Source organism: Phoenix dactylifera, chromosome 13, assembly GCF_009389715.1.
Source record: "Phoenix dactylifera cultivar Barhee BC4 chromosome 13, palm_55x_up_171113_PBpolish2nd_filt_p, whole genome shotgun sequence".
Lineage (NCBI taxonomy): Eukaryota > Viridiplantae > Streptophyta > Magnoliopsida > Arecales > Arecaceae > Phoenix > Phoenix dactylifera.
Window position 1 is genome coordinate 12,834,942 of NC_052404.1, and position 56,392 is coordinate 12,891,333.

General features: G+C 38.9%; 3 protein-coding genes and 2 pseudogenes across 4 annotated transcripts; 3 read left to right on the forward strand and 2 right to left on the reverse strand.

Annotated features, from left to right (window-relative positions):
- The first annotated feature begins 6,388 nt into the window (after positions 1-6,388).
- Positions 6,389-10,632, forward strand: LOC120112927 (annotated as a pseudogene).
- A 7,088-nt stretch (positions 10,633-17,720) lies between these two features.
- Positions 17,721-28,859, forward strand: LOC103721980 (pectin acetylesterase 5-like). 2 transcript variants are annotated; one of them, XM_008812376.4, is made up of 12 exons: positions 17,721-17,975; positions 18,121-18,203; positions 19,286-19,412; positions 20,533-20,612; positions 20,714-20,803; positions 21,221-21,345; positions 22,998-23,058; positions 23,962-24,015; positions 24,144-24,221; positions 24,309-24,414; positions 24,517-24,662; positions 28,510-28,859. In XM_008812376.4, exons 1-12 carry the CDS (start codon positions 17,762-17,764, stop codon positions 28,612-28,614), a joined length of 1,269 nt encoding a protein of 422 aa, XP_008810598.2. In that variant the 5' UTR covers positions 17,721-17,761; the 3' UTR covers positions 28,615-28,859. The 2 variants fall into 2 exon arrangements, with proteins under 2 accessions (XP_008810598.2, XP_026666172.2); XM_026810371.2 differs by lacking the exon at positions 28,510-28,859 and adding an exon at positions 24,777-25,241.
- A 649-nt stretch (positions 28,860-29,508) lies between these two features.
- LOC103721981 (pectin acetylesterase 5-like) lies at positions 29,509-39,752 on the forward strand. The gene is made up of 12 exons (XM_039133139.1): positions 29,509-29,901; positions 30,049-30,131; positions 30,796-30,925; positions 31,494-31,573; positions 31,683-31,772; positions 33,654-33,778; positions 34,794-34,854; positions 36,169-36,219; positions 36,364-36,441; positions 36,526-36,631; positions 36,734-36,879; positions 38,907-39,752. The coding sequence occupies exons 1-12, from the start codon at positions 29,661-29,663 to the stop codon at positions 39,027-39,029; spliced, it is 1,314 nt and encodes a 437-aa protein (XP_038989067.1). The 5' UTR covers positions 29,509-29,660; the 3' UTR covers positions 39,030-39,752.
- A 7,312-nt stretch (positions 39,753-47,064) lies between these two features.
- On the reverse strand, positions 47,065-55,157 carry LOC103721979 (annotated as a pseudogene).
- On the reverse strand, positions 54,964-56,387 carry LOC120112824 (E3 ubiquitin-protein ligase XB3-like; the record flags this gene model as incomplete). Its single annotated transcript, XM_039132703.1, has 2 exons — positions 54,964-55,987; positions 56,196-56,387. Coding segments are annotated over 2 exons (570 nt in total), but the record flags the coding sequence as incomplete, so codon positions are not given.
- Positions 56,388-56,392: the final 5 nt, after the last annotated feature.

The following is a 56,392-nucleotide window of genomic DNA, read 5'->3' on the forward strand; positions in this document are numbered from 1 at the left end:
AGGCGCTGGTGGAAATCCAAGAAGTGAAAGAAGCTCCACATACACCCTGAGTATTTCTTTTCATACGCCACATTGGAGTTCTGGTGCTGCAATTGTTTGGCCATTTGACAATGGCAGCTGAACAAAGAGGTGTCCTATGGACACCTCTCTTTTTGCTCACACCAAAAGATCGCGGCTGCTACCCAACGAGCCTGGCAAGAAATAGGGAAGAAAAACCCGCATCGAATTAGCAAACACCACAAAATCGATACCTCCCCAACGCCGCCAAGCTGAAAAGCACAATCGAGATTTGTATATAGAGCGAGCACATCGGTAAAAAACGAATTTTTTCCTTCTAAAGAGTTAGCACATAGGCAAAGATCGATTTCTTTTCCCTCTAAAACAGCAACTAATAAAGCATCATGAAAAGAACCAAAAGGCGATTGATATCCCAAAAACCAAGATAGCGTCAGTAAGTTTGCTCTTCTTTTTGCTTGTTTTCTTCTGCTCTCGCCAGGTAACTGAGGCTGTCTGAAAATACTGAATTAGATTCTCCCCTGCTGCTCTTGCTCTGATTTAATTCAAAGACTTCTCCCTGCTCTTTTATGCTATCCATATCGAATCTTTTGTATATTCTTACTCGCTGCACATTCTTTACCGTTCAACTTCTTGTGCTGTTTTTTGATTATAAGTTATGGTGATTACCGGTGGCTGAAACCCCACTAGTCCCCATTTTCTCCAAAAAACGACAAAAAAAAAAGGTTCCTCGATTCATCACAACTCTAAGCGATACCGAGATCCTAGAAACGATCAAATAAAGACAGAATTATTTTTTAAAAAGGAAAAGAACCACGAAACAATCGGGCAGAACCGATCAAATTATCACTCCATAACAAAAATAGCCGTCGATAATTTCAAGAAATCATACAAAATTATAGGAACTACAATAATTTGTTAAGCAAGAAGGGCCGTACCGTGCGATCAAGATGGTGTGCTGCGGCGAGAGAGAGAGAGAGGAATCAGGGATTTGGCGGCGGACGGAGTTGAGATCTTCCACTTAGGGTGTGAGAGAAGACAGAGGAGGCAATCGATTCGAGGCCTTCTTCGCCCATCGTCCCTTTTCAGGCCCGCCGCCTCTTCCGAAATTTTATGATTCTCCGTCCGCATTTCCTGCCCAAGCATCTTTCACCAGCTGTCGGGCCCTACATTTGCCAACCCGGAATTTTCCAAAATCCGGTCCGGTCCGGTCCGGTCCACCAGGATGCGATCATTGTATAGGTTCATTTCATCCAAAGCGAATCTCGTCCGCTCCTGGCAAATAAATATTAATAGTGATAATCCCCGAAGCGAATCTTTCCAGGTGCACTGGATCGGGCCATCCGCCTTCTTCTCGCTTGCTTCGATACTCAGATCTTTCTTTCCATAAATAAGCAATTTATTAGCTATATAAAACCCCGTTGGATGGGCTGGTTTGAGTCTCTCATTGTCCCACGGCCATAATAAATTTGCGGAGTTCCCCTTTCTCTCTCTTCTCTCGTTCTCTCCAACTCCCCGCTCTTCGTCTCGAGCGCGTCACGGCTGCACACAGTCTCCACTCTCCTACTCTCCCCTCTCTCTCTCTCTCTCTCCTGCTCACTTTAATGGAGGCATGGTTTGGGACAAAACTAAACCGGGAGGGGGGGGGGGGGTGTCTACGTGACGCTGGAGCTAGTCCCGACCCCAAGTTCTTATCAATTTATTAAGAAATATTAAAATACGGATTACGATTACTAACAAGAAAATAAAAAACGAAGAGAAAGGGAGTTACAACGGCGAGGAGAATAACAGAGCTCTCCGACAGCTCGATAAAGATATTACAGCGGCGTAGAAAATTCTATGGAAACGTTTCTTCATTGCGGAGAACAGACCGATAATTGAGAAGTTTTTCAAGCAGATCATAAAACAGAGGCGCAGAAGGTATTCTTCTTCACAAAGATGCGAGGCATTAGGCTTCTTTCTAAATGCACCAGGATGCGAGCATTACCCATCCAATCACATTTTGCAGCAGATCTCTAAATATATATTTTTATTCATCCATACACATTAGATCTCAAAAGCAATTATTACGTGATTCAGTGGTTAGATTTGCATTAAAAAAAATTTATTTTATTTGTACGAGAGATACAGCCCTGGTTCCCCCAAGTGACAGCCACGATCAACCTTAATCCTAGGCTGTTTGCAGTAGCGTTTTTTAACTCAACAATTTTAAGATCCCTACGCCCCACTACAATTAAGGCTAAATGAAACTGTGGTCCTCCATAAAAAATAAAAAGAAAAAGAAATTATAGTCAGCCCTACACCCATTGTCAATTTCTCAAGCTGAGCGACTTCACATTTACAACATATGGCTCAAGATTCTTAGCAGTGGGCTATTTATAGCAGAGTGTTGTACGACACTCCAAAGCTACCATCAAAAAAACAAACGGCCCATCTCACAAAGCATGCCATGTAAAACCTCCTGATCTGATAGTCTTTCATCTCTAACGGCAGCTATCAATATTGTACGTACATCACTCAGCATATCCCTTATTAGATTTTTAGTGGTGAGTTATTTGCACCATAGAGTTGTTTGTACAACACTCGATAGCTGACATCAAGAAATAGATGGCCATCTCATAAAACTTTCCAATTTGATGGTCGCCCATCTTCTAATGGAAGCTATCAAATATTGGTGCAAAATGGCGCAAATTCATTCTCTACACATTTATGCGCTCCCCATCGCCACCTACAGTGATGCCGGATATGAGCAATGAGATGTAACGGGAATTGGCTGAGATGTTATGGAGGCGGGGAACACGGGAATTTTGTGGGTCTACCTACTTGATGGGTGCTTGCTTGGTGAACAACACCACTCACCCAACCTTCCACTTAATTGCCCTTGTGAAGGTTGGTCAGGGTAGGGTAGCTCTTGTTGGTTAATTTGGATGGATGGCATAAGTATCATCACCTAAGAATGACCTAGCTCAATTCTATAAATGATTATATCTTCTTTGTTGAGTGTACAATATCTTCAAAGTAACAAAGATCCATCCTTCCCACATTAAAAGAAAAATTAGAAGAGTTTCAAATTTATACGTGAGCCGTGGCATGCATGTCAATTGAGGGTGTGGTTAGACCATTTCATAAGTAACAGGGATTTAATTTTAATTGAGCATGAGATGATAGGCCCACTCTTCACCTAAGTCAGGGAATGTGGCCATGGGGCCTTTCAAACACGCATGAGGCTATGTTTAACTGAAAAGAAAAAGATAATTAAGAGCTTGTTTAGCTATTCTATAAGATTGAGTTTAAAATTCCTTTAAGATTTCTGGATTGAGCTGTTTTATTTTAACTATGGCCTGTGTCAATCAAACTCCATTCAATCCAAATCTCATGGGAAGAAAAAAAAAAGACCTCCATAAATTTTTATTTGTCAGATTTTTCTTTTGAAGCTCAAAGGCTATGGGCTAGGTTTAGATAGATTTTTAGAAAATGTAAGCTAGATGGATCAATAAGTCCGAATTTTATAAAGTGGTTTTGCTCGATCTTATAGGAATATCCAAACAGAACCGAAAAGAAATGAAAATCAGCAAGAAAATGTGCCCGAAATAAGACATTTCCGCCATTATGAGTTCTTTTAGGCATACTTTGAGACTGACCAATGACAAACTAAAGGGCTGAAGAAGAGTATAGAGTTGTAGGATGGCTGGTGATTTTATAATTGAAGTCAAGCTGTGTAGAATGTCAAGAACCAAAGAAAAACTGACTTATTGAAAACCTATTTAAATAGTCGATTAACATATGCATGATGGGAGGAGTGATCTTAATTAACAGGTTGTACGTGAAACACGGGGAGTCATTTTTAGGTGGGGCTTGGAACCTTCATGGGGTTTGAAATGAGGCAAGAATTAGTCTCGAATTCCTATGAGTAAATATCTAATATCTTTGGACGCAGCTGGAATGTTCTGAGCTCACCACTTGTTTTCTCCGTGTCCAGACATGAAGCGTTCAACTTGAAATATAAGGGAGTCTATTAATGTTCGTTGAAATATAAGGGACGGCATGTAAAATATCTTAAAAATAGATGGTCAGAAGAAGATTCCTCTAATATGCTACTAATGTTCGTTGAATGCTTCAGGATGGCATAATTAATATTATTTTATTTTATCCATTTCGATACGGTGGCTTCGAAGTGACCCAACTAGTAATTGGTTGATATGGATGGGGCATGTTCATCAAAAATAAATAAATAAATAAATAAATAAATAAAGAGGCATGATCCGAACTACGTACTAATCCTTCGAGCTTTGGTGCATACAGTTGTATACATGCTTTTATATATGTATACGCATATATATATATATATATATATATATATATATGTGTGTGTGTGTGTGTGTAGGCGTATGAGTAAAGAAACTATATTCTACACCGCATGCATCACATCAGCGATGTACCACAAAAACAATTTGAGATGAGGTGAGAGAGGCAGCAATCTGGCACAAGTGCATGATGAATATGGTTTATAAGAACGAGACGAGATGATTGGTGCGATGCGCTGCTATATGATGCATATGATGTAGGGTATAATTTCTCGTTTGTGCACGAGAGGAGGGGTATGAGTCAGCATGCCAGGAGCTTTCTAGTGGGGAACAACTTAGGGATCTCTATTGCCACTCCTATTCATGTGAACAAACAAGCTTGGGATCCCGGCAGCTAAACAAAAGGCAAGTCCGGATAACTAAATAATTGCTATTCATGTGTATATGTGGCTACTGGTGGCATGGGCAAAGAATATCAGAGACTCGGGCTATAGACTTCCAGGTAGTTAAAATAAAATAGATAGTTAAATTTTGTGACCGTAAAATAAAAATACATTACTGAATATAAGGCAAATTAAATCAATATGGTCATTTATTCTCCTAAAAGTTTATAAGTACTATATAAAATTAAGTTAAATTATAAACATATATATTAGGATACTGGGATGTAGATTAAATAGTTGTCTATTTAAATTCATATTTATTTTTCTTCAACGAATATAGATATAGATATTAGCTAGATGCTCAAATTTAGATCTTATCCATCTAGGTAGATTTAGATTAGAAAAATAGATCTAGTCTATTTTGTCACCTACCCTAATTTACATGCCTTTGCCCATTTTGCTTTGTGATTTGCATTGAAAGTAAGGTTAATTGGCTGTTCGTGAAGACCTCCGTGGAGTACTTGATCATAAATCAAACTCATTCGAAGCTATTATATACTTATTGTAGGTGAAAGCAAACATCGCATCAGATTGATGGAGTAAAAATAGGAGGCAGAGGACCAGCTAAATTATTTGATATGGCTCTATTTGCTATTTTTAAAATTTTATCTAACAAACTCAACCCGTCAACTAGATGGCGGCATATATCCAAAAGTCAACATCCAATTAAATCTTCGATGGATTACAACTTGACGCAATCTAATACGTCTGGAAAATAATATTATGACTGATCAGTAGATAAGAAAAGTATCCGATCACAACCTAAAAAGGAATATCTTAATTGCTCCTATCAGCAAATATGGAAAGAGCTTAACTACTCATCCATAAATGCACGAACCTAATCACGCAAATTCGTATCTTTTCTCTATAAATGTCAAATATGGATATCCTCAAGATAGGAAGAAAAATCAAATGCTATATTCTCATGATTTTTTTTTTAATCTTTTCTTTATTTTTCATTGAAACTCCATCTGATTTAAGTATTGGAGGCCTCTCGTCAAACACGTTTTGGCAAACCTTTTTTTATCATTTTTTATGGCTGTAAAATAACTTCAGCATTGTAAAATAACTTAAGCATGTCGGTACGTAGAATTGTTAGATTAGAGTTTGAACGACAACGCAATTAAAACACAAAATATCATGTAACAAAACTCGACGAAAGCTTGACACAGCTGAAGTGACTAGGTGTCACGGTCGTATCGCCTGGGTGATCCCCCGTCGGCGGACTAAGTCCGCCGGTCATTGCGCGGCGGAACCGCGTACGCCTTGGTTCGTCGATGCTGACTAGGTTGGACGGACTCGCCCGACGCTCTCCTCCATCGCCACGTGGCGTCCACTTCCTCCCCCCGCTACCCCATGGCCCGCCTTCCCAAGCCCCTGGGTCCTTAAGATCCCGCCGCTGGTTTGACTTTTGAAATAAAATTAAGAATAAGTACGTTAATTTTTTAATTCTGAATTTTCCTTTGCCCCGGGCTCCAGTTATCTAAACCCAACTTGGTTTACCGATCCCCGCACCAGTCAACGCCCAGAAGGGGACTTCCCGCATTCAAACCCCAACTCCTGCCCTCCCAAAGTCAAAGCCCCAACCCTTCTCCACTCTCTCCATCTCCCCTTCCCCCCCCCCGGTTCGGCCCACCCAATTCCAATTTTGGCAATCCCCAATTTCTCCAAGTTCTCCAATGCTCTTCCCATTCTAGCCCACCTCCATCCCAAGAACTCTCCTCCCTCCTTGCTCCTCCTATGGGCAACGGCTTCGCGAAGCTGACCCCCTGCTTCGCAGGCGGCGGCCACGTCGCGGTGACGTCGGAGCTTCCCGGCGACGAGAGCCTCGGTCACTCCTTCTGCTACGTCCGCCCTGACCTTCCCCTGGGACGTTCCGGTTCCTCTAAGGTCTGCCACTCCGAGGAGACCACCACCTTCCGTTCCATCTCTGGCGCAGCCGTGAGCGCCAACGCTGCCACCCCGCTGTCCACCGCCCTCCTCCTCCTCCTCCACTCTGAGCTCACCTGCTCCTCCGCCGCCTCCTTCGAGAGCTCGACCTCCTTCTCGTCCGTCCCCCTACAGCCCGTTCCCCGCTTCTCCGGGCCCCTCTCCGCCCCCTTGCCGCCGACCGAGGCTTCATGTCCGGGCCTCTCGCCGCCGAACGGGGCTTCATGTCCGGGCCCCTCGCCGCTGAAGGGGGTTCATGTCCGGCCCCCTCGCCGATCGTGCCGGAGGCGGCATCCTCTCCGATCCCCTCGATCTCCCCTCCTCCCTGTCCACCTCCTCCTCCGGCCACTTCCGCCGCAACCAGTCGCAGAGCCTCGCCCTCCGCCGCCTCCGGCGGCTCCGCCCCCGCCGCACCGCCTCCTCCCTCCTCCGCGGCGCTGCCAAGGCCATCGCCCGCACCATCGCCGCCGCCTCTAAGCTCCGATCCAAGTCTTCCCCCATCATCAACTCCAAAGAATCCGATGATTCCAGAGCCACCGAGACTACTAATCCAAGCAGCGGCGACTCGACTACAAACCCAAGCAGCGGCGTTAGCGGCTCGACGCCCCATCCGATCAGCGGCAGTGATCAAATGAGCGTGGAGGACACCGAAGACTCGGATTCCTCCGAAGCCCCGACCAGCAATCTGCAGTGGGCGCAGGGGAAAGCAGGGGAGGACCGCGTCCATGTTGTGGTCTCGGAGGAGCACGGATGGGTCTTCGTCGGCATCTATGATGGCTTCAATGGCCCTGATGCCACGGATTACCTCCTCTCCAATCTCTACTCAGCCGTGAACCGGGAGCTCAAGGGCCTACTTTGGGAGGACAAGTACGATGGTCCAGAGCCTTCCGATGACTCCATCGAGGAATTCGACACAAAGGCCACTACCTGTCACCAAGGGTATGATGGATGTTGCAAAGAAGGAAGGACGAGTTCAACTACTACTGGGAGGAGGTGGTGTAAGGGGCCAGCCAGGAAGTGGGAGGAAAACCAGAGAAGGTGGAAGTGTGCATGGGACAAGGAAAGGTTGGAGCTTGACTGGAAATTGAAGGAGCAACTGAGCCAGTCGAGCTCGAGAGGCACCGTGAACCACAGGGAAGTGCTGAGGGCTCTGTCCCAGGCTCTGAGGAAAACAGAGGATGCCTACTTGGACATCGCTGACAAGATGGTCTCGGAGAATCCGGAGCTGGCGCTGATGGGATCGTGTGTCTTGGTGATGCTCATGAAGGGCGAGGATGTGTACTTGATGAATGTGGGGGACAGCCGTGCAGTTCTAGCACGAAAGGCCGAGCCTGATATATGGAATTCGGTGGGGAAGGCGACGCAGGATTTGGAACGGATTAAGGAGGAGATGCTGCGCGACCTTGAAGCAAATGATCGCGGTGATCAGATGGATGGGGCACCAGCTTTGGCTGCCCTGCAGCTGACCTTGGATCACTCCACTTGTGTTGAAGAGGTATTACCCCTCGAAGTCTTTATGTTTTCTATTCTGATGTATGATCCTGCTCTCATTTGTGTGGCATGGCTGACGTCTTGTTGCGATTCAGGAAGTACGCAGAATTAAAAATGAACATCCTGATGATCCTTCTGCTGTTGTGAATAATCGGGTGAAGGGTTCACTGAGGGTGACAAGAGCTTTTGGAGCTGGCTTCCTAAAGCAGGTATTGCTAATATTTATCTTGTTTTAATTGATGTTCTTGTAATCTATAATCCAGATTATAGTCTTTACGTCTGAACCAAATGTTAACACTACATTTACACTAGAGCAACATAAATACACACATCTATTGTCCAAATCATATATGGGATCATAATTTACCTTTTGATCCATTGTTTTGTTTAAAAGAACAGCTTGTGGTTATCCAGATATATTGGCGCTCTCTCTCTCTCTCTCTGTGTGTATACGCATATATGTTTATGTGTGCGTGTGTAAGACTGTATCTGTTGCTGTGTGGTGGTATTAATTTGTATTAAGCCAACCATACGATGCGACCACACAGATTCTTGTGTTTTTATATTTGGAGTTTCATCATTTTGTGACCTTATGGGGTCCTTGCAAAGAATGATGGCTCTAAGATCTTCAGATCATGCCATTCAGCCAATATGCATTTGAGCTAACAGCTATCCAGCTTTCAGAGGAGCTGGCGATTGTGAAATTTGTCTAAAGAGCGTTCAGGTCTTTAAGGAACTACTCCATGAATATATCTGGATTGCAAGAGTATGGTTCAAAGCCAAAAAAATGGTCGAAAATAACTATGCAGTTTTGATGTTGTGGGATTGCACAAGGAAAATGCCAAAGCAACAGGGAAAAATAAATTTTAAAAAAAATGCTATTCTGAACCTGACAGGAAGAATTTCTTTTTTTCTACCCCTGAGGTTAGTAACAGGAAAAAAGTAGAACAAGAAAGAGTGGTATTAAACTCAATATCTTCAGCTGCCTCGGAATAGATTTTTTTAATCCAGAATCTTATTGGGGAACTGAAATTATCTGTTACAAATTCTAGATTCTAACGATACTTCTGGATGAAGAACAACTCCTCTAATTTCTTTATGTTAACTTGAATTGCCCAAGAGATCATGTCCAGAATGCGCAGTTCTCATGCTAATAATGAGAATCTTAGCCGTCGTGCATCTAGTGGATGAATAAATTTTCACTAAGTTGGAGGGATCACTAGGTGATATAATTGACTGGAGGATATTTTGGATGTTCATGTTTGCCATAGTAATTTAGGACATGGAGCATTTGGCTCATCAAACATATCATGAGCCTTTTAGCTTCTCTTAAATTACTCCGAGCACGATTCTTATTTGCAGCATAGAATGTTACCAGCAATATTTTCCAACATAACAAATGCAATCAACAACCCTTAACTTTTCAAAGTTTTCTGGCCCTGTTTCAAATTTAAAACTTCTCTGTTATATAGGCAGAAAGGAACAGCTTTATATCATATAATACTCGATCCATTCTCAAAGATTAAGATTTTAGCAAGTTAATTTTCGACAACATGCAGGTCCATAGTGAATTCATTTAGTTTTACTGGTTATAGGAATTAATCTTCCACATTTATGGTTTTGTTAGACTCCATGTAACATTCTGCTTGTCTTCTGCAGCCAAAATGGAATAATGCACTCTTGGAGATGTTCAGAGTTGATTATGTGGGGAGCTCCCCATACTTATCATGCAGTCCATACCTCTTTCACCACAGGCTTAGCCCAAAAGACAGATTTTTGATACTTTCATCTGATGGGCTTTACCAATACTTCACTAATGAAGAGGCGGTTTCTGAAGTTGAGATGTTCATAGCAACAATGCCTGAAGGGGATCCCGCACAACACCTTGTCGAAGAAGTACTTTTTCGTGCAGCAAGGAAAGCTGGTAAGACCAGAATGTCCATAAATATTTGTGACTAATGAAAAAAGAGGAAGAGAATACTTAATCAAAACCTTTGGTATTTCTGAATGCATGGTTGCAGGGATGGATTTCCATGACTTGCTTGAGATACCACAAGGAGTTCGACGGCAATATCATGATGATATTTCCATCATAGTTATCTCTTTGGAAGGAAGAATATGGAGATCTTTCATGTAAAATAAGGACAAATACCACGAAGATATAGAGATATGGAAAGTTTGGGCTTCTTTTGTTTTTTCCATCGCCATTGTACCATAATATTCAAGCTCTGCGAGAGATAAGAGTGCCCATGCATTGGGAGGTGGTGCAGACTGTATAGGAGCAGAAGCTGCTTCAAAATGAATTTAGCTGTTGTAGAAAGGAAATACGTACTCCATCAAAAAGAAAAACGAAAGGAAGTATGTACTCTTCTAATAACTGGTTCTCCCTAAGAGTTCCATTATTCAAATTAAAAGTGAGACGCATTTGTCTCATTTCTTCTCGCCATTTATTCCCATTTCCTCATCTTTCTGTTGAATTATTTATTTTTATTTAAGATTTACCATTATATAATTGAAATAAATTGCAGAACTCTGAAAATAAAAGCAAATGCATCAAGCAATGGAGACGGATACTTGAATAAAAACTGGTGCATATAAAGTATGAACGAGTCTCAAGTTGAAACTACAGGCTTTAAGGAACAAGGGTTTTAATTAAAAATAAAATTACCAAATTATACAGTAAATATTGCTCAAAGTACATTGTGCAGTGACTTTCTTTTTTTAGCCTTCATAAACTGCGCCAGAATTATCATGAAATTCATCAGAAAGCAGTTTAATGAGAAAAGTTGGTGATCCTTCCATCCTTAATAATAGTTGGCTTATTAAACAGAAATAGTCATCAATTCCAACTTCTGATCTTGTTTTGAACTAGTCCTGCTTTATGGCTGCCATCTATAGGTCCATCTTTATAGTAGTGTTTGATTGATGTGTCATTGTTATCTTAGAGAAGCTTGGTGCTTGTCAACTTATATTGCCGGCTTTCGCCAATACATATATACCTGGCTTTTTTTGGCCTTTTTCTCTGCCCGGAGTATTCGTTGTTATCAGCTGCTTGCTGGGTCAATGGAAGGCTAACGTACGCGAGCATAACTCTCCGATCGTGCATCGCACTGATGATGCCACTAGCAAAAGCAGTAGTGGGCTTCTGCAAGCTGCCACTTTGCCATTGCTCACCAAAACTGTCATTGCGTCCACTGCCATCTAGCATTAGCTCTAGCTCTTAAACAATCAGTAGTTATGCTGACATGGTGATGGACAGGTTTTTTGATTCTGACATTCTACTAGAGGCCCACCATTATCTTTTCTGGGACAGAAGAATCAAGGAGCAACTTGAAACTGAACTATCATTCTGCTGCTTTTGGTTGCCTCATCTCTAGAGTTCACCACAATCTTTTTGACTCCTGGCAATCCATGGAAGCCTTTTTAGCTTATGGAGGATGACTGCCATTGTCGAGCAGCAGAATTTGTTGCTGGTCATAATCACTCTTTATCACTTCACTGCACACCTCTGCTTGGTACCCTGTGAATGTCATGGGAAACTTTGATGCAGATTACAGTCTACAGCAGCTGACTCATGAGTGATCATCATAATGCCCTGTTATTAAGATCCTTGAATATGCTCGTGCCCTTTTCCTTTAACACCCTCAGCAGCATCTGGAGTATGGTAAATATCACCTGAGGATTTTCACCATATGGCTTGTCTAGTGTTGCTGCTAGAATTTGGGTTGAGGTCGGTCTCCATCTGAGGTGTATTGAGGTCGGCTAAAACCGAAGTACGACGAGATCGGATGATACTAAGGTATGTCGAGGTCGGTTGATACCGAAGTATGCCGAGGTTGGCCAAAACTAAAAAGGAAGGCGGGATTGATCTATAAAGAAGTCCACTTACCGGAAGGTTTTTGACGGAAGATCCTCTAATGCTTAAGTTAATGGAGGAGTGTTCTAGAGAAAGGGGGAGCTTAAGCATACTTAATTGAGGATCCCCCGGCAAACAATTGCTCTTCAGGGAACGAGTCCTTGATGGGCAACTGTGGCACTGAATCATTAAAAACTAGCCGTGATAAATGGTCAGCAACCACATCTCTACTCCCTTTTTATCTTTGATAGTGATGTCAAATTCTTGGAGTAGAAGTATCCATCGTATTAAGCGTGGTTTAGCCTCTTTCTTATCCAGTAAATATTTTAGCGCTGCATGATCCGTAAAAATTCCTGTATATATATAGGACGAAAACGGTGTCTGTTATCTGATTTGTCAGGAAGTGCCATGACCACACGATAATGGCTAATCGTACATTAATAGCATAGTAACAATTTTCCACGATTGACATGCGGCGATAATCGCATTGATCATATTTTTACTGATGTACTAGTGTAATTGCTGCTAAAACCACAATTGCAACTCATTCAATGACTTTAGGTGCTATTTTTGGAAAGGACCGACCAAAATAGCACATCTGCCAATACCGAAGTCATTTACTTCCATTAAAGCCGAGGTTAAGAAAGTCGGAACAACTCGAAGTGAGGATGACCAATGTTTTTCTCATCATCTACCACTCTTAATTTGCATTATTAAGATCTTTCCTACAATGCCGGACGTAATTGCAAGATGATCATGATCTGTTTTTGACGAACATAAGCCCCCAGAAGTAAAATTAAGAAGCTTGTGTTCTCTTAAAATCCATAACATTTATTGCTTCAGTCCACCATATTTCGTACTTAAATAGGCTAGCATCTTTGTATCCCGAAATGGGTTAAAATATCCATGTTGGAATCTCGGTATCCAATTCAGAAATGTTACATCTGCTGATGTATTGGCTAATGCCGCGCCTCGCGTAATCTGGCACTAACTACTATCTCTTTGAATTTATTTGGATATGATAGGATGAGACCTGATCTCGATGACCTCATATAATGCGGAAAGCAAGGGTGGTTTAGAAAGAAAACTAAGGATTTAGTTCCTGCCCGCAGAGTTGCAGGTACTACAGTGACCCACGTTCGTATATTGTAATTAAAATCACTTCAAACAACGTCTGGTTCGCAGGGAAAAAAAAAAATCTACATTGAAATATTTTTTTTGAGAAAATAATTTTAAATATAATGCTTGAAAAAATAGTTTTGATATATTTAGTTGATTCTGAAAAATAATACTTTTTAGAATGATTTATATTTGGTTGAGCATCTACTTTTTTAGAAAAAATGTATGAAATATCTATTATGCTCTTAATAAAGAGCTTATGAATTTGGATGGCTTAAAGATATTTTTAGAAAAAATCACAATTCTCTATTGGTAGAAAAATAGTTTTTTCATATCTTCATAAATTATTTTTTATCAAACATAAAATTCTTATTTCTATACAAATACTATTTTTTATTTTTTTTAAAAGATAATGAAATATAAATATATTTTAATTTATTTATTTACCATATTTTTTTTCTTCCTCTGCAAACCAAACTAATCCTGTGCGACCAAATGTCCTCAACGGGAGGGAAGGCTAGTCACCTGGAGCGGGAGGGGATATTTGCCGGGCGTGGAATTATCATATATAAAACAAATACATGAAAATAAAACTAATATACAAATAAAACTAATGAAATTATCAGTATAGTCAGTGGCGTCACAATGACGCACGTAGAGCCTTCTTCATGGAAAAAGAGCTGGGAAAGTGGAAAGAAAGCTTGCCGTTTGAAGAGAGTAAAAAATATCGATATATATATATATATATATATATATATATATATATATATATATATATATATATATATATATATATATATATATATATATATATATATATATATATATATATATATATATATATATATATATATATATATATATATATATATATATATATATATATATATATATATATATATGGGGATTGATAACCTACTCTCTGTTATGGTAGGTTATCAATCTACCCATTTTTTATTGGACAAAAAATATCCTTATTTTTTGTAACTTTTAAGGGTGCTTTATGTCTTTTTACAATCTCACATTTACTCACCCTCTTAACCCCTCCAATTAATGCTCTCCCTCTCTCTCTCATACATATACATATACATATGCATACATACATACACACACACACATACATACACATACATACATACACATACATACATACATACACATACATACACACATACATGCATACATACACACATATACATAGATACATAGACATACATACATACATAGACATACATACATACATAGACATACATACATACATATACATACATGCATACGAATGCATGTACATACATGCATACACACATAGCGGAGAGAGAGAGAGAGAGAGGGAGAGAGCATTAATTGGGGGTTGAGAGGGTGAGTTAATGTGAGATTATAAAAAGACATAAAGCACCCTTAAAAGTTACAAAAAATAAGGGTATTTTTTGTCCAATGAAAAATGGGTAGATTGATAACCCACCATAACAGAGAGTAGGTTATCAATCCCCTATATATATATATATATATATATATATATATATATAACTCCTCCGGTCAAAATTAATGAAAGCATCACTGCGTATGCAGCCGGACAAGCGGGAAGACGAAGAACGCCATCAACTAGAAGCGAATCCGTCCGTTCGCTTTCTCTCTGAAGCGGAGGAAGAAAACCTCGGTTCTCCGCGGCCGATGACATGGAAGTCCTCAGCCCCTCCGTCGACCGCCTCGTCAGTGACCTTCCGTCGCGGTCCCGCCGCGGCGGAGGGAAGGCGACGGGAGGCTGCATGCGGTCGTGGGGAGGTCGCCAGAGATCGAAGACTCTGGCGCTGCTCGGCCTAGTAGTAAGAGGAGCTCAGCCTAATGGAAACCCACATGTAGAAAAAAATGGCTCGTCAAACTCGCATGTAGTCAAAAATGGCTCCGCAAACTTCGCACCGATAGATCTCTCGTATTCAATGGCTTTCCTTCAGGCGAAAGATTAGTGTTAGACCACTTGCTTCTGATTTTGTAGGCCGTATTCATACCCGTAGGGTATGAGCCGCCGTTGCACCTTAAAAAAAAAAAAAAATTAGTGTTAGACCAACTCCATAAATGACAAGGAACGGTACCTTAAAAAAATATTTCGGGAGACTTTGAAGCCCTGGTGTCCACAAGTTAAAAGACAAAATAGCTCGCGTGTCCTATCACTCTATCAGCCGGAGGTGATCTCACCGGATGGTGGGATTAAAAGTAACGCTGGACCAAATTTTGTCCCACATCTGGAGCTGTTATATTTACGAGCGCTTAAATGTTAAAATCTTACCTTGCGCGTGTGCTGGCAATAAGATAAATAGCCCATACTGGTCGATCATACAATACTTTGGGGATGGAACGAGAGATTATCATCAGATCGTTCTTAAACCATATGTTAGGTTTTCTGACAGGCCATATATATATATATATATATATGCTAAAGCGGATGGATCATACCTGACGAGTACTGATGTTTCCAATAAAATCAAAAAATAAAATACCTCTAAGTGTTAGGGGTAACTTCCCATCTCCAGCCCACAGGTACTACCAGAGTGACTGGCTAGTGGCTACATAAGCAGCCATCCAGTTCACAGCCTTATTAGCTTCACAGAAAACATGCTTGGCTTGAAAGGCTCCTCCATCTCCTGCCATTGGCCGGATATCTCGGAGCAATGGATGGACATAAACTTTAACCCCCCTTTTCCTCTTTTCCTCTTTTTTTTGTTGCACTTGAACCTTTCTAATATAGTTAGATTTTTTATGTTAAATCTTATATAGGTTTGGCTGTTTTTTTTTAAAAAAATAAGAAAAAGATTCTACTCATGATAGGAAGAGAAATCGTAGTCAAGCATACATAGTGTCGCATCTTTATATGTCAGAAATTGATATAGTCTTTATCTAGATATGGGTGTAAAATTAGCTTGATAAAATTGTAAATTTTGAGATTATCAGCAGTTCGTCCTCAATCCTAAATTTTTGATAGACCATATATATATATATATATATATATATATATATATATATATATATATATATATATATATATATATATATATATATATATATTGTGTTTCCATATCATTTTTTTAGTCTTACAGGTTTAAGTTAACTTCAACCCCCTTCCTCTTCTCTCTTTTTTTTTTTTTTTTTTTTTTTGCACTTCAACGTTTCTAGTATGGTTAGATTTTTTATGTTAAATCTTATATAGTTTAGGCAGTATTAAGAAAAAGATCCTACTCATGGTAGAAAAAGAAATCCTAGTCAAGCATATATAGTGTCACATCTTCATTTGTTGGAAATTGATATAATCTCTATCTAGATATGGGTGGAAAATTAACATGATAAAATTGCAAATTTTGAGACATATAGCTTTACTATTTCATGCTTATGCGCAATATATCTTTTTTGCTAGATTTAGTGGCTTTTCTTTTATAGAGACAAACCTAATTTATGGTAATATATAGAGTGACGACATTGTCAATATTTATATCCACATTCTCTAATGAAATTATAGTTGTCTATATGTTAAAATATTCATCCCATCATCCTTTAAGTTGAAAGTATGAATGAGCCATCATCTCTCAAGATATAGAAATTCCTACGTCCCTTGTACTCATCTCAAATCCTCTGTACCCTCCTTTCAATTGGTGCTTTGCAATGCTGGTTCCAGCAATTTCTTCGTGAATTGTAGTTTTTCAGTTTTCCTCGTCAAAACCTGAGAATAAATCAGTGAAGCTCCTTTTTGGCAAATCTCCGTCTCTATTGTATTTCTTTTTGGTTAGTATCTCTCGTCTCTTTTTTTGGTGAAAAGATAGAATGGAAGAGAGGAAATCTCACCCATATAGCAGCTTTCACTGAGCCCCCCTCCACCAGAAAATATTCGATATAGGCCGTAAGTTTTCCGCGTACCCTCTCGGATCCATAGATTTTCCCCATTGGGTTCCTCACCCACATATGAATACGCCATCCTAGCACCACCTCAGTAGCAGCGGACCAGAAAGTACTTCCATCATATGCGTCCAAGCGGAGGGCATCCGGTCTCTATATTTAATCGACGCCCGCGCGTTTCGAATCTGGACCATACTGGTGGAAACAAAGCCACGTTTTATCTGTGCTACCACCTTGGTGGCTCTCTCTTATGTTTCAAGAAGGCACAAACTGGATACTTTTTTCCAAATACATTTTTTTGTATACATTATCTGCGGTTGTATATCTTTTCTTTTATGTTCTACTACATTATGGCAGCGCAGACTCTTTCAGGCTTCAGCTCAACCATATTAAATTTGGATAAAATTAACTTTAAATGAAATTTAATTAAATCTAGATTTGATCCACCTTGGCTTAATTACTTTCCGAGGGAACGGGCAACTCAGTTTAGTGAATCACATGTACGCTCGGGGCCAGAGCGTGACCAACGGCCGAGACCCTCTGTGGTGGATCGATCTCAGCCAGACCCCAGTCCACGAGGGATGTTCAATCTTCCAATCTGGACCGTCCAAAAGATCACGTGGGTCTCCGGGATTCCCTCATCTCATTAATGAGAAGAGATCGTTCCGAGATGAGCAGTGCCCCTCTCTCTGTCATCAGAAAGTCAAACCTCGCTGGTCCAAATGGTGGAGTTGGGGAGGAGGATCCGGCGGTTTGGCGTCTGGATCCGGCGAGGGGGCACCGAACGCGCGATCGCCGGTTCCGGATTAGCCGTTCTTTTGCTCGCCGTCTTCATCACGGTGAGCTTGTGGGGGCGGGAGCGCCGCCTCGTCGGTCCGAGCGGAGGGGCTGTCGTCGATCTCACTCTCCTGGAGAACGCGGACGAGAAGGGCGCGCGTAAGACAAAGAAGTTCCTCCTGATCTCGTCCCGATTATCTTTCGTTCTTTCTTCCGTTTGAACTTTGGAGATCGATATTACCATGGATGTCTCCCGCTATCTGCTCGCTTCTTTCTTTTAGGAAATTTGACTTCTTGGTTGCAGTGTGTTTAGATGGAAGCCCTCCAGGGTACCATGTCCAGAAGGGTTTCGGTTCTGGCTCAGATAGCTGGCTTCTGCACTTGGAGGTACTTGCTACACTTGGATTGCAATCATTTCTCTCGTTATTCCTTCCACAAATAAAATCTTTTGCATTCATATATTAGCTTCTCAACGATATAGATTGTCTCAGGAATTCTTCTTCTTCTTCTTCTTCTTTCTTTTTTCTTGGGGTTTGGAAGAATTGATCTTGAGAAATTTTACCAAGAAAGATACATTTTTTTTTTCTTCTCTGTTTTCTTTTTTTTGTTTTTAACGGGTGTTCTGTGTATTAATTCTCGGCCATTGGGTTGCTGGTGTTACATATCATCAATTTCTTCTCGAATAAGAGAAGGAGATGTGGTGTGTGGCGTTAATGTTACGCTCCAGAACTTCTTATGGCTGGATGAATGCGGTAATATTTACCTCAACTCTCCATTTTCTACTCATCAGGAGATTGATCGCTCAAGATAAGATTGTTTGCATATGGAAATAGAGTTTGGGTTTCTAGAAATAATAATCATATCCTGTCATTCCCTTACGATTCTTTTGGCTTAGAATTACCACTCGACCCATCACATTCCCTTCTACTGTAACTGGATGGTTATCTGCCTCGTTGATTCATATGCTTGCCATATAATTGATTGTTTTCTTATTCAACTCTAAATTCAATGGATGGAGTGCATCTAAGATCAATTGCCCTGCCTTTTGGCAAACAACCAGAAATACTACTGTAATGTAAGCTACTACAATACAAAATCATGAGTAAATTGGCCCTTACAGGTTATGCTCACATAATGCTCTATAATTCTAACCATGTGGAGTGTTCTTCGTGTGAAAGTACACTTAATATGAATTATTGTCAGGTACTTGCTCGACTTGAAATTTGGTGATATCTTTCTTTCCTTAAAACATTATTCGTGATTTTGTTTGATACACCTTTAAATCTCATGCCTTCCCTGTCTTTGTGATTGAACAAGACTTCAGTTCACATCCAATAGGATAGTCTCTTGCTGTTCCCAGTTATTGGACATTGACAATATTGGTAATTTATATGTGGGTGACTTGTTATTGATTGATTTTGTCAACATTTTGATGTTTCCTTATTCCAATTATTCTTCTTGTGCTTTAGGGCGGAGGTTGGTGCAATAGCGTGGAATCATGCACTGAACGCACAATGACACGATTTGGCTCATCTCGCTACATGGAACGTGAGGCCTTTGTTGGCATTTTAAGCAATATCCAATCAGAAAATCCTGGTATATATTGGTTATTGTTTTGTATGGCATGGAACTGATTGCATAATTCTTTTGGCCGAGGTTATGGTTTTGCTGTGAGAGTTGTTTTGTTGTATCTGCTTATCTCTGATGTTGTTGACCATGCATAATTCATGTCACCTGTTTACATGTGCTTTCTTATAAACCTTCTGTTTAGTTGCTCAGACTGGATTTATGAATCACAGGTGACTTATGTTCATGTAATGCATGACTTTAATTCCAAGCTTCTTTTATACGGCAAATAGTCCAATCCGTTATGGTGACATACCATTTTGTAACAAATAAATCTCTTACTTTGTTTTCCAATATATAATGATAAACTAGTTTCTCTCTAGTTTTAAGTTTGGCATAACTAAAACTCTGGCCCTTTTCTTGTCTTCATGACAACATGGAGGAATGCTTTAGAAATAGATATTCATTATGCAGCTTTTTATCCATCTTGTTCCCCATTAGAATTGGATATTTTTAAGGCCTGCAGCCTAAGATTGTCAAAATCCATTTTGGCAAACAAAAATCTGCTGCAACTCATAAATCTGTTTGTAGTCTTTAGCCTTTAAGTTGGTGTCTGGTTAGTATAGCTAGATCTAGGAAGTTCTAAACATCTACAAATTCACATCATATTGCAAGGGGTATTCACAATATCTGCTTTGTATGATGGCACTTGTATGTGCATTGCTAGGCCTTGATGTCTTGGATGCCAATATATCAAAAATTCTGCAAGATTATTTCCTTTTATATAAATTATTCAGTGTAAATATGTTTTATTTGATGAGCTTTTTTGCATGCAGCAATTGTATATCTAGTATTTTGGACCATGAATTATTAATGCTTTAAACATTTTTCTTAACTATTATATTTATGTATTTCTATATAATTTCATTTGGATTTTTTTTGACTTTCCTCTTCTTTCAACATTATAGTAACTTAATGCCGCACCATATGATTGCACTCTTTATAAGCTCAATTAATTCTTCATTCTCCTGAGTATTTTTATATTAATTTGATTCTCTTTTGTTATTGATTACGTATATGATATCTCCTCTTACTTCCTGTTTTCAATTGCTAAGGATTTTCTAAATGCGTAGCTCTGTTTCTTTCTCAGACTTCTATAACTGGAACAAAGTAAAGGTACGGTATTGTGATGGTGCCTCTTTCGCCGGGGAAGGGGAAACAGAAGTCCAGGTATGGGAGTTATTTACAATAACTTGCACATAGTATGATGGTCATGCAGATTGTTTTGAGTTATATATATATTTTTTTGATTTTTATATGCTGGAGCATAGAATGGAAAGAAGCTCTATTTCCGAGGACTGCGTATTTGGAAAGCAATTATGCAAGATCTCTTACTGAAAGGCCTTGAAAATGCTAAAGAGGTCATTCCTTTGTAATCTTACATGGTTTCTAGTTATTTTATTGTGTTATGTTGCATAGCATTTGATTTCCATTATAAAAATAATAACCATCAGTATTCTGTACATTCATTTTGCTTCAACATGTTCTTAAGTTATCACATTTAAATATCATAGTACTTTGGTTCAATGTGACCCCTGACTTTGAAACTCTCTTATATTGTTCCTGTTTTCTGATCAAATTTTACTGATTTAGATTTTAATTGTATTTATTCTTTTGTTATAGATAAGACCATGATTAAAGCATGTATCGATAGACTCAAATTATCATATTTAACGCATATGGGGAGAGACTAGTTCTCCAGCTTTGGATTTTTTTTTGGTGCAATCAGAACATTAAGCTGCAGATGTGGTGCTAATACGTGTTTTCTTGGTTTGCAGGCCTTTCTTACTGGATGCTCTGCTGGCGGTCTAGCAACTTTCATACATTGTGATGATTTTCGTGCACTTCTACCTAAGGAGGTCACTGTTAAGTGTCTTGCAGATGCGGGGTTTTTTATTGATGAGTATGTTTCTGTCAAATTTTCATGCACTTCATGACTAATTCTTCTTCTATGTTGTTTTGGGACATAGGAAAAGCTAACATCTCATTCTAATTTTTTCTAGTTAAGCCTTTATTCAACAAATGCAAATTAAAAAGCGTGTTTGGTTAGATGAAAATTGAATTCTGACATTATGTGGTGGCCCACTTCCATTCATAAGAACCTATACAAGCATTGCGGCTCATTTGACACTGACAAATTTGCCTCCCACCTTGTGGAAGTGACTTTTGTTTATAAAAGAATAAAAATCAAAACCACTAATAAGAGTTCAAAATGACAATATTTGAGTGTTTTTTCTCAATATTTGTCGATCATGATTGATCATATCCGACCATGTCAATTCCACAAGCATGGGAGGCTGTTCATGTTGATCATTTCAATTTTGTTATTTCTTAAAATCTACTTTCTTTGTAGGTTACCCAGTAGTGGAACTCAAATGCCAAAAACTCACCTCCTCAAAACACACTTCCAGCAACAATCATATTTACATGCAACCAGACTCTCCCTACCGGTCGGTTTTAGCATCCTTGCAGTATATTATTATATTAAATTATATTTTTCCTAAAAAACGTAGGCTAATAGCCAAATTTTTTTTCAATTGATTGATAATAGGTCCACTGAGTCTGTTTGAGGAGTTATATATAGTGAGGAATGCAGGGAGTATAATATTTGGTCATATTGTCGACATAATATTGCCTATGTTGGTTGGCAACCAGGGAGTATAATATTTTGTTGACAACATAAGTAAATCAGGACTGCTTTCTCTGACTGCTCTTGAAGTGCATAAACTGGGGAGTGGTTTGGGTTCAAACACAGCTGGTGACGTTTTCACCATATTCTCAAAAACATGCTCTTTACGTGAATAATTGGTTGTTTCTGAGATCCTATCACATGACTGTTATTGTAAACTTGTATCACATTTGTCAAATTAATGGATTGTTCATATGTAAATCAGGATTAAATTACATATATAGTTTAATTTAACTTGACATTTCTATGAAAATTAATGGATTGTGAAAGAAGCCACTTCTATGACCATTAAATGTCTGGGAATGCATGATGGGTGTTCTCCATCCGTTTTTCAAAATAAAAAAAAAGTCTGCAAATACATAATTGTCAAACTCAAAAGAGACCTATATCCCACTTCACTCTATAGTTTCTTTAGAGTCGGACATGCAAAGTGGTATAGTGCTTGCTTGCTATTTCTGCAGGCTTGAAAATATGTTGAAATTGTAAAATGATGATATTGATACTCCAAAATTCAAATGAAATGACCACCTCTTCTTCATTTGCAAGAAGATACTAACAATCCTATTTCAGAAACATTATCGATGTTTGCGGTGAATGAGAAAAGAGTTAGTGTCTTTTTATGAAACACTATAGGGGTTACAGAGAAGAAAATCTCAAACTATTTATTGGCCACTCTAGCAATAAAACCTTTGATTCTTCTCAAAACCATTTCAGATGTAGGAAGTAAAAAACCATTCATTTTCCAGTTAAGACCTCCAAAATAATTAGATAAAATGTTAATTACCAAAATGACACAACTGAAACCCAAGAAATTATGGTTTGTGTTTGACTAGTTCTTTTTCATTGTTGTTTGCTTTTCAATCCAGGAAGGATATTTCTGGGAAAAGGACGATAAGATCTTTCTATAATGATGTTGTTCGCCTCCAGGTCTGCTCCCTTGCTCCAGACATATTTCATATTGAATCATTTCTACCATTTTTCCTCTGATGTCTACTGTTACGTGCAGCGTATGCCGAACCGGCCCGTACCGGCCGGTACGGGCCGGTACAAACCGGTCCGGCCAGCTACCAGTACGGCGGAGCCGTGGAAACCGGTACAGGCCGGTTCCTTGCCGGAGACGAAGAAGGCGAGGAGAAAAAGAGGGAGCACGGGGAAGAGAGGGAGGGAGCCCACCTTCCGCCGCCATCGGAGAGCCGCGGAGGGGCGGCGGAGGCCGGCGGGGGGCGGCGGAGGCGGGCGGGGGGCGGCGGAGCCCGCGGGGGCGCTGCGGAGGCCGCGACGCCCCCCGCGGCTCTCCGATGGCGGCCGAAGGTGGGCTCGCTCCCTCTCTTCCCCGCGCTCTCTCTGGTTCTCTTCTTCTTCCCCGGTTCCGGCGGGGAAGAGCTTCCCGGTTCGTACCGCCCGGAGCACGGTACGAACCGGCCCGTACCGGTCCGGTAGGCAACCGGTATGCCTACCGGACCCGGTACGGTGGACCTTGGTTACGTAGAACTTCTGTGAACTTCAATTATAATGTATTCATATTTTTCCTTGTATCTTAGTGCAATCAGGGTTCTTTGTTAAAATTTACGTAACGTCTCATCTACATATCTCTAGTTTTTCTTATTTCATGTTGCCCTACTAAATATGAATATATTTTCTGATAATTTTCTATGACTGAACAATAGTTTTCTGGCCCTCTGTTAGTTTTAGAGTTCCTTATACTTCTGACATTACGCACAGATCCATCACCACCACTAAACCGAATCCTTGCATTAGAATTATAGAATTATAAATTTTGCTCCATTCAGTTTGTATAAATGGATGTTTCTTTAACTAGTTTACTTTCAGAATGTAGGAAAAAATTTGCCAAAGGAGTGCATCTCTAGGATGGAAGCATCCCAGGTATTCTTTTTTTCTCCCATCTATCACTCCACAATTTGGTCGATCAATTTTATGCATTTCTCGAAGTTATAGTCTTGCATAGGTTGCAGCTTCTTTTTTTTGTTTTCCCTTTAACCTTTTCCTGCCAGTGTTTCTTTCCAGAGGAGATAGTTAACAACATAAACACCCCACTTTTCATTCTTAACTCAGCCTATGACTCTTGGCAGGTAATCGTGTATCTAACATGCTTCATTCTTGTTTATTGTGAAGATCTATCAATTGTTTACCCATATCTCTCTTTGTAATGTTTCCAGGTACAGCATATTTTGGCACCCGAAGAATCTGATTCTCAGCAACTATGGCGAAAATGCAAAATGAATATTCATGATTGTGATTCCAGCCAGATTGAAGTCCTCCAGGGTCATACTTATCTTAAGAGTTTTTGTCGTACATTTTTTTTGCCAAAATTAATTAAAGTTTTGGTTTCCATACAGAATGATTTACATGCCATTTTGTTGACAGGATTCAGGAATGCATTACTTAAAGACTTGAGAGAATTTCAGAAAAACAGTAATGGAGGCATGCTTATAAATTCATGCTTCATACACTGTTACTCGATGACTAGTAACACATGGCACTCCCTAGATTCTCCGAAAGTTAACAATAAGGTATAGGTTATTGCCCCCTTTTAAAGTTAATGCCTTCATGTTGATAAAAGCTTGGACTAGTTGGTATTGTCTGCATAACTTATACTGGCCGAAATGTTCTGATTACTGACACAGGGAAATCATGATTCTTCACTTGAATAAGCTAATAGCAAAATAGTGACACTAGTGCGACGACAATGGCATTTGCTACTTAGCAAAGTTCCACCTTGATGTGGCTGTAAATCGTGGGCCATATTTTGGTTTATGGATCAGCATTTTTATTTTAGAGAAAGAAAAACTTCTTAATGAGGGTAGAATTGGGCGTTTGAACTTAAACTGAAGATGACCACATCCATATTCCCCTATCTCCTGCTTCTTTCATTCTAGCTTATGGCTGCCATCGGACTTCTTACCTGCATAGGTCTTGATAAAGTCACCAACACAATGGATATGCAACAATCAGCAGGACATTTATGCAAAAGAAATTGAAAGGAAGCTATGTGGTGGTCTATTTATACAGATTTTTTTATCACTTGTTCTCTGGCTTTCCAATGACTTAGGATATTAAATGACTAATTATAGATGTATATACTTTATGTAGGTTAGCATTTATTCACAATTTTTCCTTGAATTGTTCACGAACCAACTAATTAGTTGAGCAGTTTCCTATCAAATTTGGGCAAGCACGGAGCAAAACTGAAAGCTAAGCAGGCTCCTTGGATTATATATCAATTTACCATGAAGCCAATACAAATCTATGCTAATTCTGTTCAATTAGGCTAGATGGTTGCTACGAAAGTCAAGTGGAACTTGGTATGGGGAAATCTATCTTCATCTTATTGTTTATGCAGTTTATAAGCTTGTACAGGAAGGAAACAACCTCTACATTCCTTAAGACTTGGAAAAAATTTTAGATGAGGAGACAAGGCATGATTTGATATAGAAGACTGCAATTATCTTAGCATACAAATTATAAATCATAGGAAACAAAAAGGGAAACTCAATGTGTCAAATTCTTGATAATGCTTAATTATTTGTTTCGAAGAAGAAATAAGCCAATGACAAGAGATGCTTGTTATGCCCCTTTAGTTGCCAAATTATTGACCATAATTTGAGAAGCTTTTTGGGTGGATCCTAAGGATCACTATATGTAAAATAGAGTCCAAAGTCTATAGCTTCATTCAACTGGTAAATTTGAGCATACTGCATTGACCAAGGAAATGAAACTTTCTGTTGGTTTTAATCTAGGTGCTTTTTCTTTAACTCGTGTTCCTTTCAGAGTTTGTGTAAGCAGACATGTTTTCTGCTTCCTCTAACTTGTATGTGGTTTTATTAACCATGAATACCTGGATGGCGGCTTTGCACATCCCAAGGGAGGGAGCCAGCTGATTGGTTGGCTAACTTGGGTACTTCTCTAGGGTCTATGACTGTGTGGACTTCAAACTTCCCTTCTGGTCTCATGTACCTAGTTTATATGGATGTGTTTGTTTGTTTGTAAGGATGGAATCAGGGCCGAGCCCCCACCTTCACCAATAAAAAGGAATACCTGAATAGTGGCAAGGTGGGTTATGACATGTGTTGATCATTGAACAGAAGTTTTCTCTTTGGAACAATGCCATTGAACAACTACCCGTATATTGTTTCCTCCCTATTGCTGTTCCTAACTTGAGAGTCCTATAATTAGGAAGTCTTCCATTGCTTAAAAACGTTAGCTTTATTCCATCTATTACAGGTTGGCTATATGTATGAGTCAGTAAGGTATGATCTATCAAATCTTGACAACATTCTATGACCAGTTCCTAACCTGACATCAACCCTTTGAATTTTTGTTGATTCTCTTGTTGAGGCAATGTGAAGCCTCCCCTTAGTTTCCTCCCCACTGCTGTTCCAAACTAGAGAGTCCTATAATTAGGAAATCTGCCATTGCTTAAAAGCATAATCCTTATTCCAGCTATATGGGGTTGGGATTAAGTCACTATGATATGATCTGTCAAATCTTGAAAACATTTTGCGACCATTTCTTAACCTGACATCAAGCCTTTAAAAAGTGTTGTTGATTCCCTGGTTGAGGCAGCATGAAGACTAAAAAGCAAACTGCCACATAGGAGACTTGCCATGCCACCATGCAGTTCAGTATCATCCAACTAAGGATCTATTGTGAGACTACAACTGAAGAGAGAAGGGAAGGTTTAATATAGAGGACTGCTTGTATCTCAGGCACAGATTGTACGCCACTATTTACTCCAAAAAGTTCTGCCAGGCTGTGTGGCTAGGGAGAAATCAAAAATTTTTTAGTCCATCCTTTAGTTGAAGTGATTTTGGTGTGAATAGAACCTCTGGAGCTAAATACTGCCACTGGTGTTAATTGTACTCTCTGGAGCTAAATATTGCTACACAGGGTGATACTTCGCCTAGCTTTTTTTTGATGCAAAAGATGCGGAAAGGACCACACAGGGCGACACTTGGCCTGCCCATTTTTTTTATGCAAAAGATGGGGAAGGACCACACAGGGTGACACTTTGCCTGCCTTTTTTTTTATGCAAAAGATGGGAAACCACACAACACAGAGTGTGACACTTCGCCTATCTTTTTTTCTTTTTGATGCAAAAGATGGGGAAAGGACCCCATCACTATTTCATTAAGATCATGACAATGGAGCATTAAAACTGCAGGGCATCACTAGGGTTGTTACATAGGGGGAAGGGGGTACCTTGGCTGCTGGATGCCCACTAGCTATTTAGGAATTTGCTTGCGTTTGTAATTAATTACATTTGGATTTGGTGGTTTCTTGTAACGAAACCTAGATATCTTCATTGGCCCTGTACTTCTTTGTCCTCTTAAGAAATTAGGTCTAGATTGTTACCTTACAGTCAACATAACAACCACATACAAGGATGAAAAGTTTGGCTGGGACTATATTGTATCGATCACACCTGAAATTGCTCACAACATCTTGCTAGAGCATTAAGATTCCCATTTCTGAGGAAATCTATCCCAATCTGGCATATGTAAATGTACGCAAACCATAAATTGGCTTTTGGAATATCTGAAACTTTTTGAACAAAGGAGCATACATGTCAAAGACTGGATTGAATCAAATGAAGCATGACAACCATGCTTAGCAGAATGTTCCCCGAAAAATTATTACCTTTACTATCACGAGCAACCTGCAGGTAATTATGATAGAACACTTTATAGAGCCCTTATTCTAAAGATTGTGGGTCACAGAGCCCCAAGTAAGGTGCATACTGCAGACATTATTTTACCTCAATGAATATGTACAGAACAACCATGATGGCTGTTCTTCCAATGTACAGTTAAAGGAACAAAAGGAGATTCACTTACTGTGATTGAATGGATTAAAAAGCACCAGAACAATGCATCTCCTCTTATCAGATATCCTAGATTGTGCTGCAACTTTATACCTTTTCTTCGTTTCCCATGTGCTAAGGGAAGGCAACCAACTGGCTGATAGACTTGCAGGTTTTGGTTCGGTATCTCTTTTACCTCAAGATATCAGAGCACTGGTGATGACAGATGCAGCTGGAACTTGCTTTATTAGACACTAGTATTTCTCTATTCCTTTGCTTCTGTTTGGGGTCTTAATGACCCCCCACTGTACCAACAAAAGAAAAGGAGCAAAAGGCATTAAAAGAATCAAAGATCACGGTCCAAATTATGAATTCTGGCATGAAATTCTAAATGACCCTTTCTTCTAATTATTTGATAGTCATCTTTCTTCTCAGTTCTCAATGAATTGGCTATATGCTTGACTGGTGATGATTTGAACTAATATATCTTTACATTTCATTATAATTTTTGTGCACGAATTTACTGATATTAGCTATATATTTACTCTGTTAAGCAGACAATTGCCGAGGCTATTGGAGACTGGTATTTTAACAGAAGAGAAGTTAAAGATATTGACTGCCCCTATCCATGCAATCCCACATGTGTGGAACCTATTTATTAGTTCATTGGATAAGACTGAAGCATGTTGGAGCATTGTTTTCTAAAATGCTTAATGCCAGCTCTTTGGTTGCATATTTAATTTGTTCGATGCGCCATTGTATTGGAAGATCAATACTACATCAAAATGATTTGTTTGTGTACATTATCATGGAGCTCAGACATATATGTGATGTTTGTTGTTGTGATATTTAATGTTATTTTGGAGCTGTGAAAACTATATAAACTGGCATGATGATTGCTCAAGAATTTCGTTGGCTGTTGGATGTTAAACCCGATCATCAGTTTGGAGCATTTTGATTGCCTAAAATGTTGGAGTGATGCCACAGGATGAAAATTTGGTTCATCTGCATGGGATCTAGTCTTATGATGTTCGTCCCTAGATAGCACATTTTGAAAGCTATCATTAAATTTGCCTATTGTTTTTTGTTTAATATAGGGCTATAAGTGCTTTGGAAGCAATTTATACGCTAAAATTCAAGCTTTTGCATGTTATTGGTAATTCTCATGCCTCATCATTTAAAAATTAATGCTTCTGTTTTATGATTTTTTTTTTCAATCAGCATATCTACAAATTCTTTTATTTAAATTATTTCTAATTCTTATTTTTATTATAAAATAATAAATTTAAAAATATATTATAATTATTTAAAATTAGAAGCGGCAATGCTTAACTATGTAATTTATTTAATTTAATTCAATCGATTGGAGATTGAGTTATCTATTTAATAAAATGGTTAAGTTCAGATTTAAATTTTTGATTTATTTAATAAATAAGTTAAATATAGATTAATACTTTTTTTTAATTTATTTTATTTTCGATCCTATCTAGTGTAGTGATGAAAAACACTTCATAATATATTAGTCATGCTTTCTCTCAAAAATGACCCGTTATGCTGCTGCCGCTGCCATGGAGGCTCTCTGTTTGGTTCAGACATGGGCAGCCAGAGCTTACACGTGCCGCCTCTCAATGGAACCTATTCCGCGGCATATGGATACGGATGATATGCGCACGCCTGGAAATCAGTTACGCTTGGGCAGTACCCTCCCATGACGCCCGGCGCCTCGATGGCCGTCCACCGAGTTCGCCTCTGGTGGTGGAGGCGAGGCGGCCGAGACCGCGCGATCGTCGCGCTGGGCTTCACTGCCCTCCTCCTCGCCCTCTTCGTCACCCTCGCCTCCTGGCTCCGCGTGAGTGCCCTCGCCGCCGCAACTCAACCGCCCGCTGCCTCCACCGACCCCGCCCTCGTCCATCTCACCCTCGTGCGTAACGCCAAGAAAAAAGGCGCCGGTACGACAAGTTTCAAGATTAGCGTTTCTGATCTCTATCTTCCTCTCGAAGATCCGGATTTGATTTTTTTTTTTTTTTTTAACAAAACAGCAAACTACTTCTGCTGTTGATTTCTTAAAAGGGTCGGCCGCTTTTTCTTGGATGCAGTGTGTTTAGATGGAAGTCCTCCTGGGTATCACCTGCAGAGGGGTTTCGGTTCCGGCAAGGACAGTTGGCTTATCCTCTTAGAGGTACTCGTTTCTTGCAATTTTCCCTATAAAGATAGATTCTTTGGCAAATTATGTAGACTGCCGTAGGGCAGTGGGTTTAGTTTCAATTCCCAATCCAACGTATGAAGAATCAGAGGCTTAAGCCGAATCTGCAGCAATTGGAGAATCAGCTGACCATTTTAAGCCTAAGATTCCCCTGAGAATGGATCTCTCATTTGGGCAAAACGGCTGTGAAATCCCTTTGATCAATTACTACCATCCATTGGCTTCTTTCACCGTACTGCCTTTGTTTTGATTCTTGTTTTCTTGTGTTCTTATGGCAGTTTGAAAGAAATTCTTCTTTTTTTTTTTGGAAAGTTGAAAGAAATTCTTGAAAATACAAAATAATCAAGATTTGTACTGAATTAATGATTTGATCTTGTAATATTGTGATGTCCTTCTATGTTGTGATTTTTCGTCTATACTTCTGATCCTAATAGCTTTCCTCGCTCCATATCACATCAAACTAAAGTTCTCATCCAAGGTATGCAAGACAGGGAAGCCTGGCGCTTGTCTTAATTTTTGCTAATCAACATGTGTTGGTGGTGGACGTATGTGTCACTTGGTTTAGGTTTTAGACTGTTGATTTGGTAGAGCTTTTTGTGATTCTGTTTTTGCTCATCTGGTCACTTTTCTTAAGCTGCAGGGCGGAGGTTGGTGCAGTACTGTGGCATCATGCACTTCACGCAAAATGACTGCATTGGGTTCTTCACGTTACATGGAACGCCAAATTCCTTTTGTTGGCATTTTAAGCAACATTCCATCTCAAAATCCTGGTAATTTTGTTGTTGTGTATGAGATAGGTTTGGTTGTATAACTCTTGTTGGTTGATTTTACACTATGAGGTTTAAAAGATTACTGCTTGCATTTACCTCCAATGCAGTTATCCTGTGTATATTTTTGCCATCTGTATATCCATTATGTCATCTAGATATTTCTGTTTAATTGTTCAGGCTCACGGAAATTAAGTAACTCACATGTGAGGAAACCTGTCTTTATGCACTTCCTATTGGATGGATTTGATTACCTATTTGAGAAGTTCCATTCAATATGTTGAATGATTCGATTGGACCCTCATATTTTTCCAAGTCACTTCTAATGTCTTACTTAATATATTCCTTTTTCTATTGTCTCTATTTATGGTGACTAAAGTAATCTAAATTTTAATATTTGCACTCTTTATAACTCAAACTTCTCTTGTTTTAACATCTTGTGTGAAATTGACTTTGTTTTCCTGTGAATTAGCTTAATTCAATACTTATTGGTGTTGATTATCCTCTGAGTTCTCTACCATTCTTTATTGTTTAGCATTTCCTTAATTCTTCTGTTTGCTGTCTATATCAGATTTCCTTAACTGGAACAAAGTCAGGGTACGATATTGTGATGGTGCATCTTATTCTGGAAATGTTAAAAGTGACATTCATGTATCTGGTGATGGGAATATTACCTGTAACTTGCTAGCTGTTGTTGTAAGCATATAGTGCAAAAGCTATACAAATTTTTCTGAGACATTTTTTTGTTTACGGTTTATAGAATGGAACAAAGCTATTCTTTAGAGGGCAGCGTATTTGGGAAGCAATCATGGATGAACTCTTAATGAAAGGACTTGCAAATGCTAAACAGGTCATTCCTTTGTAAATATCACCCAATTCTTAGTTTCTTTATTTTGTCATATTCAAGTTATATATCATTATACAAACATATGCAGAACAGAAGTGGTGACAGTGAATGCAATCATTTTGCTTGTACCATGTCCCATGATATCTTTGTTACACAATCACAATTCTCTTGAGGGAGGGCACCAGTACTTGCTGCCGAATACTAGCTTGCAGTACTATGCAGTTTTATAAATTAATTCTGGTCTATTAGCAGGCAATGCCATATTATCTGTTTATGCCAATAAGAAAAAGTGCAGGCTTCACGCTGCAGTATCAGGTTTGAAGTGGATACATGGCAAGATTGTTGTAAAATGGCACCCATTTTTATGTCGAGTATAGAGGGCGGGCCTTGGCGTAATGGTATGGTTGCTCCATCATGAACTAGGTGTCATAGGTTTGAACTTTGAAACATAGAAATAACCTCTCCGCATGTTGGGATAAGGCTGTATACATCTGGCTATTCCCAGACCCTACAGTGATGGAGCCTTGTGCCCAAGGATGCCCTTTTTTTTCTTTGATATCAAGTATATGCCCATTCATATGTTTGTTACTCTTCAAAGCTTGAGAAAAATATGAATTTCTAAAACTTGAAAACTGGATTCTCTCAAAAAAACTTGAAGAGTGAATGTAGTAAATAATATATTTTAAGCGGCTTCAGTTACTCCAATATGAAAACACTTCTAATTAAATAGTAAAATTAATATAACAGGAAAGATAAAGCTTAAAACAGGAAACTTTTCTTGCAGAACCTTCTATGACTATATTTCTTGGTGGTTGTCATTTGTTTTTATCAGTGAATAAAAGTGTAATACATGCATGCTGGAATTGTTCACATACTCTTGATACTGGGGGAAGGATGCGCTAAGCTGCTTCTTTTCCAGCCTTTGGTTTGAGGTAGAATGATATTTTTGCATCATTCATCTATTTAATCAATAAATCTGGACTTTATATTTTTTAACAAGATAAAAGACAATTTGAAGAGTTCCTGACCATTCGAAAACAAGGTTGTTCCAGGTAATAGCCACAGTTTAAAAAGGAAAAGCTTGGTACATCTTGGTACATACTTGTACCGCCATGTATCAGCTTGTGTTCTGCCCATTAGAGCAATGCACATTGTTACAAGCTGTTATGTTGATTTGCAAACTAAGCGATTGCATAGCATTTAAACAAAGGTTACTTAAATGAGTAAATGACTAGGCATCTATATCTTTTTATGCAGCTCTTAAAGCATTTAAGTGGCCATTTTTTTAACTATGTGACACCTGTTTGATATTATATACTGATAATATGTAAGAAAAACTTATGTTTGTAGTCATGCACATCATGTGAGGGGGTGCTCATGTTTAAAGACATGCGCATTACCTGTTTGCAAAACGTATCTAGGTTGGTTGATATGAATATCTGTGACTCAGTTGTCAGTGTTTTAAAGCCATCCTACACGTTGAAACAGGCAGAAAACATACATCACCATGCTGCTTTTGAGGTTCTTTTCATGCCAAACAGCAGTATTCCTTGACACTTGGTACCCATATTATGCCTTATGATTTACTAAAATACTAGTTACTTCTTTCATTAGCCTTTTGAACATAAGTACTCAGTATATATCCCGTCTTAAATTATTTTAAATGCTCCCACAGTCTAATATTGTTGCAATGTTATACCGGGAGCCTAGAATGTTATCAGAATTCTCATTGTAAACAATGCATAATAAAGACGTGATTACAGATATGATTGTGATATCTAACGCATCCTCTGTGTTGGCTTGTTTTCCAACTATAAAACTCTTGGTGCACCTAAATTATAAAGCTGCAAGTATAATGTTGACACACATTTTTGCAGTCTGCAGGCCTTTCTTACAGGGTGCTCTGCTGGTGGTCTAGCTACTCTCATACATTGTGAAGATTTTCGCGCACTTCTGCCTGAGGAGGTCACTGTTAAATGTCTTGCAGATGCCGGCTTTTTTCTTGATGAGTATGTTTCTGACAATTTTGAGTGCACTTTGGGACTATCTCATGCATAGTACTTCATGATTATCTCTTGCATCCACTGTATTGGAGTGGATTCAATGAACTTGAGTCATTCTAAAAATCTTCTAGTTGATTACCTTAAGAAATGTAAACTTTAGAGTCTATTTGTTTACATGAAAGTTCGAATCTATGTAAAGACATGTAACTGGGTCACTTCTGGGTATCTAAACAAAGTTGAATGGCTCATGTAACTCTCGCACATGTCGCTCTTTCTGAAAATTGATGTTTGTTGAATATATTCATTGGCAATTTTTGAAGAGTTGAAAGTGCCATTGTTTAGATTTTTGATTCTTGGCCATAGTTTTTCGAGGTTGAATGCAACAACATATGGTTGATCACAGCTGACCTTGGCTGGTCATGTTGCAGCGTAACCTAAGAAGGTTAATAATAGCTGACAGTATAATTTTTTATTATTTCTAAAAATTGACTTTTTTGCAGATACCCAATATTTGAACTCACTTTCTACGAACTAACCTGTGCCGAACACAGAACTGACCACGAGCTTTAATGATTTACATATGAGGAGGAATTTAGGGAGTCAGTCACATAGATCATGAATTGCAGATATATCTGAATTTAATTACAGTTAGTGGTTTGTAACAGAAGTGTTTCTCTTTTGTGTGTGTGTGGGTGCATGTGGTCAAAAATTGATTTTATTTTAAATAATGGAGATGGGTAACTATAGGTCTCCATTTGTCAGTTTTATTTATATACATTGACTCAAAACCTGAAAAAATATGTTTAGGTTAGGTTAACTTTTTTTTTTTTTGCCTTTTGATCTGATCCCAAGTTCCAAATTTTCAATCATGGAAATTGTTTTTTTCTTGGATCATTTCTTCAGCCAGGACTTCCAAGACAGAACATATGGTGCTGACCAAACTGATACATCTGAAAATTCAAAGAGGTGTTTGTATTCATACTGACTAGAGCTATTTTACTTTTTAATTCTCTTCTTGCAGGATGGATATTTCTAGGAGAAGGTTCATCCGGTCTTTCTATGATGATGTTGTCCGTCTTCAGGTCTTCTCTCTCAATTAATGCAATATTACAATCAAATATTTTTTACCTTTTGATCTCTATTTGTTGGGAGGAATTTTTGTGAATTTTTATCTACAATATAACAAAATTATATCATTTATTTTTCTTTATTCAAGGCATGTTTCTATGTCAAACTTTAACCTAGTGTTTCTTCTTCATATATTATCTTTACTGCTTTTAAAAGTGATGATGACCCATCATAAAAGCATAATGAGAATTCAGTGATTAATATACTCCTGGACAGGATATTTGGAACTTTTGAAAATATACAATGGACAAAAGGGGATTGCTTGTATCTTTGTTTACTTGAAAGTTCTTGGTTCTTGAAATGTTCTAATATGCACAGCCTTGAGTGATGCTGAGTTTGAAGGAGACTAGTGAAACAATATGCATTAAGGTTCAAGGTGTTGGTACCGGTAGACATACCTGTTGGTACATATCAAGGTTTTCTTTGCTGATCCATTCTGGTTGGCGCTGGGTGTACTGTGTCAGCCTGATTTGGTACCAGTTGGTACAGGGGATCGATACAGTTCCACATCTATACATGGTATAGCTGCTGTCTTGCCTCTAACAGCGTACCATATGTTAATACGAGTGTGTACCGTACCAACTTGATCCATACTAATAAGGTACCGATACAAGATTGGGTACTGAGACTAAAAACCTTGTTTCATGCCACTGTGGTACTGTACCATACTGACACAATATGCCTCAATATGCTGGTACAGCAAAAATTATTGTGCTAATGTGAGATTGGTACAGTACTGTGGAGGGGCCATGATACCTTATTGTTCATGATACTTAAATCCTTGTGTGTCATATTTATGTTGCATTTATTGTGGTTAGGTTATTTATTTTGCTATTTACCCATTCTGTTTAAAATTTGACTCCATCATCTGGAGGCTTGTACACCTAAAGCTTATTAAAATACTGTAATTCTTTTATATATTTGTTTCTTGCTTAACTCTTTTATTTTTGAGTATATAGAAACATATGACTATTTTCATCAGCAAGCTGCACTTAGATATACTTCTTGTTTCTGTGTTGTTTTAGTTAATTTGAGCTTCCTTCGTGATGCTGTTCTCTGATAAAGCATCCATCTTTGTCTGTTGTGCAGCTAGCTTTTCATTGTTGTCTCTGTTCTGCAGCTAGCTTTCCATTGTTTATTGTACTTCTGAGATTTCATGCAGAACCAATATCAGCTCTATTGCTCTAAATTGCTGCCTCTTGTAGTTATTTTTTCTTTACATTCTTCAATTGCATAAAAAGGACCTTCTTTGACCGATTTACTTTCAGGATGTAGGAAAGAAATTTCAGGATTGCCTCTCAAGGATGGAACCATCTCAGGCAGGTCTTCATTTTGCTTTCTGTGACCATCTACTTTACCACTAGTTGGTGGATCAACCATTTTTATTTCTAAGGATCTAGGTTTGCCTAAGTTGCACCCGCACCCTCTTATACATTTTCGTTTACTTTGCCTCACATTTGCAGTGTTTCTTTGCACGTGAGATTATTAAGAACATAAACACCCCACTCTTTATTCTCAACCCAGCTTATGACGTTTGGCAGGTAAGGCTTATCATGCTTTTTTTGTGGATCAAGATATATAGTTTCTCAAATATCAATTCACATTATTCTCTAAAATATATGCAGATACAGCACATTTTGGCACCAGAGTCATCTGATAATCAACAATCATGGCTAAGATGTAAGCTGAACATTCACAATTGTGATTCCAACCAGATTGAATCCCTTCAAGGTGTCATAGCTTACAAAAGTTTCATCTTGGACCTTTTTTCCTTTATTTCTGTTTATATTAATGATTATGATTTAAAATCATTTACATGTATTTTATTGACAGGATTCAGGACTGCCCTGCTTAATGGCTTGAGTGATTTTCAGCATAACAAGAATGGGGGCATATTTATAAATTCTTGCTTTGTACACTGTCAGACAATGAACGGTATCACATGGCGCTCTCCAAATTCCCCAAAAATTAACAATAAGGTAGAGATCAATGTGTTAGTTCATTATGTTATTCTCTTGGAAATAGTGAAAGCATAGCCTGGCATCAATGTTACTTAAATGGTGGAACCAAAATATAGACTAACAAATATAACTATAAAAGCTTAACATGTCTGGAAAGAGATTATGCACATAATTTCATATGACATGGCAGTCTTTAACAAAAATAGTCCTACATTTTGCTGTAAAACTTGACTGATGTTTAATTTTGTGACAGACACTTTGTGTTACGTGTTTCTATACGGTAAAAAAGGAAAAACTTTTAATGTTAATCAAAGGGAAATAGAATTGTCAAGGTGGTTTGAACCCATATTCTCGAATTGTGAAAAAAAGGTGGCCCTGTGCATGAGGCTTCCACCATGCAGGGTCTCGGACAGTCAAATCTACGCAGCCCTACCTTGCGTATGGAGAGGCTGTTTGCATGTCCTTGAATTATAGATGTCAGAATTTATAGTTAACAATCCTATTCTAAGTTATAGGCTCAGATCTCAGATAAAATTAGGCCATCTTCTACTTTAGATTTTTCCTATGTGATTAATATTTAGCATCATCACTTCTTTTTTTATAGCATAGGATTGCCTTATGACCTCATGCACAAGAGGCCATTTTAAAGACACTAGCATGAAGATAAAAGAAAGCAGGACTTGTGCTAATAGCTTGCATGCTCAATGACTTAGTACAGGATGCCTTGTATTGTATACAAACTAGGATTTAGTCTTAATTTAATTCCGCTGCTATCTCTCAGTTAATCATTAATCCAGAGTTTTCCTGTGAAATTGATTTGGCTTTGGCGCATAACTTGAAGTTAAGAAGATTCCATTATACATGGAGTAGATTTTTACAACAGCTCCATCGCCTAATATCAGACCTATTGAAATTGGTGCCAAATTCCTGATGATGGTAACTTTATATAAGGAAGGAGTCACCCGTGAAACTTCAAAGTCCATCCAGCATGCACAGTATTCTCCCTGAGAGGTTTAGATGATGAGCTCATGCCAACAGGAACCAACACTAAGATCTTTTAGGCTACCGAAGAGTCTAGGCAAAGCAGAAAGAAGGCAAGGTTTAATATTTAGAATTGCATTTATTTTTTCAAACACATGTTCTAATCCAAGGCAAACACAAAATACCTCAAATTGTTCATAATCTTTATTCAAACTTTATAATTTTCACACAAGAAAAAGAAAAGAAAACGGCAAATAATAGATGTTTCTTGCATCAATTCTTGGTCCCTGGTAATGGTCTTCATCATCATGGTATTAGTATGTGCTGGTTCTCCTAACTACTTGAGTAGCACTGGATTCAAGACCAATGATTCAAATAATAATTGATTGCATGCTTCGAGATAGGTTGTGCATGAAGTCCAATGATTCATAGAAAACTTATGTTCCTCTTACATTTGATCGCAATCAGTTTTGCAGAAGATGTGCAACTGAATGAAACTTACCAACTACCGTTGCCATTTTTTCATTGAAGCAATAAGAAGGAAATGAAAAGGAAGATAAATTGTATTAGAGTGTTATATTGTCCTATGATTCAAGTAAATATATGGATTCACATGTTTTAATTATTTATTGTTGGATTCAAACCTGTATCTAATGTAATTGTATTACCTTCCCACATTCTGCTCCTTGGATGAGGACTGTGTTGCATACCTCGGGAACATTTTGATATGTTTTCATGCACTTACGTACTAGCATTATTAACTGGGCAGTGTTTAGGCAAGGGTGTGGATTTGTGTCTTGGTAAATGAGGCATTTCATATGTCACCTTTTTTAAGGGCTTCCTAAGCAGGTGCCCTTCGGATGTGGAAGTCTTTTTACTATTATAAAGACTTGGAAGAATTAAAAACCGCAAAAACTTTTTGACATGAAAGTCATGTGATTCTTCGTGTTGGGAAACTTATAACATTGTTGAATTGTATGTTTATGTAATTTACTCTTCATGAGTATATTGTAACTTCTATTCATGGATTCTGACTTTAATTGTATATTTATTTCGAGGATCAGACAATTGCAGAAGCAGTGGGAGACTGGTACTTTAATAGAAGGGAAGTGAAGGAAATTGATTGTGCATATCCGTGCAATCCCACATGTATCAATTTGAATCTTATGCATCCTTTCAAGATGTAAGTTTGGGGGTCAAGCAGGATAATGTTTTCCTAAAATGTCTTCCACTGGCTCCTCCATCTAGTTGTTTGATTTCGCCGAGGGATGGCAGGGCATGATGTGCCATTATATTACCTTTTTTTCTTATGCATTTCATGGGGCTCGGAGTCATCCCCCATAGTTCATGGATAGGCTGTGTTATGCCATGTATGCTACTGATAAAGGCTATGTGTTATTGTTCTTTCTTGTTTAATAAATTGTGTGGGCCTTGGCGTCTACTGGAGTGACATTTGGTGAGTGCTTGAGGAGAAATTGGTGTATATGATGGATGCTAAACTCTGCTCATCATTTTGGAATTCTCAGAAAGCCTTTGTAACTCAAAAGTGCCACTAGAGAGCTTTTGGGCAGTGGATCATCTACAACTGTACTACGTTGTCTCAAGTCGGCAGGGGAAACTTTATTTGGCCTTTGAAGTCTTTCTAAAACCTGACCCCACCTTCCCGGTGTAAACTGTCATCCATCAGAAATGGTGTGATACATACTAGTAGATTCTGTTTCTTCTTATTGTCATGGTGATTCGAGAATGGCGGACGGGCACGACTGTGAGACTGCTTAGAGATAGTTTTTGTTAGTTTTTTTGTTTCTTTGGAAAAAAATCTCAAGACATCATTATAAGTGCTTTTGAAGCATTAGAATACTAGTATATGAAAATATGGTTGTCTCCATTCCAGAATATGGGTTTTTTAATCAATGGCCCTTCCTCAGTGCCAGCTATTTTACTAACATGAGCTTGATTTTTGACAGGTATTCTTAGCTTGTTGTTACCTGGAGTTAATAAATCCAGTTAAAGTTTGGAAAGTAGCAGAGCTGCAAATATCTTGTGTTAATATGATTCTTTACACCATGTATGTCTCTTTAGGATTGTCATTCCAGCAATTAATTGCTGATCCTTCTTAGGGAGGGGTCTCTATAAATGTTTGCCGAATTTAAGTTGTTAAGTGCACTTTCATGATCTTGCTAAAACCTTTTCGCGTCTACCATCTTCCTCGGTGTGGTGTTATCGATCAATTCCGGTTTGCACATCAAATTTGTCATTGTAGGAAATTGCAATCACCAGTGACCTTTCTGGAAAAATTTTTTTTTAGCAAAACACTATCGAGTGGCCTGATGTTTGGGGAAAAGAGACAGGTTGGAGGACGAATCCATTATGATTCGTGTGCCAAGTGTTGGTTTCTCCTATGCTTTGCAAAGTAGGAAGAAATCATTCTTAATCATTATATGATTGAAACGTTGTCGGCTCTCTCTCTCTCTCTCTCTTGAATTCCAATCTACAGCCACTTGGTTGCTTGGAAGTATGTTTGCAACTCGTGTCGATGGATATGCACTATGAATATATGGAAATGTACCATCTGCCTCATAAATTCTTAAACTCTCTGTATCTTCTTAATAAATAATTCTGCAATCATCCCTGAATATTTTTCTTGAATCTAGGTTTATTCGCATATGAACCCATATGAAAGAAAAATTATCAAATGTTTAGCCTCCTTAAGTTGGATTATCATCAATGTGGGAAAAATATCGTTTTACTAATTGGATCTCGAGTGCTAGTTTGAAGAATCATTTCTGCTTTATTGAATTGCCTCGTGAATTTATTGTATCGGTGCTGCCATTGGCTTTATTCCATTTCCCCCTTTTTATTGCTGCAATTAATCTCGAGATCACTGTCATTCTCTTTGGCTATTGCTGTCTCTGGTATCATTCTTTCTTTCACTGACATTGGTAATTGCTACTTGTCATTCTTGCAGACGAGTTGTTCTTCCTCCTCCTTGCAATAAATTTGACAATGGCCAAACGCAATCAATCTTTCTGGGAGCTTAAAATTAATGACTTGTTTTCACAGCAGAGGCCATGTTGATAAGAATACCTGTCTGACACGATACGTAGGAGAAGCAACCGTGGCCAAAGGCAATAAATTACTCTTTATTTCCCGTGGTCCCGACAAAGGATGACTCTTTGGTTGAAGTCAGCAGGTGCACTGGAACTATTCTATTGCCTTTTTAATAATTAGCCTCAGGAGAGACCCACCATGGACCTTTTTCTGTGATACGTCTGTCCCAAAAAAATTGGATGCATCATTAGGCATGCAGGAGGATGAGAAGAGCAAAGAGAGAAGTGGATTGCTCCCCCCTGTAAAATATAAAAAGGGCCTAAGTGGGGTTGAAGTGTGCTTTTCTTCTAAAGTGGATATATCTTTATGTTGATGGAAATCATGCATTCCCCCATGCCCTATTCCCCTCCCATTTATCAACAATTATTTTGATTATTTTGGCAATGTATTTTCCCATCGGATGGCAATCTCTCTTTTTTTTTTTTTTTTTTTTTGTGAGGAGGAGGGAAGCAAAGCCACTTGGCCTTTATTAGAAAAAATAAGTTTATAGAAACTATTTATAAAGAATTTGCAAGAAAGAAAAACACAAAAAAGTAATATTTTTTTTGTAAAAAGATAGTGATCTATAAATAAACCTGTTAAAACTATTCAAGAGGTTAAACAATCTCATAAGTGATTTGAAGGATTTCTGTATCTTCAACTATATAAGCTTTGTATCATGATGTGAGTTAAGCTTTTTCTAAAAATATAGATCAATGTCTCTCAACATGCGGCGCCGATATTGCGAGGTTATTCTAAAGTTTGAGGTGAGGATCAAGCAGCTTCTCTGAACACATATGCTTTCAGCTGAAGAAGGTGATAAGATTTTCTACAAAATACAATAGATAGAACTTGATTTTTTAAAAAATATCCGAGCATTTCGCTTCTTTCCTATTTTTCAATAGATAGCAGCAATTAATTGATCTACAGCTTTGCATCGAATGGCTATCTTATCAAATTTCATTTGCAACTTGCAACACAAAACATTAGAATTTTGGGGGCTGCAGATGTGGAAGTATTGTGGGTTAACGCAGGACGTTATGTTTACACCTGACTGTGCTACCTGCACAAGCCTCTAGGTTGTGTGTGCCGAAGTTATAACCATGAAGAACCTTTGTTTTGATCAAATTGTCGAGTTGTTCTCGTAGCATAACTAAAAATTCTATGAAAAAGAAAAAGAAATCACTCAACCAATGTGGAATCTTCCAATCACTCTCTCTTTCGACCCGACATTCTACAGCATGCCAATTAAGCAGCGGAGAAATAGGAAAGCTCCACATTGGAGCACTGATTTATTTCAGAGAGATTTCCAGCTCATTGTAGTCTGAATGGTTTTTAAATAGCAAAAGAGATGTTCAATCTATCATGATGTTTTTTTATGAACAAAGAATTCTTCCTGACCACTTTATAATCATGCTTCATTGACTGACCGGCTTCCTTAACAAAAAGAAGGGGGCAGGGTCATGCCACCTCGCATCAAGTTACGTAGCGCAAAAATGATGAGGTCCGAAGTTTGCAGAAGTGGAAAGCCTGTTCTCACCTGGGCATGCATGTGTCTTTATGAGGACCCATGCATGAAGCCAGCTTGTGGTCACTCCCCTCCCTTCTGCCAATTGCCTGTGACCTGCGATCGGCACCAAAGCTTCCCACCTAAAGTCCCAGCAGCTTCCATGTTCTTGGATGGGCAAAAGACTGGGAATGTGGTCCTTGTAAGGGAAACCATGGGCATCCATGCATCGATATCTATGGATAGATCGGAAAGGAAGAGGAGAAAAGGCAAGCAAGGGAGTCATTCATGATTATTAGATGAATTCATCGGTGACGCGTTATGGGGCCTTCCATGTTTCCTCTCCCTCTCCAACATTATTAGTCTCTTGTGAAACTTACAAGCTGGATTTGATTTCTAATTCTTTTAACCTGACCAATTTCACCAACAGACCATGACAAATAAAGAACCAGTATGATTTCTAATTCTGATGGTGGGTGTAGGGTTGGAGTGGGGTTCGTGATCAGGGATCCCGGCTCTAGACTGGTGGTGGCAGGTGCCCGGTGCATCTATGATGTCTCGGTTCCTGAAGTGGAATTGAGGGCTACTTGGAAGGGCACCACTTATGTAAGAAGCATCCGAGGAGCAAACTGTATTCACCTTGAAGGTAATTCGGCGATGATGGTTGAACGAATTTAGAATTCATCTGGTGCAGGTGGGGAGCATCTGTTGTTGCAGAACATCCGTAGGCAGGCGATTGATTATGTTGTCTTTCGTATCAACCATGTGTACCGAAAGCGAAAAGAATAGCTGACTGGGTCATTTCTTATGTGGCTCAACACTCGGGATGATGTTTGTGGGACAGATATGTGGCTACTCTATTTTCTTTTGTCATGTCTTATTTTCTGACTTTCGTGGATGTAGTCATGTTAGAGTTGTATGTTCTATCCATCTTATATTAAAAAGAAATAAATAAAAAAGCGGTACTAGAGGCTTGGGCAAAATGTTTGTTTGATTTTAACCATTCATCTATATCTTTCATCGTACATAGGCGATCTCATGGGTAATTCCCAAGTAGCTACCCATTTGCGCTGGCAAAGAAAGACGAAGCAGAGGTGCTTTCACGTATCTTTTTCCTAAGATATATTCGTGGAAAGCTTGTCACCGCAACAATAAAAACTTAAAAGAGGACCTCCTTGTATCCAGATTAAGCTAGTTTTGTAAAAATCTAGATCTCCATGCTCCAAAGAATTGGAGGAGGAAAGGAAAAACAAATGAAGTGCTGAAGAATGGCTGTGTAATAAAAAGATGATAAATGGAAGTTGTTTTGAAGAACTTGGCATTAACAACAATATACAATTGAATGGGGAGAAAAAATATAATGATGCATGTAGGTTGTGTGGCTGCCATATGATCTACTTCAACCCCTGGAACCAATTTACTAAAAGAAAGATGAAAAAAAATATCAACTTATTTGATTTGTTTCAGCATCCATCCTGCCAGACCCCCTACATTGATCTCATTTTCCCAATTCAAAAAAAAAAAAAAAAAAATCCAAAAGTAAATTAAGAATTATACATTGATGGCACTTGTTTTCATGTACCTTATACTATTATAAAAATTAATGTTACTACATGTCATAAATAATAGTTGATACTGCTATGAAAATAAAGTGTTGTGAAATATCCATGAATTGTGGTAATCATGTCCGTTATCTGCAGAAGGACTCTCCATCTTGTCCGGTTTACCTTTCTTTTTTCTTCTTTTTTTTTTTTCCGCTGTCTTTCGTTCTGAAAAGCAAAAGAGGTGTACGCCTGGTAGAGATAGAAATTGTCGAGAGAGAGAGAGGAGACATGAGGCCCCTCACCCCTGGTTTGTGAACCAAAACTCCCAATGATATAAAAGGATATAAACGACCAGCAAGCGGAGACAGATCAACCTTATCCTTTTTCTTTTTTTCTCTCTCTCTCTTATGATTCCTTTGGTTCCGAATTTTTTGTTTTATCAAAATATTTATTTTTTTAAAAAAACAAACTACAATATATAATATTTCGGATCAACCTTATCCTTTTTCTCTCTTTTTTTCTCTCTCTCTTAAGATTCCTTTGGTTCCTAATTTTTTGTTTTATAAAAATATTTATTTTTTAAAGAAACAAACTACAATATATAATATTTTAAAAAATATTTTTTATATATTTGGTTGATCATCGAAAAAAAATTGTATAAATATTTATTATATCTTTAATAAAAAATAGATTTTATTCCATTCTATTTAAATAGTGAAAAATTATTTTATTAAAAAATAATAAAATATTTTTTGAAAACTATTCAGGGCATCTCTCCGTTCTGCCTCACGTTTTCTGCAAACGAGTCCTCTTTGTCTCTCTCTCTTTTACATAAACAAATCTCCTCTCGATCTCTCCTCATGTATTCCGAATTCGACGACGTTTCTATCTTCGGCACGTCCAATCCACCAGTATCCCAGTCTGCGGGAACGCTTCTAAACTCATTCCAACGGAATCCATATCCATCCGAATTAGGAACCCCAGATGAGTTCGTGAACACCCACAAACTAGCAGCAGCAGCAGCAGCAGCCGCCATGGAACAACAACAAGAAGACAGCGCCATTCCTCCACCCTCTTCTTCTTGTTCTTCAGAGAACCAAATACATAACGAGGAGAAACAAGTAGAAGCGGCGGCGGCCAAGGATGATGACGATGGCTATCAAACTCCGGCGTCTCCGAGACGGAGAATTCCGCCGGCCATTAAATGCCCGCCCGCACCGAAGAAGCCAAAGATGCTGAGACGATGGCATTGCATAAGAATCAAGGCAGGAACCGGTCTTGTGCGTCGCCGCATCGACACTGGATCGGCTTTGTTCCCCGATTCCGACGATCTCGGCACGAGGAAGAAGAAGGCCAGAGAAGATGCCACCGCCTACCGTTGACTCTTCCGTGTATAATTTTTAGTAAGAGAATCTATTGATATATATACGCATGGCTCTGGTTGCGTTTATGTTGGATACTGACATGAATCCGGTCGGCGTTTCGGAAGCTATCATCTTTCTTTGATTATTTCTGTTCATTCTCTCTTAAGCCAAAGATTAAATTTTGGCACTACTTTTCTTGCCTTTGGAACTCTTGGGGTTGACTAGATCTCAATCTGTGCTATAAGGCAAGAAGTTTCTATAGATGAAGTACTTTCTCATGAAGCTTGTGTGGTTTGTTAGTTGATGTTGAGGTGCCCTCTTTCTCCTTTTGGTTCCTTTCCATCTTGGCCTGTTCCATTGACTTGGATATAGCCCGGAGGAGAGGGAACAGGTATTAGTAAAATCAAGAAAGTTGCTTGAAATTTTTCCATTTTTTTTCTTGGAAGAAGAAGGTTTGTTCTGTTGTGGTTTTACATGCATCAAATGGTCGACTTCATAAGCAAACTACGGGGCATGCAAGTTCTCAAGTTCTAGCATCTGTGCCGCCAGATCGAAAATAAGAAATAAGAGGAATAAAGCTCATATACAGAAACGGGGTGTGGGGTGCTGCTTTCTTGATTTTTTGAGTTATATAAGCTTTTAAAAAGAAATTTGCTTTCTTTTTCAACAATACAATTTGGGGAGGAAGATGGAAGATGAATGATCTCATCCTCAACAATACAAAATGGATGAATATATTATGATGAAGCCGGATTTTTTTTTAATTTATACCAAGCTAGAGAAAATAAATTCATGTGAATCAGAAAATAAAATATAAGAAAGACAGAAGGAATGTCCGATAATGCAATCCATAAAGTAGTTTCTATATGATTTGCCACATATATCATCATCCAATCAATGTTAATGCTGACTTTCCTGCCTCATAAGAAAGCAGAGCAAAATTCATTCTCCAGCAAGTATTATTTTTGACTTGCATAGTTTTCTTGAACAGGACACCAATATACAGTAGCCTGAATTAACAGCCATGGCAAGCCCCAAAATTGATGACGCAACAAGCTTTTCGAGCACGCATGACCCTTCACTTAATAACAACAGTTCTCATGGTAGATAGAACATGGGAAAGAACCTGCTATTCTCCTGTTCCTCCACATGAAACAGGAAGGTATAATGGCTTTGACATTTGCCATATATAGCCACCAGTGAGAAGAGGCACAGATGAATTCATGGTATCAACCATGCTTGAATTTTTGGTAATATTTTATTGACATTACATTGAGGATGAAAAATGTCACAACTCAGGGAGATATTTTTTGGATTTTTTAGTCCTACATAAGTACTCAAGATCTCCTCGGCAAATAATCAATGTGGACTAAATACACGCCCACATATGTCCTCACATACTCTTCCGTTCAAGCCTTAACATTCTCGTCAGTCTAAATGTTCAAATCCATTCAAATTTAATTACAAGCACCACGATAGGCTCATGGTCAGTCTCCAGAAACCCGTGCTGCAGTGTCCCCTAATCCACATAACCTATGGGCCCTGTCCGCTCTGATATCATTTGTCACAACCCAGGATCTCACCCAAAAAAGCTAGCCAGAAGATATTTTTAGGTTCTTTAATTCTGTATAAGTACGCAAGATTTTCTACAAATAACTGATATAGGACTAAACACAAGCCCACACGAGTCTATCTAAAAACAAATTAAAAACACTCATGATCAAGAGGATCGATTGATTGAAATCCTAGGATGAGAATTACACATCAAAAACTGATTCACAAAACAAAAAATGGTATGCAGTGGAAGGCATAAACAACAGACGATTATGCTCGGTACTAAAAGTTCCGGAAATACAAACTCGTTGGAACAGAAATATTAAGCTATGACTAACAAGGTTCCATGACTGAGTGGGTCTTAAGAATAGAGAAACCAACTCAAACAGCCGTCGCTCAGATCAATGGAGGAAGTATAACCCAGCACCATGGGTGCCTAGTTCTTCCTTCTTTCCCTTCAAATAACTGCAGGAAAAGCAGCAGGTGTAAAGAAATTGTAGCCCCGAGACTGACAACCCAAACAGCGGATGGCTTGATTAACCAAAGCTTGATTAAGAGCATGCAAAGTCCAGCAATTCAATCAGTTTGTATAATATGAATTTTAAAAAATAAAAATAAAAGTCTTGACTGTTTAGTGTGCAGGAAATTAATGTGACATTATAATGGTGGTATATGACCATCCATTATGTAGAGCTGAACTGAAAATGTAGACGTAGAATTACTTGATAACATCTGGAACATGAAAGAGACTGATATTTACCTTCAGCCGGCGGTGCTTTCAAGAGTCCAATCAGCCATTATAAGAGCAGTTACTGCAAGAAAAACGTAACCTGCTACTGTCTGCATCGCAATACTGAAACCAAGCCACTGATAGATCTTCATAGTGTAGTTCGAACATGACAAAATTTTGAACGACAACCTATGAGGAATCTGATACCCACCATTGCCTTCAGGGCTTCTAAGGTTCCTTAACAAGAGATGGCAATAGAAGTTCGAAACTTGGCAAATCAACCCATATCCAAAACCAATGTTCATTTGCGTATCACTCGCAGGTGTATAAAGCCGGTGGTTTTTCGCATAGCAAGCAATGAATGCAGAAAGTCCAGTAGAAGGCACAGTTTCTGAATGCATTAGTCGAAGGTGAGGTTGCATGGTTAAATCCATGGATGAAGAATGTTTCCATGATAACAGTGGAAGCACCACTAGTACAGAGCATAGGTTTGGACAGATTAATGGCATGCTCGCCCACATAGCCGAAATATTTGTACACTGGATGGTAGTAGAAGATGGGGAAGATAATTGAGGGGCCCAAGTACTCCCGCAGTCAAAACTTTTGCATTTTTATCAAAAATAATCTGGCATGCTTGACTTCAAATTAAGGACGACTGTCTTCCCCTGGCTTTTCTGCTGCAAGGGAAGGGTAAGATGTAGCCTAGAAGTAACAGAACTTTCTTGCTGTCTTATAGAAAACAATGTGTCAGGAATCAACAATTAAGTAATAGCTTACGTGTATGTAAGTATGTATTTATATGGACATTTGTAAGCAAGAACTGCACTGTAGCATTAAGAATTAGATGCAAGAGAAGTCTCTGATTTTGTTAGAGCTGTTCTGAAGGCCAGACAGATGGGAAGTATATATCAATAGTTTTAGAAGTATCTCAAATACTTGCAAGAATTATATGTGTATTGTTTTAAACAAATAACCTAGTCATGCTTTTGTGCCTGATAGCACTTCAATTTCATGGAAAAATCAACATCCACCATTAATCACCAAAATCAAGCCGTCTGCATGTATCATTGTATAATTTGCAAGGTAACATGCTTTGTCAGAGCACGATCCTATGGATTCCAATACACATATAATTCTTGCAAGTAATTGAGATCATTTTACATGCTTCATACCATGTCATCTTCAGATTTCAATCAGTAATTCCGTATTTATTGTTTCAAAATATGTGCCAAGTTTCATCATGGCATCTGGTAAGAAGCTAGCCGGGAGAATCCCAACAAAAAAATTATCAGTCATTTCTCGAACAAATTGGGCACACAGATAACAGTGTCTAATTTAAACAGATTCCACCAACGGAATAAAGGTTTTGGATTCTTTGCATTTACCTTGTGGCCTCTTCAGATAAAAACACGGAATCAGGATTTCTGTTCATCAGTGCAGTTTTCCAAATAATCCAAAATTTTCAATTTCATCATAGTTATTGTAGGTCTTTTTGTAGTTAAGGATCTTATAGACTAAGCAATGTAAGAAGCCAACCAAAGTTTTTAAATGCCGGCGGGACGGAGTGTCGGGGCCATCCTGTCCCATTCTTGGGAGAAAATGAGACTGGCATGGGGTCGGGATTCTGAAACTCATCCATGTAGAGAAAGAAGAGAAAAAAAAAAGAGAAAGAAAGAAAAGAAGGAAAGATGAAGAAAAGAAAAAGTGAAAAGGAGGAAGAAGCAAAGGAAAAGAATAAAAAAAGGAAGGAGAAAGATGAAACAAGAGAAGGGATAAGAAGAAAAAGAAGAAGAAAAAGGAAAGGAAGAAAGGTAAGAAAAAAAGGGAGGAAAGAAAAAGAAAGAAAAGAAAAGAGGAAAGAGGAAAGAAGAAAGGTACTTATAGGACTCTCGATGCTGCGATGAGGTGGGATGGTGAGGCATCATGTTCTATAGGAACCGGGATATCTCCGTCCCATAGGATTTAAAATTTTACAACTAACTATAGTACCTTAACTCTCTAGAGTGGTTGAACTAGAGCATGATGATCTAAAGTTGGTCTTTAGTATATTACAGGGGTAAAAAAGTAAATCAAGGAGATATTTTTTTGTCTTTAGATCAAGAATTTAAGAAAATCCACACTAGTATCAAGGAAATTGCATATCCAAACCAGTAGTATAGGAGACACTTTAAGACAAGTCTCAAGCATAACCTACAGACCTAATTTGTATAGGTTCATCTTTAGTAATGCCTGCCCCTAAGATAAATTAAACAAGGCATGGTGCGACAATCTTGTAAATAGAAGCTTAAAATATTTTACGCTGATATAATTATCATAAGAGCACAAGCAATTCAAATCATATGACTAAAATACAATTTTTTCTAGTGATGAATAAAATGGCCCTTAATTTTCTATAAGAATTTAATGTTACCTTTATGATGCACAAATTAGCACTGCTTTCGGATGACATGAGTTGCCGGTAGTTGATGATTCATCAGACTAATATCTCAAACAAATCCCAAAATCTTTATTGCACATGTAAAGAGACCACCTCTGCACTTTTCTTGATGAGTTGATGTAAACGATCAACATAAGGCTACACGCAATGCAGCATAACCCTTCCCAACATCTTCATTATATTTACTCAAAACAGCTTCTCGACCTTGAGTTTCTTCTCCCTTTTTGTTTTTGGAGAACCAACCCTGAGTTTGTCTTTATTACAGACAAATACGACATGTATCAAACAAATCCTCCGCATCTGTGATCTTAAGATGGATTGAGAATCAACATACGAACCGCATCAAAAAGTTGACACCGCTCTCTCCCTTGCTATGACTGTTGTCATCTTTCATGGGCCGAGCTTTCCATTCTATAATTCCAAACTGTAGACGTTTCTCTAAAACGCTTCTAGAAGTTGGAATGTTGGATAGAGGATTCCGAAAACGATAGAGGATAATGATGGAGGATTCCGAAAAACACGTCAAACCCTCAACAAGAAAATCAAGCAATAACATACCTGCTCTATCTGCGAACGTTATGGGATAACGCTTACTTCGAGCAAAAGAATCGCCTGCTGCAAATTCCTCGCAGTGGCCTGCGAACACACCACCAAACAGCTATACATCCTCAGTCATCGCACTCACGAGCAAAGCAAAAGAAGGAAGCTAATGGATCCAACGCAGAAGCCAACAGAGAAGAAGAAGAAGAAGAAGAAGAAGAAGATCGAGGGGAAACTTACCGTCTTGTTGACCTCGATTCCGCCCTTGATGACCTATCATGTCGCGCCGAGGAGCCGACCCAGAGGGTGAAATCGGCGAGCCCTGCACTCCAACCAAGCACCGGCGTTCTCTCCTGCCCGGTCGCCGCACTTGAGCGTGCTTATTTTGGGCCAGCTGGGTTGGGTCGCAGTTGGGCCGCCCAGCTCATCAAGGAGGGCATGGGTTCGGGTTGTATCTTTCCCTTGGATCGCATTTTACACAGGCTTTAAAGCACAGTATCAGCTTCATGATCTGTGACGCAAATGGAAGGAGAGCTTTGATCTCTTCCTAGGTGATGCCAATCTTTATGTGACTCGATGGGATGAGTACAAAATAATCGATTAAGTCCAGATTTAGGTGCTGTGTTAAATCTTGTGGGCCAAAGGCCAATTGAAAGTTTGAAGCCGGTGTGATAAAGACCAGAGGCTCAAAGCACTGGGTAGGTCTGCCGGAAAGCTAAAGCATCCTCTTTTCCTTCATTAGATTCTTGCTTTCCGAGAGGTCATGCCACAATTTTATTTTATTTTATTTTATTTTGCCGGGTTATTCCAATAAACGTTAAGGTGGCATTTGGTGCCCCCATATCCGATCACCACTGAAGTAATATATTAAATATTTTTCATTATATGAATATAAAATATAAAATATATTTCTATTATAATTTAAAATTATTGTTGAATAATAATATGAAAATAATATAATTAATAGTATAATATGGTATCATAAATATAACATTGATATAATATATTTACAGTACATTGATATATCAATTTTTTTTACTAGTTCGAAAAGAATTTTTGTCCTCAACTTTCAGTCTAAGATCACTGATCTAGAGTGATCTTGAATTTTCGACCTCCAATGACGAGTAATCTCATCACTGAGTTTGAGCAGCGATTTGAACGATGGAGATAATTTAGGATCACTACCATGTAAGATCGTCATAGTACAACCAAACGCAAATGATCTCATCATTTCCTACCTATATCACAATTAATCTTGGGAAGATCATCCCTAACCAAATGCCCCCTAACCATTATGAAAGGAGTCCATAATCTGCATGCAGCTTTGTTTCTATTTGTGCTATTCAATTAGTATTGCAGTCTTTTCTCGGTGTAAAAAAAGAAAAACACTAGTATTGCACTGCTGACTGCGCATGGCGTTGGGCAAACATAATTCCGTAATTCTTCATGCCCTTTTTAGGAAAATATTCTGGCGTTTCTTCCTTGCATGTATTGGTTTATTTTTTTTTATTCCATTTTACTTTCGTGATTTGCTAGATGAAGCTTTCGCTGTCTTGAGATTGTATATCTTTGTTACATACGTTTCTCACATAGTTGGTGTAGGTTGGTCCTTGTAAAGCCTTTATTTTGGTTTTTTCTCTGTTGTGTGCGCGGCGTTTTAATCGTTTGGAGGGTGCTGTAATCAAGCTTCTTTTCTTTTGTTTAAAATGCTGAGGAAAAGATGTCTCATATTGGCCGAATGCTACTGTTTTTTCCCCACATATATCCAGCTCCATCCTCTCCAGACCAAGCTTAAAAGAAATTATATATGAAAACTGTCCGAAGCCTGAAATTATTAATAAATTACTAGCTCGCCTCCAAATACCTGCTGTGATTTATTCCATTCTTCCGTTCTGCGTGTCGTAGTGGATGTAAGCAGTCGTAGTAATTGGTTTGAGCACTCGTCAATGCTCGAGCATTAATGGTCGTTTTTCTTTCCCCCATAGTGCTAATAATCAATTGAACTAAGCTCCAAGCATAGCATGGACATCCCAAAAGGTTTAAATTGCTTAGATCCTTCTTATCCTAAGCTTTGCTTTCCAAAATGAGATGCGCATGCCTAAAAGGAGAATCGAGGATCTCCACACTTTTTGTCACTTCTCATCCATATAACTATGAAAGCCTTGTTTCCTCTCAAAACAAAGTATGGAAGTTGGTGGAGCTTGTGCATAGTTTGGCCCAACGCATGGCGTGTGGTGTGGCAATAACTTGCAAGAGCTTTTTCTTCAAGGCATGGTGAGGGAAAGGTGAACCAGGACCAAGGCATCGTCTTCTTCTACTTGAAACTTTTCCCCCCTTTTTTTTTCCTTCTTTTACTTTCCGTTAACAAACAGTAAAGAAAGCGGACCCTCTGTTTTACTGAATGTTCATTGAATGTTCTCGTACTACTCTTCGCTCTGTTCTTCCATGCAGGCTACTGCGTCATTTTGGGCGCCTTATGTTATTTTTCTGATCCTCTGTCTATTGACTCGATGACAGGAAGGTGGCTGGCAGCCATTGAATATGTGATGGTTAGTCTAACCAGGAACCTTGACTTTCTCTGGTCTCTTTCCTTCGGTGCTCTCGTCTCTGTTCCCCAAGTCCGTCTTCTATTACTTCGTCAAGTTTGGATATAGGTACAGGATTGTGACCTATCCGGATTGATTTTATAACATATCCTTGATTAGAAACGGAGGGAATAATGTTTCTCGAATTCTATATATATTAAGTTTGTATATAGTTTATACAAAAAAAAGAGTATATTTCAAAGGCATCTTTTCTTGAAAAATAATATTTTTGTTTATATGTTTCTATATATTAAAAATTTGGTTTATTATGTTCTAAGTCTCCGCTATTATTTTGTTTAATGTATGTGAAGTATCAATATTATTTTTATATTTATTTATTTATTTGATTTGTATGAGAAAATTGATTGCTGCACTTTATCTGATTCAACCATCTCGTCTAACTTTACCTATCTTCCCTTGCTCCAAGATAACTACGGAGTGGATACGGACAATTGCCTACTCAACTTATCCCTAGAAAATGAAATAGTCTACCCATGTGGTCTTGGTTGCAGGCATTCTAATTTCGTGGTCCTGCGGTCATGAGTTTACCGAGCTACCGTGTCCAAGGCAATGGCGTAGGGACGATCCACCTATTCTTTGCATTTGAGTCTTGATAGGCTCCCAAAAATATCCTAAGAAAAACTGTCGCTAGGAAGTTACATTTTCTGATATCATACGGAAACTTCCATGGGGCACATTAGATATTTCGATCACAAACCCTAGGCCTTGCTATTTTGTGCATATATTAGGGCCCACAGCAGATATTTCACAATCCAATTTGTATGAGTTTTTACAGACTGGTGGACAGCTCGAAAATGTAAATAAATGCAAGATTCTGATAGATGGAAAACGAATCTAAGGTTCACTTGCCATTTAATACCAACCTCATGATCAATTGGATAAAGGTCAGAGTTTCACAGCATAAAAAATTTCGCTATATACCTACCGACTTTGTTCTATGAATATCTTCACAATCCAAAAAATAATCTTACAGAATTATCTTTTCCTAATAAAACCTACCACAAAGTTGACTTGGATGGAGAAAGAGTTATGTTGCCAATAAAAATGACAGATGATGCTCGAATTCTTACAACCTAAGTAGTAGAGATCTTGGGCTACATTCATATCTTTATTTATCCGCCGCGCACATTGTATATATAGAAAATAAAAAGTGTAGATGGATACATCTTGCTCATTAAGTTTGTTGTTCATTAAACTAATAATCTGATGATTAGATGTACATATGTTTGGCTAATTAAAACTTTATTACTTCTACCAAGAAAAAAAGAAAAAGAACTTCATTTATTTCACATGCATGCCACTACACTCTCAATTTCGTGTGGTTTGCTTGAACTTCCAGCCTCATCCTTACGATATAATTGTGAGGGTACTGGTGAAGTAGATATTTTTGATGGATTGGGATCTAAAAAGCTAGGGGGAAGGGAACCGAAAAAAGAACCATCATGCTTTGAATTTTAGGACTTTTTTGTTACAGAGGAGTCCTCGGAAGGGTGGGGAATTAATTTCCCGTCGATTTTATGGATGCCGTTAACCAGTCAACACCAATGCGATGAGGAGAGAGCTTAACAGCTGCCATTTGGACTTTATGATAATTTTCTCTTCCTTTATTTTATTTTTTTAAAATGTTTATCCTTCCTTCACACGGCAACTGGCCCACTCCAACCATCGACCCAATAGCACCAGCCCATCTCTCGCTCTCCAACCGAAGTTGGACCAGAAAGCATTCATCTGATAGTAAGGCTGATGGGATCCACACAAGCCAGGTCTTTCTTTATTACCTTCACACGGAGGGAGGGAAGGAAGAAAAGAACAAGGAGAAATCTCCAAAGGTAGGGTACGGGAGGCTCCTCCACGTTCCAATACACCTCGACAACTTGGTAGATCTCGGGGGCCCCACCCCCGACAAAGTTAGGTGCCACGCTATCTTTAAATAATAGAGACATGCTTAGCTCGAGCAGTTCGGCCAGGTGCCCGCATCATCCAAGGGATCCCACAAGTCCAGCCACCTAAAAAGCCAATTTTGGGACACAGACCACACGAGAGCAATGCAAAGCCAATACGGACGAACCACCGAACTGTGGTATATCATAGCAGCCACATGATAGCCGACGGCCAAACAGTCTTTTAGATTTGAATAGTTCCATCATACATATCTGAAGCTATGAAAGTAGAGAGAGGCAGAAGTGCAGCCCATCTTCTCCACCCTCCAAAGAAAGTAGACCACCCTAATCGCGGTGGATCTGGAGGTTTACAATGCTACGAAAGTAGACATGAACTCCCGGGGATTTGGCAAAAGCACGATGGTATTGGGGTTCTGCTTTTGGCTTCAGAATGCGAGAATCTACAGCAGAAAAGCCATGGACTGACTGTTCAAGCTTTCGTGTATTGGGGTGTGCTAAGGCTTGCCCACCATATCGTTGCTATCGTCTATCCGTCCTGAACCACGACCCATCCTTCTGAATGATCCCATGGCAGAAGATGATAGGCCTTTGAAGCTGCTGCTTCCCTCGCTGAAATTCCAAGAACTCCTCGACCGCCTCAGCTTTGAGCTGCCCTTGTCTCCATCATCCCTGGCCTTGGCCACGACCAGCCGGGCTATGCTGCCGCGGCAGAAGGGGCAAGCCGGAGTTGGTCGGCACAAGGTCGCCGGATGCGGCTTGTTGTGGCAGCATAGAGCCAATGTGCAGTGTGCGCACATCTCGTGCCCACAGTCTTGGACCTCAATGGTGCAGACTTGGCTGAAGCAGATGCAGCAGACCTCCGCGTCGCTCGTCTGCAGGAAATTTTCACCAGATGAATCAAATACTAACAGAGTTCGGTTCATCTTATCATCGCCTCAAACACAACACGCCTACCACTAAACCAGCATGCATCCTAGTTGCATTATAGTAAAAGTATGGTAATTACTGATCTATTGAGAAGGGAATAGGGTGGTCGTCATTCGATTCAGAATGAAACTAAAAGCAAGGATCATAGGCTACCTCGGAGATATCATCATCAATTCCATCTTCTGAATGTGCAGGGGATGGCGAGGAATACGCCGTCCCCTTCAAGATCTTCTTCTCCCTTTCCCTGTTAGCTTCCATCAAAGCTGCCTCTAACAGAGCCTTTGCATCTCGATCCAGCTCGCTGATGAACTTTAATGGCGAAGGCCAAACCAGAGGCTCTGCCGATGTTG

What these genes read in the sequence shown, in the direction of transcription:
- LOC103721980 (XM_008812376.4), top strand. Translation starts at nt 17,762, where the DNA reads ATGGTGGAGTTGGGGAGGAGGATCCGGCGGTTTGGCGTCTGGATCCGG. An exon ending in CCAGATTGAAGTCCTCCAGG is followed by an intron (nt 24,415 to 24,516) that starts GTCATACTTATC and finishes TTTTGTTGACAG; the next exon opens with GATTCAGGAATGCATTACTT. An exon ending in CTCCGAAAGTTAACAATAAG is followed by an intron (nt 24,663 to 28,509) that starts GTATAGGTTATT and finishes TCTGTTAAGCAG; the next exon opens with ACAATTGCCGAGGCTATTGG.
- LOC103721981 (XM_039133139.1), top strand. Translation starts at nt 29,661, where the DNA reads ATGACGCCCGGCGCCTCGATGGCCGTCCACCGAGTTCGCCTCTGGTGG. An exon ending in CGCCAAGAAAAAAGGCGCCG is followed by an intron (nt 29,902 to 30,048) that starts GTACGACAAGTT and finishes TCTTGGATGCAG; the next exon opens with TGTGTTTAGATGGAAGTCCT. An exon ending in CATTCCATCTCAAAATCCTG is followed by an intron (nt 30,926 to 31,493) that starts GTAATTTTGTTG and finishes TGTCTATATCAG; the next exon opens with ATTTCCTTAACTGGAACAAA.